The 58,478-nt window shown below is 39.4% G+C and overlaps 1 protein-coding gene and 1 long non-coding RNA gene across 3 annotated transcripts; one reads left to right on the forward strand and one right to left on the reverse strand.

Moving 5' to 3' along the window:
- Positions 1 to 3,991: 3,991 nt before the first annotated feature.
- Positions 3,992 to 7,366, reverse strand: LOC119030210. 2 transcript variants are annotated; one of them, XR_005078207.1, is made up of 3 exons: positions 6,785 to 7,366; positions 4,699 to 4,802; positions 3,992 to 4,184 (listed from the first exon to the last, which is right to left on the reverse strand). It is a non-coding gene; the product is annotated as an uncharacterized LOC119030210 (long non-coding RNA). The 2 variants fall into 2 exon arrangements; XR_005078208.1 differs by lacking the exon at positions 6,785 to 7,366 and adding an exon at positions 6,284 to 6,696.
- A 15,684-nt stretch (positions 7,367 to 23,050) lies between these two features.
- On the forward strand, positions 23,051 to 43,297 carry st8sia3 (ST8 alpha-N-acetyl-neuraminide alpha-2,8-sialyltransferase 3). Its single transcript, XM_037118351.1, has 4 exons — positions 23,051 to 24,368; positions 33,592 to 33,711; positions 34,188 to 34,745; positions 38,710 to 43,297. Exons 1-4 carry the CDS (start codon positions 24,115 to 24,117, stop codon positions 38,990 to 38,992), a joined length of 1,215 nt encoding a protein of 404 aa, XP_036974246.1. The 5' UTR covers positions 23,051 to 24,114; the 3' UTR covers positions 38,993 to 43,297.
- Positions 43,298 to 58,478: the final 15,181 nt, after the last annotated feature.

Here is a 58,478-nt window from a genome sequence, read left to right on the forward strand (position 1 = left end):
AACTGCCCCGCACTACTCACTGGCCTGCTGGGAAATCTTTCAGTGGCTAGTTCACCATGTTCGACAAGCTCTCTTAGCCTCTTTAGTATAATAAATATATACAAATAACTGTTTAATGCCACAATCATATAAACATGGGCAAAATAGCCGTCACAAATGTACCTCAGTCGTACCGCTATTGATGTCTGTTGATGTTAACATTAGCTGCTGAATGAGTGTATTGCTGCAGCAGCCGCTCCTTTTGTTTGTGCACAGTCTACTGAGTCAGCTGCTGAGCAACAGGCTTGGAAGCTGAGTACTGTGAGCGTGATCGCTAACCATACCTAACTACACCTATCATTATCATGATCAACGCAAAGAACGAACATTGCTATTGTTAGTACTCATCAATGTAAAGCATGTTAGCATTGGGACATTTTAGCTCCACTTTTTCTGTCATGCATTCAGCTCATTATAACCACTAACAATATCGCCTTGTGGAAGAATCCAGTTATGCGCAATCTAGAGTGCACATTGGGAGGCAGCTATGTAGGTAGATGGTCAGGCAGGCCTGAGTGAAATCACTGCACATATGCATATGTTATGTTTTTATGATCGCTTACCAACACGAGCTGTAACAGCTCATTGTTAAGTCAGGCCGGCCAGCCTCTTTCTTTTTTTTTCCAATTGATTTTTTGGAGGTGAAAGCACTGAAACGTCGGACAGAGCCATGAATGTGTCGTAGTGAAACAGCTGGAAACACTCTAATCCGTGGAGACGTCTAGATATTCCTGTGTCATCAACAAGTGTCACTGTTCATGCTCCTGTGCAGAGCAGGAACATCACCAGCTTCTCATGTAAAGTCCTTTGCAATCTTGATGCCTCCATTTTTTTTCTTATACAAATCTACACATTTTGACAACAAAGTTGGTGGGTGCAAAGTAAGAATGAACCATAGTTAGAACAGCAAAAACACCCAGTTTGAAAAATACCCTGTTTTCCACACACACAGATTCCCTTTTACCCTATTTCATAAAAACGAAAGGTTATCTTACATCTCCCCCTAAGTAACTTCAGAACCTCATTTAGTAAAATGAGGGAACATATTAACCGATTGAGGATATATAATGTTAATGAGGGAACATGTTTCTTTATTGTACGATCAGCAGACAAAAATCTGTTTCCATAAACCAGAGCTCCTACTGCTGTTAAATGCATTTTCCACAAATGTGTAAAAAATCTCTTAATTCTTGAGCACCCACAGATGGTACAAACTGATTTAATCACCTCATCGCCACAAAACGAGACAAATCAAGCTCTCCTTTTTCTGTTTAATATCTGAAACTGATCCAACGCTCCCCCTTAAGGCCCCGTCAGCTCTCACAGTACCCCTCCCCCACTTTACATGCCATCATTTATTAATGGTAAGAGGTCTGCATAAAGCATTAGCCGTGTTTGTGATAAACCATTAGTGATGTATTTCATTTCTCAGTAGGAAACGGAGGAGCGTTGGGGGCCGTTAATATCCGTTAATGTTAAGAGGCGGCGGAAGGGGAAGAGGTTCCTCCCTCTGAGGTGATTAGACCCGTCCATTTAGTTAGAGGACGCGCACCCACGCACACACACACACACACGCACACACACACTTCTACAGCCCTGTGTACATGTGCACATACGAGATATACACACAAACAAGAAAACACATGCATACATTGTGCATGTATGATTTAGTCTTTGTATCTCTGTGTGTATTTTTACACACATGCACATGCACACGCGCGAGCACACACACACACACACGCGCGCACACACTCACACACACACACACACACACACACACACACACACACACAAGATATGCTGCTCTTTCTCCTGTTGGCAGAATGTAACTACATAAAGAATTAATTACTTCAGCAGGAGTCCATTTACTCAAGTACCGTACTAAATTACAATTTTGAGTTATTTAAACTCTATACTCTATATTTTTGGCTGGAAAATGACCACCACAAAATTGTGTTGTTTATTAAGCAGTTAGTAAAACACAGAAACAGTCCAGTAATTACCACATAATGTTACCAGACTGTATGACAGACTCATCAATAAGCATGATAAAAGTTAATGCACCTAACAGGAGATGAAAACACCTTTTTTTCCAAATGACTGACGATTCAACATTAAACTCACATGACTGATCAGCTATGAAAGAAGAATCTGTTTCTTCTGTTGGCATACCGCATCAAGGTCATTATCACATTGCCTTGTAGATGGCCAAGGTGACTGGCTTTGTTTCTTGCTCTTGCAGCAGTTTCATGGCTTATACTGCAGCCTGCGGCATTCAAAGTTCCCTTAAAATTAGCTTCACAATTGGATGGAGATACACCTATATATACTTTATATATAAGAACTTGATATTGGAGGAAGGAAATGCAAAGTTGAATTTCATTATGCAACCCTGTGTTGTAAAATGACAAATTACTTTTCTACTTTTTTACTGTCATGCGTTGGCCTCCTGTTAGTGTGAGTGTGTTTCTGTCTCTCAGGGCAGTATTTCAGTGTTTAGTGTTCTCCTCTAATCAAAGTGACTGTATCTACTCCATAAACAAAGTCTGATTGTTAAGCAAAACCTACATAAAGTATCTTTGTAATGTAGATTACAGATTTATGCTTTAAAGCTGTGTGTGTGTTTGCGCGCATGCTTGCGTGTGTGTGTGTGAGCGTGCGTGTTTGTCTCGAGTGTGTTAGCCGACAGAATCAGACATAAATTAGTAATGATGAGCATGCTGCTGGTGTGACTCTGTCACTACAATGTCGATTTTCACAGACACATTTTAAATCTCTTCAAAGCAGCAGAGGACAGTCTACATCTTAGTCATTAGTTTATCCGTAATAGTAAAATACATCTGTATAGAGACTAGACAATGTATTGCACTCATATTACTGAGTTGTATTATGTATGGATACTACTCTTGTACTCATTCAGTGCATTGATTTAATAACTCCACCCTAATTGTTAATAGGAATATACAGTAATTAGAACTAACTCTCAATATTAGATGCAGACTCGACATTACTAATAATAAAATGTATCTTGTAACTTTGTTGATCACCTGACATTTCACTTAGCACCGACATGCAGATAATGTTTTTGCTTTAGAGCAAAATGTGTCGACGACTCCTGTCTAGATTTCCTGCATGACATCTAGAAGCGAAATTCATGTTTCCCTCAGGATGAACGGTGAGAACTTTGGAGACACATTTACTTTTCATGTGGTGCCATAGGGTCTGTCTGTCTTCTGCTCACAAATTGCTGCAAATCTAAGGACATTCCCATCCGCCTTAGCTGTTCTTTGTGATTAGTGCTAATTATCAAATCCCAGCATGCCAGTACGCTGAACAAGATGGTGAACATCTGAACCTGCTGCTATTGTGCATCACCATGTCAGCATAGTCATCGTTAGCCTACTGGCCTGCTGATGTAAACATGTAGCTGAAAGCACTGCCAAACATAATGACTGAACAGGTGGCTAGGCCATACACTCTAAGTTTGTAAAAAGTCACTCCATTGGCACACTGTTGCACAAACTGAGCAGCAGAGCAGTCTGTGTTGTTTTCAGCCGTTGAACTGTGTCTAAAGCTTATTTTTATGAAATATTGTTACAGCAGTTTGTCTCATTTCTTACATTGTCATCCATGACATCATCAACAAACTCTCTCAAAAGAGGCTATATATTATGTGTCCGGACACCTTCTATGTTTAGGGACCTGACCCTTTGGACAGAGAGTAAAGTGCAAAGATATATGTTTTTTAAACTATTTTTTAAACAACATATAGCACATTTAATTATTACAATTTCAATACTCATACTAAATATTGAAACACTGACTGATCACATACTTACTCACTTATTAATAATGATAAATAAATAACAGAATGTACCCACAATGTTTATGGCTGTGGAGAGTTTATTACTACAAAATAAAAGACTGGGTTAAAAAAAAAAAAAAAAGTGGATGGAGTAAAGAAAATGTTTATTAGAGGGACAACTGCCCCAAGCAGCAGCAAGAAAAATCCACTCATGGATCTCAAACGCTGGCGGTGGCTGATGAAGTCGGATCAGCTGTGAAGACTGGGCGGTGGTGGATCTGAGAAGACTGGGCGTTGTTGGAAGGATGGAGGGGGTGCGCAAAACAGCAGTATGAATGAGCTGAATAAAGAGTGAGTCATATGTAAAAATTACAGCAGCAATGACAGACAGAACAGTGGAGGTGTGTCAGTGTGCTGTCAGATAGATGTGACTGGCTGATGTGAACAACTGATACAATTGACAGCATCAGATAATGACGGCAGGAAACGATCATTTATTGAACGGCTACATTTGGTCAAGCGACCATCGCCTGATGAAATTGTCCAAGCAAAGGTACTTGACTAAATAATATTCATTCAATAAATTTACCTCACTGTCACAAATGGGGGTCAAAGCAACTATCATCTGCAGTTTCAGAGCTTTTCCTGATGTCTGGAATACTTTGTATTTTTTTTTTTTAGTAATTTGCTATACTGAAGCCATGGAATGACATCTCAAATGTTCAAATACACAAAAAAATGAAATAAAATCAAATGAAATGGAAGCATCAGCCAGCCTGTAGCTCTGCAGTGTCACAGCCCCAGTCTCTGTGCAATAAGTCAACTGCTAATTACAGAACAAGTGAGATTACAACCTGAGTGTGTTCCAGCTGCCGCCTGCTTGTCAAACATCCCTCCAGCAGAAATCAATAGGTCATCATCTCTACATATTACTACATATCAGGAGGAAGAGGGGGGTCTGGGGGTGGGGGTAAGAAAGGAAGAGGAGAGAAGAAAAAAGGACAGAAGAGTAGAGGAATGTCATATCTCTTTTGTTACCATGGGGTATAAGAACTGAATCATGTCTTTTTGTTAGCGTTAATATTTAATGATTCATACAGGATGCTAAAAAACCCAGTTAGCATTTCTTTTAAACAGTAAACCATTCACTAGTTTATACTGCAGGCGCCATGAAATGCAAAGACACCATGTCAGTGGCAAAAACTGGATTTTGTCATCTTAATGAGAACAGATCTACAACCTGTCAGGACAAAACACAAAGGCTCAATTTCATTGTGAAAGTGTATGTTACAGTGTTTAGCCACATTAGCTGACTGGGATCAAAATACTCCTATCTTAACAAAGCATATTAACAGATAGCAATCTCAAAACACACAGTTTTAATCTTAAAGAAGTGAGGTGTCTGGACGGCAACACATTCTGGCCTTTAATTCAACCCAGTTTAAATTTAACCTGTTCCTTCTTGTGTGAGTTAGGAAATGCAGACAATACGGGGCTCACCGCTCCAAGAGACATTGGAGTCAGCATTTAGCTGTGTGGGTCAAAGGTTAGCAGGGGACAAGGCCACTATAGGGACTGAATTGGAGCCTGACTCCTGTTTCAGATGGAGGATGATATTTAAACACGCACATCTCCAGAAAAGGATAGAGGACTCATCTAGGTAATTTTGGAGTACAAGCCCGAAGGAGGGACAGTAACAGATTTGGTCATTTATGGGAGATGGACCTTCAACCCACCACAGTGACCAATTAGGAGTAAGAAAGTACTGCCCAAGGGACTTTAAGAAGGGTCCCACGAGTAGAGACGAGGGGGGGCACTTGGTAGAATTCCTAAGAGTGAAGGCATAGGAGTTCTGATAGGGCAAGAAGGGCAAAAACGTTTGGCATTACTTTGCCCTAGATTGGAGAACATCAGATGTGGGGCCACACTCTGCTCGGATGCTTAGGCTCAAGTCTGTTTTAATAAAGATTGCTCTATCATTCCACCCAGCCTTGCCTCCGCAGAATTTTTTATCAACCTACTACACGCCGATATCTTTGAGGAAGACAGCCCAGAAACTACAGATCTCATGATTACCCGCAGAGGCTGAAGCTGGAATCACACAAGAGCACTTTTCAAATCCTGACAGACTGTGAAATTGGGATTCATCATGCACATAAAGAGAATCCTCATCTGTTCTTCTCTCTAAATTCAAACCTGCACACACTACAAGACTAGAAAAATAGGGAATTACACATCAGACGCTACAGGGCTTTCACTGCAGTGGGAGAAGTGCTGCACTCACTATATTAATGTTAATACTTTGCAATGACAAATAAAATAAAAAGCAGAATAAATGAGTCTGGATGAGAAAATGGTCGGTGAGATTTTGACTGTTACTTTTGTTATCCGTCAGCAGTTTGCTAACAAACATTAGCCTCAAGGGCTAGCCTTGCTTACTGTTGCTTGGCTGCACAGTTTCTGTGGGGTATCTCTTTCACTGGCAACTGTGAAAGTACTGAGGCAATGACAATTGCAGTAATCCAGATTCTGTAGTAGTTTTATAAATGAGTTGCACTGTTAACTTAAACCTAGCAAAAAACAGAGACGGTGATAAAGCTAGCTTGCTGGCGGATGGATAGGAAAGCCTGCACGGCGGGCTATTGTGACTGCTTGCCCAAACATGTTACTATTCACTTAAATGAATCTCACAGTGTCACATTCTGACCTGGGCTGTGTAACATCTCTAAACTAGTAAGCAACCACCCCCAAAAAATACATTCTAAACTTATAGAATGTAACAACTATTTTAGCTAATAATTCCACATATCTAAGCTGACCAACCGCAGATGGCTAGCTAACGAACATCAAAGCAAAAAAAAATCTGATGGCACATTGATGACATGTTCAGTCCCCAGTTAAAAACAGACATATGTAAGTTAACCATATCTGATTACTTACATTTAAATGGGCAAAGCAGCAGAACAGCAAAAATGTTTATAGTACCAAGACCTCAGATATGTTCGCCAGAGGGAATGTTGCACCATCAGTGCAGAGCTGACAGTGGAATTCTGAATAGATCAGCCATTGGCCATTGTTCTCAAAAAAGTGATAGCAACAATCAATAAGTCAGTGAAGAATCAGGACATTAATGGATAAACTGGTTACATTTGGAAACTACAAAGCAGCTATAGGAGGGTGTGTTTGTGTGTGTGTGCCAACAGACAGACAGACAGTCTACTAAAGTCCACTTAAATTGTGCCACTGAGTCGCAGTCAATGATTAAGCAATTCAGACTGAGAGTGAGAGCGCTGATGGGGTGTGTGAGCTAATATTTGGATAGATATTGATTGTCATTTTTACAGGTCATTTCCTCTGAAGATGATTAATGTGTCTGTTTCTCTTCTCTATCCTTCGGTCCACAATCTCTCTGTTTAACCTCCGGGCTGGTTCGCCCTCAGAGGGTGTCGGCCCTGTGTCCTAAAAAAGTATCCTGATAATCTCATCTGCAACAGTTAAAGTAATTAATTTAGAACTAAATGGCAGCTTCAAGTAAGAAAATGTTCATACATGTATCGGAGCGAAATGCTCCATGACAACTTAATTGTTTTTAAAACATCCACTTATGGCAAGTTCAATTTCGTGATTCTAATTAGGCAACAAAGCTACATTTTGGTCTTGTTCATGGTCTTGGTAAAATATTAAAGATGTCAGTTTTGACTTGACGTGTTTTAATATTCAAACCCTAACATCACTGGACAGAGGACATGAACCACAGTATAAATTATCTTGAGAAAAGATTGAATGGAGATCCATGAACCTTTGGTGAATAATGACGATTGCGATGTCCTTCCTCTTAAACTTGCACAGCAGGTCAAAGTTTTCACTTGAGTGGAAAAGCTTGATATCGATAGGATGAATTGGTGTACAAAATCATGTCTATTTCAGACAGCTCTAGGAAACTGTAGCCCGGTCTCATCAGTCTGCATGCAAATAACAATATCAGACTTTCAAATTGCATGCAGTACACATGCCAAAGTCCAGCTCTACTTCCAGGTGATTCCCATAAGTTCTGGGGATAACAGATGTGTCCAAATACTGCGCATAAAAATGTCAGGTGGTGTAGTTTCAAGAGCAAGAAAGTTGAAGCAAGGTAGACTCAGGGGTTTATCAAATATATCTGATTTTGAACCAGGAGGCCAATATTTGTGCCCAGCAGGGAAACAAAAGTCAGCTAATTTTATTCAACTTCATCTTTACCTAAGCTTGACCAAGCATTTTTTTTTTTTTTTTTTTGCCTTAACCATTAAGTGATTATTTTTGCTACCATGACAGTGAGGTTACCTGACTATGGATGTGCTCTTTAAATAAGTTAATGGGAAGGATTTGAATATCACCTGCCTGCAAAACTGGACTCATACCGTTGACCATAAACCCTGCAGTAGTGAAGAGTAAAGTTTCATTATACGTACACAGTTCAGCTAGACCGGGCTGGACAATGACTTTCACCTGACTTCAAAGCACCACCAGCAGATTGACTTTTTGGATTTTTAGTGATGTGTCTTGATGACTATATCATGGATTATACATCATTTTACACAATTTTCCTTAGACAGTGACATGGGAATGGCTTTCCATTCCTGCCTCACCGAACTCCCAGAAGAATATTCTTGTTCCCTCTCCATCCTGGAATAATGGCTCCTGTCTCATCCTATTCCCATGTAACCAACTGGCCACCAGATCAAACAGGAGACAAATAGGAAACCAATAAAAAAAAATATTCATATTATAACTCTGTTTTTAAATACAAAAACTAACTGTGTCTTTTCTTTTTTGTTTCCTGTCCTGCCTGGTCTGTTGACTTTTTTCCTGTAGCATCTCAGTCATGGGTTGAAATGGGAATGGAGTCAATTTTGGCTATAATTTGTCTTTCCTAATGAGCAAATGTTAGCATGCTACTGTGAGTCTGTTAATGCCATTTCATGCATGTAAATTTGGGACTTCTTAATCGATAGTTTGACTGTAATTTCTATTGTACCCTTTTTTTTTTAATCTTTCGCTCTTCTCTCATAAGTCCTATTTATGTTTCTCTAATGGCATATTTTTATATTGCCTAACATTGCTTATATATGTTGTCTAAATACCTTTATGTCTAACGTAAAGCACTGCCTTATTGTTGAAAGGTGCTAAATTTGCCCTGTCTTGCTGTGAGGGCAATGCATTGAATCTCAGCACAGATGTACGTAAACTCTCCAGAAAAGCTCCAGTTTTATTGGCACATGCCTTCAACCTGGTGGCTGTTTATTCATTTCTCCTTCATCTTCTGTGATGTTAAAAGGCCATCAAACTGAAGCCTGTCCAAAGATAGTTATAGTTCAAATATATCACCTGGAACCTGAAAACAAATGCCCCTGTATGCTTGGAATGAATTTGCAGAATCATCATTCCCATCTATACAGGCAGAAAGGGGAGATATTTGTTTTGTACTATTTAAAAATGATTAAACCTTTTCATGTATTCTGGTCAAACTCCCATTGATTGTATTTTCTAATATGTGCAGATTTCTTGTGGGATCCAGGGAAATACCTGGTGGAAACAAAGCAGGTATAAAAATGTGAATGACTTCATCTCCTCTGTGTGTCCCTGTTGTATTCTCTATTCTCTGGTCCTCTCTCCCACTCTTCTGTCACTCACTCCGTCCCTCAAATCACATTTACTTTCATTTTCGCCCTCATCATCTCATAATCAAACATCCCAGATTTCATTTTCTGAAATGAAGTCAGTGTCGCTCTGCCTCATGTGTTGGACTGTCCCTGTTTATTCCACCTGATGAGCTGGGAGGTCTTTACACTGTAAAAAAAAAAGAGTCACACAGAGTCAGCGCTCAGATCTTAATGTCGGCTACCACAGGTGGAGATGTTGGTTCCATAGCCACAGTAATCAATTCTTTGTTACTCAATACGTTTGATTTGGTAATAATCTGATTATGTTTTTTACATTCCCTATAAAATACGTCTTTGTTAAATTTAAAGGAGGTTGTGTTTCCTTTCCAGCACAGTATTACTTATTCATTTATTTGATATGTACAGAAAGCCCATGTGTCATGTTTATTTTTTCCAATGAAACTGATTAATTAATCCCTTTAATTAAACTGCTTCTAACAACAATCTTTCCCTGACCTTAAAGGGGAAGTCCCAATATACCTAATTAAGGGCCCTGTTTACACATTTTGGTGTGTAAAGGATTCATAACCAAAGTTTTTTTCAATTGGTCTGGTAGAATGACCTTTCTGTGTGAAAGGGACCCGAACGCAGACGATAAGGCAGGCAACTGAAAGTGTGTTTTGATGAAATCTAAAGTCCAAAAATCAAAGTACAAACCAGCAAATGCAGGAAAACATGATGGGAAAACGGCACACAGGAAACACAGGAGCAGATAAACCAAAGGGGCATGAGGGGAAAACACTGGCTTACATACACCGGGGTGATTAAGTAGTGAGAAACAGGTGTACACAGAAGACAGGGTGGGAAAACAGACAATGGGAAGAAGTGGAGAGTGAAACACAGCACATGAGGATGGAAGTAAAGAAAATAAAACTCAAATCACTGAACCAAAAACTTGAGAGTTACACACAGGTGTGTAACTCTCATAGCATTGAGATCAGGGTTTCCAGGTCAGACTCAGATTCTTACAGTTTACACTGTTTTTGCTTTGGACAGTGACATGGTTGACAGCGTGAGCTATGTTTGCAAGAGCAGTGCCAACAGTAATAGCCTACCACAGGGAAACACTAGGACGGGAGGGAAAGTTTCCTATTTCTGTTTTAACTAAATGTTCTCTCTCTGTAGGATTCATTTTCACAAAAACAAGCGATTTTAGTTGATGTTAATTTGACATTAACAGTTGCCACAGAGGATTATATTGCAGCTGTGTCCTGGCTGCCAGCTGAAGCGAGATACACTAGCCTGATTCCAAAACCTTTAGTGAGTATTAATCATTTACACACCCTGACATGTAAACATTGAGCCCAGGTATCAAAATAATCTTAACAACTGCTGTAGTTGCCTAACTGTAACCTTACCATAACACTGACAGTACATTTTAATATATAAATTACATAAATGTAATTGTCCACAGATCCTAGAAACCAAAACCAACATTGTCTCAGTCAATTTCTGACTTCTCTGCAAAATTTCCAGAAACAGCTGGAGTAAGCAGCGCATTTGTCGGAACTATTTTAAGCGGTGGGTTAATACACAGTTTGAGGCTCTTGAGAGTATTTCCAGCAGCAGACAGTTTGGCTCGTCTCTGGCCTTTCAGCAGCTTGAGGGACTGTGGCGCTGTGATGGCACCTGTCTCGGAGGACGGATGTAACGGAGGCTGGAAGCTTCTGTCCTGCTCTCTCATCACTGACAGTCATTTCTGGTCTGACTGCAGGGTGATAGGGAGGGAGATGATTTGTGGCGCTTGTCATATTTTACAGTGTTCATCTCATGGGGTAAAATCATCCTAACAGATCAGATCAATGGTAGCTCATATAAGGACGGATCAATACTGTTTAGAGACAGACTGATCAGTAAAACCGGCGAGTTCTGATGTCTGGGAGACAGACGGAGACAGACAGGGAGGAAGAGGAGGGGGACAAAGGAGAGGGGGGTTTATCTACAACTCTGAAACTACTACTCCTGATACAATGGGAGCATTTTGTTTTTGTTTTATGGTGTTTTTAAAGGGATTACACACAATGTTAAACAGATGGTAAAAATAAACATTGATTTTTTTTTTACTGTTAGCTTGAAAATAATTTACATGTGCATTTTGTAAGGGCACACTTACACACACTGAAAAATGTCAAACATTCATTTTGGACTAATGATGGACTAACAAACTATCCACCTGGTCTGAGTGAGTGCATGTGCAGCTTTAAAGGCATCATTTAAAATCAGTTTTGGATCTCGGGGAAACTGGGTCTAGAGATATTATGCTGAACTTCTTGTGTGGAGCCATTTAATATAATATTAATATAATATTTCCTTTTGGTTGATTTTTTTATGTGTTAAAACAAGTCCCCATCTACTTTGGCTGTTTAAGAGAATGTTACAAGAGTGTTGTGCTGTGAAGCTCCAGAAATGTTTTGTGGACCTGGTTGACCTGACCCTCCATCCATATATGGGTGAGTTGAAAATGAATTATTATTATTTTTTTTTTTGGATGAACTGTGCCTTTAAATGCCCCAGAGTAGACAGTGAGAGTCATGTCTGATAAACCAGGTCCAGGTGCTGTGTAAATACTGTGAAATTATCCACAGGGACATGCAGCCTGTATCCAGAGACGTCCCCTCTGAGCTGTCAGGACTTCAGTAAAATTGTGATGTCACAACGATACGTGCTCGTTCTCAGCCACACCCCCAGAGCTGATGTGGAAACATGGTGGGCAGTGCAGGGTCCTGCCTGTGAGTTCTGACCAATCGGAGTGGACTTGGGTTTTTGGGAGTGGCCCCCTTAAAGAGACAGGCACTAAAACGAAGCTTTCAGAAAGAGAGGGTGAATAGAAGTACTGCAGTAATGTAGGTCTACTGCATGTGAGAAATATATATATACACATATTTTAACATTAAAGCATGTACATACATTTTCTATAGACATCCAAAATACAATAAAAGTAGGAACCTCAAAATGAATATCATACAGGACCTCTAATGTTTAAAATAAATAACTTTTTCCAATAAACTGCATTCTTCAATGTGACCTAATTCTACTACTACATCCACTACTGTTACAGCCTGCTAATTATGATGTTGCTCTTTGCATTACTGTTCGTCCTCTTCCTGTGTGGTTAATGCATATTACTGTAGTGATCGTGATTGATTAAACATAAACTGAATTAGTTTGTGGTGTTCAGCTCGATGACAGCAGTAAAATTTTAAAGACACACAGATTGATCGGAGGCCTCGACTCCAAACTCCACTCTTTTATTTCTCTGCCTTTACTCCTCCGCTGCTCTCTATCCCTCCTTGTAACATGCATGCTGTTTCTGTTTCTCTTCTGTTTCTTTCACAAATCTGTCTGTAATGAATTAGTGTTCCCCTGTGTGTGTGTGTGTGTGTGTGTGTGTGTGTGTGTGTGTGTGTGTGTGTGTGTGTGTGTGTGTGAGTATGGGTGTGTGATTGATGCTGGACAGCTCTGGTCACGCACCTGCTGAAATTGATTGGCCGGAGCGACTCCGGCAATCAGTGAGCAGTGACCACCACCTTATCCTCCTCCTTTTTTCTTTTCTCTTCCTCCTCACCTTCGTCCTCCTCCTCCTCCCTTGTTTTTTCGCCCTCCTCACATCATCTAACCTCCTTCCATCCTCTCCTTCCTCAGTTTTCACCCTCCTTCTCAGTCCATTATCTCCTCCCCCCATGATCCTCCTACATCTCCCCCCACCCTTCACTTCTCCACACCTCGTTGGTCAGCTGGGTTGCTTGGCAACAGCTGCTCTCTCTCCCTCCCAGGTACTGTGGATGTGTGAAAGGGAAAAGAGGGGAAAAAGGAAAAAAAAAGATGAATGACAGAGGGGCAGAAGGGAGAGAGGAGACTGGAGGAGAAGAGGAGGGCAAGAGTTGGCGAGGGAGAGGAATGGAGAGAGAGAGAGAGGCAGAACTGGATACAGTGAGGGATGGAGTGAAGATCGAGGAAAGGATGTGGGGCAAAAGAGAGATAAAAATGTGGGAGGGCAAGCAGGAAAGGAGTGGAAGCATGGGGCAATGGAGGGATAAGTGAGGGAGGAGCAGAGTGAGGGATGACTGTGTGTTCCCAGCACAGAGGCCATCTCCTCTCACCTAATTTTCCCATTTATCTTTTCTCTGGTCTCAAACAGAAAGAAATTGACCTTTCAGCCTCAGGACATGTAGAGCTGCTGGACTCGGACCAGAGCCTTACAGAGTCAGGGTTCAGCCAGCTGGAGTCTGGTTGTGCACAGTAGCCTGGATGTGCCAATACAGGGAGCAACTGTGGTCAAATTGCCGCTTTCCTGGAGCTGAAACGTGACTCCACTGGGATTTCTGAACTCAAAGTTCAAACACTTTCAACTGTTTGAGCTTTTACCTTGTTTGTTGGTGCCTTGAGATCACAGCTGTCTGTGCCGTAAACTAAAAGCATCCCACGATGGCTAGAACTCTAGATTTTCTTTTCAGCATGTCAGAAATGCATGTGGAAATATACAAACACAAGATCAATATTTCTATTCAAATAACAACTTTGAGCCTGTGTTTATAATGAGCTAACACAGTGTAGACTCATTTTTTTTTCAACAAATACAGTATTTTGAGTGTCATAGTTTCTGTCAGTAAATAGATTTTTTTATGTTTAATTTATATCTTAGGTAAATAAATAATAATAAATAAAACCCTTTACCTAAACCCTAAATAAACGGCCATTCTCACTCCCAGAGAGTGGAGTGGGAGTGGCATAACTTATGTGAGGTCTGTAACATACATGAGGCTTTTTTTTTTTTTTAACCCAGAGCTTACGTAAAGCTTTATTTGGACAGTCTGATGTTGCATATAATGTGGTGTTGCTATCTTTGCTGTGGAGCCCTTCATGTGTAGAACTGACTCAGTGGGGCAGGTAGAGCGTTGTAGTTGGAGATAACCCCACTGACCATGCTGCTGTATTTGACAAGTTGGGAGTGAGACATGTTGCTCACCTCCTTCTGGGGATGTTAAAAACAGAAGAAAAAAAAACATCTTAAATTGAGTGGGGGTCCTCTCAGAGGTCTGTAACTGACCTCAGCTCAGTTACAGACAGGAACCAAAAAAGACTAAACAAACAAGTTGACCTGCAGGTTCTTTAAGTCACAACCTGATCCAACTCTGTCTGTGTACAGCTCCTAGCAGTTTGGCCTATTTGGCTTTGTAGCACACGTCTTCACTGCTGTCTAAACACACACGCAAACACACACACACACGAGCACGGGCACACATACAGAGGACTTTGCCGTCCACTGTCTGAACTGTGAGTGATGTACAGTCTGTCTGCTGTCCTCCATCGATACAGTGGACATAACAAAGCACTGCAGCCTACTCCATTTACACACACACACACACACACACACACACACACACACACACACACACACACACACACACACACACACAGCTCATCTACAGAGAGGAACAGGTTCAATCTTGAGGTTGGGATGATGAATTATGAAATGTGGAAACTGGATTCTTCAAAGTGACCTTGGACATTCAGGGGAGGCTTCATTTACACCGGCTGTCTCCTCTGTACCGCTGAGCTACACCTCACCTGACATCGTCACAAGGACGCCAAATGAACAGCTAACTGCTGAAAACAGGCCACATAATTGAAATGCAAATCAATTACGCCTGGTTTTAAAACAGATTGATCTTTTTAGCCTTTCATTCATTGAACAATTACTCTTTCCTTTGCAACCAGTATGAGTTAGTTGGTATTACATGCTCAGTGTCTAAAAGTTATTGTAGTTTAACTCAGTTTTGAATTATGTGGACGACACCACCATCCTCAGCCCGATTACAAACAACAATGACAGAAGGAAATCAGCAATGGTGCAGAGAAGAGGTGAACAGAGAACAATAGTGTTTGATGTTGTGTGTGCCTCACCTCGCCACTTTTAATAACGGCTCATTTTGAACCATCCACAGAAAGAATGAACATGTAAGAGTGGTTCCTTGATTTAAAGCTGTTTTCACTGTCTGTTTTCTCTGACTGTATCACTACTCGTATCACAATGCTTAATACAATAGTCAGATTTGACTGGCTGAGTAAAGTCTGAGTAAGTGATTTACGGAACGTGCAATTGGTCTGTGAGTTTCCTGGGAAGCTAGCGAGGGGGTGTGATGGCAAGTCTGAGGTGTCTGCACAGAGCCCAGAGGATACTCAAAGGCAGCACCCCCGCCTAGCTTCATTCCCCAGGCTGTGAGAATCCTCAATTGATCCTCAACACTCCACCAAGAATAATATATTTTTCCAACTTGATTTTATTTATTTATTAATTCCACAATTTATTATTGATGTTTTATTCTGTATACCTTTGTGTGTGTGTGTGTGAGAGAGAGAGACTGTGTCTTGAGGGCCAGCTCCAAAAGTTTTGGGAAAATTTAAAAGCAACCCTCCGTCTTTACCAACACTGAGGTGCCCTTAAGCATGGCCACACACCCCAGCAGATCAGACTGTGTTTCAGATGTTCATATTCCAGCTGCGAATGTGTGGAACTGTGTGAGTTGCATTTTACATTTATGGAATGTCTGAAAAATCACATTACACCTAGATGTGGGTCTACTTTCAGATGTCAATGTGTCTCAAATGTAAAATTCATATGAGCGTTTCTGTTAAGGCTGGTCAGAGGCGGCTTACCCACATCTTAGACATCTTGGTGTGACAACTCGTGTGTGTGTGTGTGTGTGCGTGTGTGTGTGTACAGTATACAGAATGCAGTAATTTCACGCTCCTCTAACCCAGGCGGAGCGGCAGCCTCTGATCGCCCGCCCTCCTCTCTGCTCTAATGACTATTGATTATTAATTGACTCGTTCATGAGATGTGAGCTCCTCTGATTGGTTTCATATCACAGAGTTCACATGAAAATCTGATCAACCTGATTCACTAGTTCATTCTGGTTTCATTGAAGTGCTCAGTGGACTGCTGCAGCAGAGTGAGAACAAAGGAAAATATGCACATTTCACCCTTTTACAGCAAAAGTTCACACGGCGTGTTTTCTCAGCGAATACAAACATTTTTGTTTTATGATTTTTGTCTTATTCTTATTATCACAATAATTATTAGTTACATTATCACTGGTAGTTGTAAGGCACATTTCACCTGGTATTAACTTGTGATCCGTATCTGGATATGTTCAATCCGTTCTCATCTCAACGATTTAAACCTGCTATAGAAATGTGTTCTCTTTTCCTCAGTGCCTGCATTATAGTCAGATATTTACACCTGTATTAGCATGTGTTTCTCCATATTCAGGTTTTAAAAAATCTAAAGACAGAATACATGTTAATGTCTGGTGTAAACAGGATCCTGGTGTCACTTCTTATAAAACTGGCCAAGAGTGCTGCTCATGGAGCTGTCCAGGGTACTGGCTGACATTCGGCCTTGAGTAATGCACACTAAGTTACAGTGTTATTTTGTGTTTCACAATGCAGATGTGGAAAACTGTCCTCTCTGGTGCTTTTATTGGTGAATCGATTTGTGATGCCGAAGTACAATTACAATTACAATCACACGTGGATAAGAAAAGTGCAAATTTCATTGGTCAGAGTAATAATACATTTAATTTCATTTTATACATTTTAAAGACACATAAACAGAAATATGAAAACAGCACACTAAATATACAAAGAAAGAGACAAGTTATACATTAAAAGCGATATTAAAAAGGTGGGTTTTGGTGAGTGTTTTGATAGTAATGAGTTCTGCACAGTCTCTGGTGTGTTTGGGGAGGGTGTTCCAGAGGGAGGGGGCAGCAACTGAGAAGGCTCTGTCGCCCCAGGTTCGGTGCTCGGTTCTGTGTGGTGGAGTGAGGAAGTTTGCGTTTGAGAAACAGAGGGTACGGGACGGGATGTAATACAGTAAAAGGTGAATCCATCCTTGACATCCCTTTATCCGTTTCTTTTCATTTCTTTTGCCTTCCATTACAGCTGGTACAGAGTTAATGCACAATTTTAGCTGGTTCTGCTAGATGGACAGCATACTGATGACAAAATAATTCTCAGCCTACGTTCAGATGAAGAAAAGAAGAAAAGAATGCAAGTGGGGCAGCAGTGAAAGCTCTACCCTAGTTTAAATCTGTCACCTCACACCGCACCAAACATACTTTACAGGTGTAAGTGCTCTTCTTTTGAATCAGCTGCTAATAGACCCCCTACATCAGTGGTGTCAAACTGATCCAGTAAAGGACCATGTGGCTGCAGGTTTTCATTCCAACCAAGCAAGAACACACCTGATTGGATCAGGTGTGTTCTTGCTTGGTTGGAATGAAAACCTGCAGCCACATGGTCCTTTACTGGATCAGTTTGACACCCCTGCCCTACATTATAACCATAGATATAGATAAAGAAGAGAGAGAGCTGAGGCAGGAAAAACATCCAAATGATTGTGAAACAAGCCAAGAAAGACAGTGTAAGATTTTACCCCTTAAACAAAAAAAAGCTTAAACAGCAACAACAATTGAATCAAAACCTTTGCATCTCTTCATCTCGTTCATTTTGAATTTGATTTTTATGATACAGTGAATATACAACCACGTTCTCACTCCTAACTTGTTGCAAATAGATCTAGATCCAGATTTAGTGTTGAACATGAGGGGATTCAGGGTCAAATTAGCAACAATAATATTTGACATTTGGTTAGACTGTCAAAACACAGCTTGCTGACAAACAGTTCACACATCATGACATGTTATGCCTTTTGGACCTGTATTTTGGGTGGTCACTGTCTGATTCAGTTTAGGCACCAAAACTGCAAAACAACATATTTTAACGTAAAAATAACTACATTCAATGTATGGCATTGTTTCTGAATAAGCTAAACAAAGTGAATTACAAGAAGAACAACACAAAGTAAAAGTACTTTCAGTCTCATAACTAGGAAGTATGTGTAACGTCACTCACATAAAGTAAGTTACATCTTTCACCTACATTAACTTATTTACGTAACATAACAAATCACTCTTGACTCTTGGTGACAAACGGGACACAAACTCAGGTTGGAAGGAGAGTCCAGCGTGTGACCCATCAAGCAACCCACGATTCCACCATGACATGGTTGTCTGAGCTGATTGCTGCCATTGTAGACATCGTTATATAAGGCCACACTTTCTTCTGAAGCACAAGTCAGATGTGAGGAGGAGGCAAAATAACAGGGACACTTTTTGAACAGACACGTCACAGCTTGTCTCAGATGTACGTGGCTCTGGAAATCTCTAGTGTGTCGGGTGGAGGCGAAAGCTGCAGCGGTCGACATTTCAAATCTGTGGCAGGTTCAATTTAAAACCCTCCGACTACAGTGTTACAGTGTTACTATGATGAGACAGTATTAACAGGCAGACTTGTGGTCCATTTGTTTACATCACTTCCTGTTTACAGAGTGTAAAATAGTGACAGCTGGTGACTCCTCGGGGGTCAGAGAGATGAAGGAGCGTCATCACAGAGTCAGCTGCTCTCTGAGGGAGAAACTCTCCCAGTGGCCTGTTTTATCTATCGTAAGCTGAAACGCCAATATCTTCATCCTGGATCTTTCCTCATCTCCTGCCTCACTCCGCTCAGTGTCGGTTTACTCCTCGTCTATCTGTTACACTCGCATCTCCCACCCCGACTCCTTTTTTCTTCCCTGATCTCGTTGACTTAATTTAACGGATTCCCAAATGCTCTCCTCTTACTTTCTCTCTCTTGTTTCTCTTTTCTCTGCCCTGCTTTTTTCTTTCTCATTTTTTTTTAATCTTCCCTAAAAAACAGTGTTTTTAGTTAGTTTAGTTTAGTCATCGTGTGTAACCTGTTATTATCATTACTATGGTTATCATTCTTATATACATTTAATCTGTGAGGTGAAGTGAAATTCAGTGAAATTACTCTACACTGAAGTAAATAAAATGAAGAGAAGGTGAGAAAAGCTAAATGCAGTGCAGTGAGGAAGCTTGTGAATTCATTGGCAGTTTCTGTTTCCTTCGGCCTCCTGTCGCACAGCAGCGATGTTTCATACAGTCATGTAACGCTTCTGTGACTGTTCGGAGTCTAATTCACATATTCAGTTTGATCTGATACAGTCATAATCATTCATTCAACGGAAAAGTGGTGATGCTGTGTGTGGAGTCTGATCATTGGCTGCTGATTGTTTTTTTGTTTGTTTGTGTGTTTGTTTTGTTGCTCCATAGTTCATTCCACTTCAATAAAAACCATCACGACTGACTAAATCAAGCATGTACTTCCAATTTTGGTACATCTCCTTGTGGACTCCTGGTGGATTTCTGCGCTCATCTGCTCTTAGAAGAATTTCAAGGGAGGATACCTGTGCATGTCAATCATTACATAGTGAATAGCAATAGCATCGTCTCCATCCTGCTGTCTCTTTTTATAAAGAGTAGTCCATCCACACCCACCGGACCCTCGCGTCACACTAATAACTTAACGATGGCTCTGGTTCTATTCAACTGTCCCAGCAAGTCATGACAGTGTGACAGTACACCAATTGTTCACAGCTGTGCATTTCTATTGCAGCATGTTGTTGAATGAAAGGCTACAGTGACTATATGGATGCCACTGCTGCATCCAGGTTCCATACTAATTGTGTTCAGTCGTGTGTACTAAATACTAATCGGTGCAGCGAGTGTGCGAGAAATCAACAGAACTCTCACTGAGATCATAAACTACATTACCAGGCCTCCAACAAACTGCAACCATTTCCTTTGTTTAACAATAGCATACATATAAATACATGGACGTCAACACATTGCTTAGCCTGCAAATGGGCTGTTTTGAGTATACTTAAAGGTACTAGAAGGAACTTACATTGTTTGGTTGATTCTGGCACAGGGACAGTGATGGTCAAACAAAGTAAGCTTAGTTTAAGTGAGTCTTGGTGCTGTATCATAGGCAACTGGACATGTTTCAGCTTCTTGAAGATGTTTCACCTTTCACCCAAGAGGCTTCTTCACTTCTAACTAACGGGAGGGAAGTTGGCTGACTTTTAAACTCTGTGTGGGAGTGTCCTTACAGAGTCTGCTGACAGCGTCTTTGCTCCTCAGCACTCCACAATAAAATTTAAATCTAACTCGTGACAGGAATTAAAAATATATAAAACTTCTCGCTGACGGTCTTAAGGCCATAAAGAGGCATCAATTAAAGTGAGACTATTTCATCACCAGTGTGTGTGTGTGTGTGTGTGTGTGTGTGTGTGTGTGTGTGTGTGTGTGTGTTTCTGTGCGGCACGAGCAGGAGAGACATTGGGTTTGAGGCTCTAGGATCTTAATCTGTGTGTCTGACAGCCTTTACCAAACCGTGTGCATGTGTGTCTGGGTGTCTGTGTGTGTGGGTTCCATCAGACTTTAAGATCAGTAGAAAGGTCACTGTTGAAATGCCAGCAGTCATAGCAGCCTGTCTCTCTGTCTGATGTCTGTACGTGTCTGCAGAGCATCTGACCGACTGCCTGTCTGCTTGTGTTTTGATGAAAACATTTGAAACAACTTTGTAAAACGTTTATTGCGGAACATTAAGTTTGCTGTGCTGAATCCATTAGCCTACTTATATCTGCAATCCTATAAAGCCTGGGTACTTTACCTTAAATGAAACTAAACCACTGATTCAGTGATTAAGATATCAGTTATATCCTGTTGAGACAAACATACTAATTAATAATTAGCATTAAGTTAAAAATAAATAAATAATGCATTTTTTAAATCTGTTTTCTGCTAAATTTCTGACATTCATCTGAGGCAACCCTCAGTAAATGTTGATAAATGTCAGACTTGTTTGTTTTTAGGAGTTAAATGCTTCTCTCTTCATGGGAAATGATGAATTAAAAAAAGGCAGATTATTCAGGTTTTTACTCCGTGACACCAAAATACCGTACTTTCCCTGTGAGTGACATCAGTGAAAGGAAATGACATCATATAGGAGTGCTGAGAGGAGAAATGTAAATGGTGTTGAGTTGTGATCTCAATCGAATACCTGTCAAGCTAATGACATTCCCGACAACATCAGCTGTATCTTTGAGGCAAATTTTTTAATTTATAAGTCCTCTGAATTAAATGACAGTATATGCAGTTGTCTATGGTCTCCAGAACAACATTTTCTGATCCGACACCTCTGGTACCCTCTTAATATCTTCTTGTTGCTGACCTCCACTGGCCTAACTTCTGACCTCATGCTGCGGTGATGCACAGGTGTACTCCATTGTGTGCCCTAGTGTGCCCGTGCACCATGAAATCACAGCTGTCAGTGACACGAGGATCACACTTTTGACCGTCACCAACCCCACCGGTGTGTGTGGTCAGAGGTGACACAGGTTTGAAACTTTCGGCCAGAAGAGAAGGAAAAAAAATCAAGGTTTGGGATAAAATGGCTACTTGATTAACATTTAAGGGTCTTTATCATCGTGGTTACAATAACAGACGCTTGGTTATGTAACCCGCTAAGGGATAATGCCAGAGGAAGAGTCCATTAAGAGCAATTTGACAGCGCAGAGGTCAGAGCCATCTGACACGCAGCAGACGATGGTTGCCTCCACTGGTAACAGAAGCCTCGTCAGGCATTATCTCACTTACACTATGGTCACTCCGTCACTAGTGGAAGAAAATATGACAATTAATACATATTTTCATGTTTCCCTGGCAACACCTGAGGGTATGACTAATAACTGGACAGTCATTACCATCCCATGAGGCTCTTGAGGATTGTTCACTGCTGCAGTAGACACTGGATGGTGAACCTTAGATACAGCTCAGTAACAGGAGATAAACTAGCCCACTCAGCTCATAGACTCTTTGAGTCAGCTATTAGATAGGAAGCTAATGTTTGCTCACTCATTTTAGATACAGGCTAAAACCATGTAGGCAGTGCATTCATTCACTTAAAGGGGAGAACCGACAGTTTAACTGGAACTACTTAATACCAGTGTCCAGTAATTCCTGATAATGGACACCTACTAAGTAGTTCCAGTGAAACGGTCTGCTGTTCACCCAGGCCGTGGAGGCCGGTGCGAACTGTTGGTTGAAAAAGAGAAACAAACAGAAGTTTGTTTGGTTTCACATCCTCATACTGCTTTCTGTGCTCACAACATCTAAGAATCAGAATTATTTTGGTCACAAGAAGTTCAGTTTTGGCCACGTACTGAAATTGTCAGTGCTGTCATTTTTTAAAGGGAGGTCATTGTGGAGGATCCGGACGGTGAACAGTCGGCCAACACTTGCTAAACTTCAACGTTATGGTCGTGAGAATGTTAGCCTGCTCAAGTTAGCATTTAGCTCATAGACAGCAGTTCAAGTGCAGCCACACAGAGCCATTAGTGTTGATGCATACCTGTACTGCTGTTGATCAAAACATATCTTAAATAATGACAGAAGTACATTCTTAAATGTTTTGCAAAACAACTTGAAGATCGCCTATGATGCTTCATTATCCATGTGAGCTGCCCAGGAATCTGATTTTGACTTTAACACCATACCACTTCATAATGTGTATCAAAACCACACGTCAGTTTGGACATTTGAACTTTTAATATATGAACATACTGTATCTACACATCATATAGCCTACCATAGAAACAGGCTACAGGCCAGCTGTTCACATAAGAAGCTTAGCACCTATAGATTTCAATATATGTGATAAACAGAAAGGCCTATTGGTTCTCAGTGCTTGTCCCCGTATGTAAACATACTACAGGCCAATATAATATATATATACATTATACAGACATACAACACACTACTATCATTATTATGATCATTATTATTATTTTACACGAGCAGCACACGTGTTTTATCACATGGAATCATATCCCCTCATGCTTCCCAGGATGCTGGAGCTCAGACTGACACCTCTCTCCCTCCCGTGTGTCTGAGCGGCGGGTGTCCTCTCCCCCCTGCGTCTCCCTGCGTCCATGAGGACGCAGAGCTCCGCCTCGGATGCTGCTGCTGCTGCTGCTGTTTAGCTGATTACCGCGATACAAGAGCCGCGTCTCCTTAAAGCGACACTCCGTCTTAATTAATGAGACTGACGCCGAGGATGCAGATGACGGGAGGGAGCAGCACCCGCCGGCCGCCTCCATCTTCAGCCTGCAGGACGTCGTCGCTCCATTTCACCACCTCGAGGTTGTGAATCCGGCTGTAATCTAACCCCGCATGCCTGCAGAGAAAAAAAAAACCGCTCCAACACCCCTCCTCCCTCCTCTGCTTCCTCTTCTGAGACTTATGGACTGCCGATGCGTCACGCTCGTTCTTCCTGCGCCTTTTCTTCCGCAGACGCGGTGCTGCCTCCTCGCCTCGTATTTAGGTTATGACGTCGGCTGTAAAAACGCGGCCCTCCGCTCCTCAGTCGTGCTCCACACACGGGCTGTTTAGCCCTCATGGCTTCTGTTAAAAGCGTCCACAAATCCGCCGTTTGCGCGTCCTCGTTTGCCCGCCCGGCCTTTAGCATTTCTACGTGCCTGTTCGCCGCCCATGCGTTGCCGCTGCCGCGTAGTCGCATCTGCTCTCCCTCCCCACATGGACTCTGAGATCTGCGTGAAGCGCGCGTCGTCTCCGCGTCTACGCCCTCTCTCCGCCGCGGATGCGGTGCGCGGTGGTACTCGCCGTCTCCTCTTCGTGGCCCGTCAGTGATCCTCTGGTCCGGGGGGGCTGGTGCCCGCAGAGAGGCAGGATGGTGCGGATAGCCAGCGCGCTGGGGCTCGTCATGTTCAGCGTGGCCCTGCTCATCCTGTCGCTCATCAGCTACGTGTCCATCAAGAAGGACTTCCTGCTCAGCACCCCCAGATACGGACCTAATGGAGGATCCAGGCTGTCCATGTTCCACGCAGGGTTTCGGTGAGTCCAGGCCCGGCTGCAGGGCTGCAGACTGATCAGCTGAGTGTTTGGATTTGATTTTTAAATGTTGCAGCTGTGTAGGCCCTCACGCTTGAATGTGTAGTTGTGTCTTCTAATGTGGCAAACCCTGATTGTTGATGTTTTGAATGAATGTTATATTCTCATAAATGATGTTACTCCTCAGGAAGGTACAGTGATCAGACCCAGATGAAGGCCTCTATCTGCTGTCTGAGGACTGACAGCTCACAGACTGAGCACAATCAGCATGATTTACTCAGCACAGGGCCTAGACCACGGTTACACCCGTACACCCCAAATATCTTAGTGTTGTTTTGGCCTGGGGTTGTCTTTCTGTGGACTCACTGTTCAAATAAAAGACAACTGTAAAGCGACAGCATATGATTAGAACTTTGTGCCACCTTACTGCTGGACTGATCGTTGATGTTAGATCACACAGCCAAATCTTAGTTTAATGAGGTTTTGTTAGTTCAGTGTCAGTTTTAAAAAGGACTTATTTCAACAGGATATGTTAATGATATCTACTTTATTCGGTGGGAAAGATTTTATTTCCTCTGCATAAAAGTTGTGCACCCCCACACCCATTCACCATCCAGCTCCACGGTCTTATTGCACCTTGGCCACACTCCACTCTGACCTCAAGCCTGTCTAATACATTTGGGATGAAGTGGAACACGGACTGTGAGCCAGACCTTATCGCCCAACATCTGCGGTGGACAACGCCAATGCTATTATGAATTAATGAAAGCAAATCTCTGCAGCCAGATATTAAAAAAATCTCTATAAAAAGCACAATAAACGGAAGCGTGGATGTGTCCACATACTTTTGCCTGTATAGTGTATCAAGTGTATAGGTGTCTCCATTCAACCATTTTGACCTCAGTAGCAGCATTAACTTTAGCTTTGGCTTTAGCTACAGTAGCTCAGATCTCGGTTACCATCAACAAGTGATGAGACGGCGAGCTTCTGGCTGCAGATGACTCAACGCTCTGCTTAGGTGAAGGTGGGCAAAATCTGAGAACATGCACTACACGCTGACCTCCCTGTAAAAGGGCCTGTGGGCTGAAACTGACATGATGTTTTTAGACAGAGGCTGCCGGCAGCAAGATCTGTGCTGATATTAAACTCCTATGAAAGCTACGGGCAAAAATAACATTGCTAACATTTGTGGTAAACATTGGAATAGGACATTTTACTGTTTGGGAAATGCACTTATTTTCTTTTCTTGCCATTAGTAGCAATGTAAGTTTGACACCACCTTCTTGTCTGTGGACTGCAGTCAGGATGTAGCGTAGCTTAGCTCATAGACTGGAAGCCAGGGGAACACCAAACTTTATGTAATGTGTTGAATCTAAATCTAAATTGTGTCGTTGTCATGGTGCAAAAACAGCAGTGACTTCCTGGAGGCTCTGCTGGTAACCTCTCAGTGACGACAGTCCAGTCTCTGCAGCCAGCAGTGCCAACACATAACTCCCTCTAGGACAGGGGCATTCACTGGAAATTCAGAGAGGTCAGAGAGGTAGAACATTTTACTCAAGCCAAGGTCCAGAACCTCATAATGCCTAACTTTGATTCAGTGCCATATACAGTGTGTTGAAGTAGCCTTGTAGTTGTATCGATGACTGCGTGTGGACAGCGTCCGACCGTCAAATTAAATCAAGTACAATTATATATATATCTAGATGTTATATATTATATTGTAACAACATCATCTTTTTTTCCCCATTGGACTAGATGGATTATATAATGATAAATAAATGTTTTTTCTCATTGAAAGTAAAAGAAGGGCTGCATTTTAAAATGTAATAGGCTACATAGTCTTTCTTTCCCACTTATGACCCATTCAGGGTTTCCTCCCAGGATACATTTGGGCTGTAATGGTGTCAGGGCTTTCCTCATACACATGGTCAGATTGATATTGTGAGCCTGGAACGATATTGTGTTTGAATGGTGTTATACAGAGTGGGTGCCTTAGCTTTTGGTGCTCTAAATTTGGATTTGAGTGGGTGTGTTTGCTCAAAAGACTTATGCATCATCTCATAGTGCCGCTTCACATTGTTACTTTTGCCGTACACTTTTGTCTCTTTAAAGCAGCCCGTGTTTATTAACATTCAAGACACACAATGCACTGATTTGATTGGCTTGGTAGCATCAAGTGAAATGATTCAGAAAACATGCACTTGATCTATGGGTTTCCAGTAGAAACTAGAAATTCTTAATCCCACTACTCTTGTTGTAACGAGTAACTAACTACAAACAACTATTAAGTGTTAATTGTTATTGTTACTAGTATGACTGTTGGCATTACTGCTACTGTTATTAGCAACTAAGTTTACTTGTTGGCCAACATTTTTAACCAATGCCTGAATTCAGAGCAACAGGCAGTCTTTATCATTAAAACCAAGGTGAAGACGACTTATTTAATAAAGAGAGTAAACTTCTGTGCTAAACTAGTAAACCTGACATTTACAGCAACTTCCTCTACCAGACAACAGAGGAGAAAAGACACTGGTGCCTTTATTAAAGAAGTACTTACTGTCACTGCCACTCCATCTTCAAAACATACTCATCATTAAAGAAACACCTCTGATCAAAATGTCCCAGCAGAATCAGTTCAGGTTTTTTAACAGGCACCAAGGACTTTATTAATATACACAGTTTAATAAGGCAGACAACATCGCAGCTCTCATGTCAGTGGTGGATGACACTAATTGGACTGATTTGAAAAAAAGAAATAAAAAATAGGACAACTTTTCCATGGTGAACTGGTCCAAATGTAGTACATGTCAGTGAGAGTGTGTATGAGCCTGAAGGAAAAACAGGGCATCTGTCACTTAATCCCACAGCTGTGAACTAGATCAGCTCATTAACTCACAGCTCTTCTGTCTCCTTCAGTCCATATATTGACATGTTTCCAACCAATTTAGATATTTTGCTTGAAAAAGGTTTCTGGAATACATTTTTGAATGTGATAAAACGTGGGCTAAAGGCTTTTATACACATTTGTTTCCTTCCATTGTTTGCCTCATTTTTTCAACACCAACTTCATTTGTGTTGAACGAGAAACTGAGAACAGCAGAGTGGTGAGTGTGATGTAACAGCGTTGTTGTCCAACCGATGTACAGGCTTTATAGGGCCTCAGTTCTCAATCACTAGTTTATTGTTAACAAAGCTGTGTGTCTAACCTGACGCGGGAAACTGTTTGTAAAAGGGCAGGCACTTATTGTCTTTTACCTCTATCGCAGGCTAGCTTCAACCAATCAGGTCAACAGGAGGGGAGTGTCACAACCGGGGGAGTCTGTCTGATAAATCAGCCTCTTACTGAAGCGTGTCAAGAGTGAAAACTGTTTTTCCAAGGAGAAAAGCCTTCAGTGCTGTAATTTGCTGTCCTTTCAATGAAGAAACGCTCTCCAGGTCTGATATAAGTGATGCTAGCAGCATCAGTGCAAACCTCTTGAGGAACCACCATTGTTTTCAAATGAGCAGTCACTTCTCGCACTGATCATCACACCCGTAGCCGCAAGTAGTTCCTCATAGGACGCTGATTGTTCCAAACAAATGTGGTTCCACCCTTAGTGCATAGGTTGGCAAGATGGACTCCTGAGTCAACGTCATCTCGCCAATGTATCCGCCTCTCAAGGTAACTGTGTGTCTGAGTACCTCCAGAACTAGTTTAGGTGGTCAGATCCTCAGTGTGTGTTTGTGAGTTGTGTTTACACTTGAGCTTAATGCATTTTACTTCATCTGATTACCGTCCCGAGTTCCAGTAGGGTCACTGCAATCCAACTCCATGGGAAATGATTCAGTAAATCTGTGTTGTCTGACATGTTGGGTCAGGTTTGGAGTGTGATGCTAAAACAGCATCATTCTGATGAAGGTTCTGGAGGCCAGCGAGCTGTCCTTGGATCTGATTTATTGCATGAGAGCCAAATTCATTTTTCTTCCGCCCGTAATCATTTTCCTCTTTGCCCGCCATCACCACAGGCCAAGGTTATGCTCAGAGTAGACGTGAAGGAGACCGGCATTTTGAAGAAAAAACACTGCTGGTGCACAGAGCTAAATGTCCTGCCTTCCTGTTATGGATTGAGAGTTTATCATCAGGAACACGGTGGTAGAGGGAAATATTTGGTTTTTGCTGTTGTGCAGCCAGTGGATAGACAGAATGTTATACCATCAGAGGGTCTCTGATATATATTATATGTATAAAATATTGGCCATATTACAGTGAGAATATAGCTGAATTTGTGTTTGAGTGAAGCTTCTTTGGATACACTGGTTTTACAAGCCGGTGCTGCACATTATTGTGCACCTTCTTTTTAATTACAGTCTTCATCAAGCAAGTCAAGATCCAGGGGAAACGTTGAATGTTAATGGTAGTGGACAGTCAAGAATTTTGTTTTGCTATCAATTTAAAATTATTCAGAGATAAAGATGACTTATATGCTGTTACTTACAGTGTACTGGCAGGAAAATTCATCCAAAAGTCTACAGTCTGACTGTGGCCGTCACAAACAAATTACTTTTTGTTATCTGTTTATGTAACAAACTATAGAACTTGTATGAGTGAGATGTAGCTGTCTCTTGGTGTTTAAAAGAAACATTTCAACATTTTATTGTAAGTGTATTTAATTATCCAGTGCTGACCGACTAATTGTCTTTTACTGTGCCCAGTTGTTGAAATGTTTGTGTTATTTTTTCAGCACTGTGATGCAACTAAAATGATCACTTTTGCTCACAATTCTCAAGTATTTAATTGTCATGAAAATAATGATATAGAGTAAGTATTTAAAATGCACTGTACTTGCGCATGCTGGGCCTTTAAAGAGTCTACGTTCGGTAATCCTTTCTTTCAGTGAAATGTCATCTTAAAGTCACTAGTGCTGATTAAGGTAAGAGTGAGTTTGTTTTTTGTTTTGCACTCTTCCTGCAGTGAGAGGCCGCCTCGCAAACCCGACCTGAGGTGAATATAGAGTGCTGACATTTGGATCAAAAACACAAGGATGTGCTCTGTCTATGCTTTTTCTCTATATTAGTATTTTTATTTTTCGAATGGAGTCTATCTATCTATCTATCTATCTATCTATCTATCTATCTATCTATCTATCTATCTATCTATCTATCTACCTACCTACCTATCTATCTATCTATCTATCTATCTATCTATCTATCTATCTATCTATCTATCTATCTATCTATCTATCTATCTATCTACCTACCTACCTACCTACCTATCACCTGATTCTCAGCAACAAACCAAGTGTGTGCAACTTTGTTTGAATTTGTTGAGATAACTTGCTGGTTTGACTTTTTTGTTTAAATGTTTAAACCATCAGCATCTTCTGCTTCAGCTGGGTTTGGCTGCGTTGAAACCTGCAGCCATCCAACTGTTTGTGTCACGAACAAGATACAAGACCTTGAATTTTCTCTGAAGCCTTCTGGGTGGTGCGGTGTTGGGTTTGAAACATCATGAAATGAAGAATTAAGATTAATCCTAAGTGTAAAGTGTTAACATATTTCCAAATTTTTCTCAGATGTCCTATGTTCGTCACAAAAGAAAAGTGTGTCACGTGATCTCATTAATACACCATTAAATCACAATATATTTATATTATGATGGACAATTGGCAATGGCCTGAATTTGAGAAAGAAGAAATGACATCAACACAGAGGAGGAAGAAACAGTAGTGTTGATTTTATGTTAAAGAAGTATACAGTCTGTAGACGGTTGTGTTGCAGAGATATCGACTGGCGTTAGCATGCTAACTAATTAGCCCTGGCTAAGTCAGAGCTGCTGTAAATCACCTCCTTACTATATCCCATGTTTTTAAACTGACCTCTGCCTATAGTGACTCCAAATGTTCCACAGTTGTGATCTGGGCAGACTCCGGTCGGCTAATTAGCTAACAAGAGCTAACAAAGCTAGCAAAAAGTATAGTGAGTAGCAGTAAGCTGCCCCTGCTGTATGTTTTTGGAGCTATGAATCCTGACCTTTCTGGATTTCTTACACATTGCCCCCTTTAAAGAAGCAGTAATACAGGAGTTTTAATTTATCTGTCATGATTCTTTAATCTTAATCTTAGTTATTTTCCTCTGCACACAAGATAATAATTTGCACACAGGCTGTAAACAATATGTCAGAGACTTGGAATATTTTGAAATGTCTAACATTTAGTTTTGTTATAAAGGAAGATCCTTTCCCAACAACAGTTTGTAATCAGTCGCTATTTCATGCTGATCCTGATTCAGCACTGCACCTCTCTGGCTGAGTCTCGCTGTCCATAAAGATGGCGGATGCTGCAACAACAAAATAAAGCTTATGGCGGTCTGACTGCATCAGATCCAGGTCAAACAGTATTTACACATACTTTTAAAGGTGTGTTTTAGACTGGCCAGGTATTACAGAGGTGGAGTTTGCCATGCAGGACAGTAAAACATACACAATGGTTGAATGACAGCCGAAGCTGTCAGTGCTTGATGATTTTGAATATATGTGGAATCAGAACTCTGAACTGTCCTCATAGAGTCAACTCCACCTTTCTTGTTTTTCATGCAAGATGGACCAAACTTAAATCAACATGCAAATACTATTTGACCAGTTTGTCTGTCATAGCAGAGTCTTGACCTGAAACCTTGATATTTTGATGTTTATTCAAAGGCAGAACAGTAAAGAGGCAAGTTCTCTCTTGAAACCATCTTTTCAACATTGTGGAAAGTAATTTTTGTTTCTTGTCAGAGTCAGATGGGAGCATCGGTTTCATCTCTGTGTGTCCAGTTCAAAGACAGATCTAGAATGCCCTTTGCCTGGCTCACTAGAAAGACTTTAAGCAAATGAAAACTGCCTGCTTAAATCCACCAAGGGGGGAAAAGAGACTCCATAGTTGTTTGGTTTTCATGTAGTATCTTATTAGATAGCTAGCTAGCTGTAACTAGAGGTTAACTAGGGCATCTTTGAGTTTATCTTCTTTCCACCTTGTTTTTATGGCCCATTCAGATATATTTCCATTTGATCTGTTCATATCTGTTGATCTAATTAATTGAAGTTTTTTCCGATAGACCCCTCCATGGCAGACATTTTGACTTGTCAAATCAGGAGAAGCACAATTGGAATTTATAACATTAATGATGGTTTCATCCCATTTAGGTAAGCTATTTCCAGAGCTGGAATGGCTTATTGGGACACTAAGAAGGATGTATTTGCCATTAACGGTTTTGCTCACACCTGTGCTTTTGCTGCTTTGACAAATCAAAATGAATGCTGAGAAAAGGATCTATTGTGTCCAGAGGCTTTGGAAAATGAGCTTCCAGACTGACATGGATTTGCAAATCCCAGGCCACATCTGATATTTCTCCCCCATCTTGAAAGACACTAAGAGTTATAACCATCCAGTCAAATGACATTTTCAGTCAGTCAGTGTTTTTCAATTCACAAGTCAGTGAAATGTCCTGTCCGCTAGCTGACACAAGCTACACTTTCAACATGTTAATGCTCAATTTCCTGCTGTCACAGGTATTTGCTAACAAGCTAACTGAGATGTTGTGAGCTTTCATTAAAGCCAGCAGTTGTTGTTTAGCAAATCGCTCCACTGCTAACTGCTACCACACTGTGTCATTTGACATTAGTATTTCTACAGCTGCTCTGTAATCATAATACAGGTCAATCAGATCAGTTTTTGAGTCATGGAAAGATATGTTAGGCTACCAGTTTTCTGCTGTTTCCAGTCTCCATGCTAAGCTAGGCTCAACACTCCCTGGACCTTTTTCTGTACCGATGACATCGACATCTATTTTCTCAAATGACTCTGGGTGAGACATAATGCATTGCTTTCCAGGACATGTGGACTGAATGCTGTTCTGGAATACAGAGGAAGTCATTATACCAAGAGACAGTACCATGGATAAGAAAAGCACAAATGCATTAAAAATGTCAAGGTTTTCAGGCAAAAATGAGGAATTAGAATATCTTTAAAGGTAAAATAGCAAATCTCCAGGTTAACAGTGGTATGAAATTTTCGAAGAGTTTAGGCTTCTTGCACTGCAAAAACAGTGTTCATCTTATCAAGTACAATGACCTCATGTTACCAGCAGGTAACATCATTCGATTTCTCAGTTTAAATGCCTTGAAAAGCAGGAAGCACGGCATGAGTTCAAACTGTGGGAAGCTGTTTCAAAACCAAGCTGAAAGGATAATGAGTACATGCAATCAAATCTGATTGAAGGGAAGATTATTTCACTTCACATCCAAAGTCTCGAATTAACTATGAATAACTTGCTAAGATGGACAGAATTTCTGCAACAGTTTGGCCTTACTGCTCACATTCCCCACAGTACACTGGGACCTTTATATTCTTGATTTCAAAGAGGCTGAAGGCTGCTTTTACACTGAGCTGATAGTGTAAATGAAACTGGCTGGATCTGTTCATTAATGCAGCTGGTTCCTTAATGGAATGAATCGCTCTATATTTGGTGAATGGCTCCACAAACACTTGCACATTTCAGTCAGCATTTCTTGGGGCCATTTTAGTTTAGTGGAGACAGTGCTCCTGAGAAAGATTTAGACAAAATATAAGTAATCATTTAAAGTATAACCTAGCTGAAGCTCTTAAGAGAACAAAGTAGATTTTTTTGTTTACATTTGGGTCTAATTTTCATGGAAATCATTTCTACAGGAAGAAACACTTGCAGTCAGACCTCTCTCAAAGTTTCCAGGTATCTCCACTCCTAGGTGTACGATTTCTAAACAAAGCCAAGCAAACCAGTCAAATCTTATCTTATCAATCTTAAAATTGTATTTTCATGCAGTGAAAAAAAAAATGAATGGATGAACTCAATAGTTTCATTTTCTCTTGGTAAGAAACATGAAAAACAAAATAGTAAGAAATTTGATCCCAGATTTGTCATAGAGGCTTCATTTGCAAAACGTATGCCAGTGAATTTTTGGCAAGTGGTTTCAGTAATGTGCCTAGATAAACTGGCTTGTTTACAACCTCTCTGATTGCCTGACTGCTTTTGTTTCCCGGCCTGTCAGAAAGATTCTCCTGTAATTGTTTTCAATGCATAATGTTTTGCACTATCCACAAACCTTGTTTTAAAAGAGCTAAAATGGTCCTTAGAACATCTTGAAGTGCAAGTTTGGATGAAGCCGAATTTCTCCAAAGACTGAGCTAACCCCCGTCTCTCCATGTCCTCCTCCTCCTCCTCTGTGTAGCTCCCAGCTGGCCATGAAGTATCTGGATCCAGCTTTCTCTCCTCTGACCAACGCTCTCAGCGAGGACCTGCAGAACTCCTCGAGATGGAGCTACAACAGTACTGCTTTTATACAGCTGAAGTAGGTTACACACACACACTCGCACACACACACACACACACACACACACACACACACACACACACACACACACACACACACACACACAAGCATTCTCTCTCTTTCTGTGGACATTTTTTGATGGTCCTGAATGCTCAATGTGGTTTAAGGAGTGAGCAACAGCTGTGAAATGCACTTCAACATCATGCAACAAAAGATGAGCTACAGAACATTGTACAGAAAAAGTTACGTAGAAACAAGATGGCTCGTGATGTTGTTGGCTTTATGGTTGGGGTTCAAAAGCATCTTACTGAATCTAAATAGGATCTGAGGTTGGATCTGAGAACCAGAAGACACGCAGCGGTACCTACTTGTCAGTCACATGGTAGACTATGAAAAAAATTCTAAAACAACACAGAGCTATGATTTATTCTTTGTGCTGGATGCTTAAAGTAAGGATGCAGTAATGAATAATACTGTATTTTTTTACCTTGCAGAAAGGAGATTTCTCAGTACATCGACATCCCCCACAACTTCTCACTGACACGAGGCTCAGTCCGAGTCGGACAGCTGATGCATTATGACTACTCCAGCCACAAATACGTCTTCTCCATAGGCGAGAACTTCCGCACCCTCCTCCCTGAGGTCTCGCCGATCCTCAACAAGCACTACAATGTCTGTGCCGTCATCGGCAACAGTGGCATCCTCACCGGCTCGCGCTGTGGCCCCCAGATCGAGAAGTTTGACTACGTCTTCCGTTGCAACTTCGCACCAACTGAGATCTTTAAGAAGGACGTTGGACGACGGACCAACATGACAACCTTTAACCCCAGTATCCTGGAGAAATACTATAACAATTTACTGACTGTGCAGGACAGGAACAACTTCTTCCTGAGTTTGAAGAAGCTGGACGGTGCCATCCTGTGGATCCCAGCGTTTTTCTTCCACACGTCAGCCACAGTGACGAGGACGCTGGTCGATTTCTTTGTGGAACATCGAGGTCAGCTGAAGGTCCAGCTGGCCTGGCCCGGAAACATCATGCAGTATATCAACAAGTAAGATACACTGAAACCCTGCAGTACATTTACAACAAAGACCCCATCTCCACCTAATAATAACCAGTGATCTGTGGCTGGATATTCATCTGAAATGTATTCCAACACTGTGATCAGATCTCAATATGTGAAATAGGTAAGTAGAGCCAGCAGGCTTGTCAGCTAATAAGGTGTGTCCCAAGTGTGGGGGCGTATGCAGGAGGGTCTATTTGGAACCGCATGGCATGAATCTCTTATCAGAGAGAGTACGAGTAAGCTCTCATCATACAGCTGCATACCGGCAAAGTGCATAGATGTGTCCATGTGGCCTCTACGTTGCCCTAAAGATATGAAATGTGCCTGTGCATGTGTGGAATGCGCCCTCAAAGGGGGCTCAAAAGTGGTAAAGTTACAATTTCCACCCCTGCTTACTTACATGACCAAAGGGTTACCACAGTAGGCTCCAGCTGCCCTTCCAGACACCTGTTTGCACTAAGACAATCAACTGACTGTGCTGGAGTAAAATTGACCATACCAGAGGAAACTGTGATTTTGTCAGAGGTGTTGGATATATTTTCTTTTTCAGAGATCTTTTAATTGATTTGTTTGGAAAGAGGGTTTACTCGGGACAGATTTGAGAAACCAAACTTGAACTTACCTAACCCTAATCTGCAAAATGCCACCAGGGTAAAAAGTACATCTGTTTTAAAATATCCTTTACAAGAATTTGAAACTCTGAATGTCTGTCTGTTGATCTCTACAAACCCAGATGCAATAGATTAAGAATGTCATGGCAGTCAGTGCTGAAAAATGTTTCAACTGAATTGAACCGTGATTGTGAAAATCAAAAATCAGTCAAATCATGGATTTGGTGAATTGTTAAAACCCTAGAATTAACAGAATTACTAGATGTCTGTGGTGTCTGCAGCTGTCTGTGTTTATGTCTGTGTGGGAGAATATTCTAGCCATTAATGTTTCCTTTGCTCAAAAAAAGCTTGTCTCCAGCTTTTTGCTAGGCTTCGTCAAGATAGCAGGCACAGTTAGGTAACCCTTTAACTGATCTAATTGCTAATCTAATTATGAATAGATCAAAACAAAAAACGACATTGGTCTGAATTGTTTAAGGCTCACAAATATGTAGTTTTACCTCTAAAGAGGCTCAGTAGTTTCCTTAACAGCTGGACGCTGCACTTTTTAGTCAAACAGGAGGTAATATTGCATATGTTGAGCACTATTCAAGTGGTGGATAGATTCAGATTTGGTGTTATAGTGTTTCCTGCTGCAGGACTGTGTTTTTAATAGTTTTTGAACAATAGTGGAGCTTTATGGCTCCATGACTATGATGATGATGGAGCGTAGACCTTATGTTTATGTGTTAACATTATGTGTCATTACTCCTTTGTGGTTTGTTTTCATCATTTTTGACTGGATTATGTTCACTGGCAACAGATTTTCCAGTGCAGAGAGTGTTTCACATGTATAGTAGGTTACATGCATGTGGTTGGTGGACAGTTGATTGTGTTTTCAAACCCCTGTGCCTCTTAGTGATTTTCTGCTTGTCAAGCAGCACTCGCGCACAATCAGGCCCCATTTACACCAGGTCAGGATGGTTAGTGCTGTCTCCTAAAGCAGGTGTACCATGTGTCAGACTGTCCATCTACTTCTCTCTATTTCTCTCTGTCTCTCCGTGTTCAAAATGTCAATGTGTATCTCTGTCCTATTTGTAGAAGTTTGTGGAAACGAACGTGTGGTTGTATTGTATTGAGCTTTACTCTATATGGGAAAGAGGAGATTTAGACTCCAAAGCCGGATTATGAGGAAACAGCTATTTAGTGAAAGGTATGGCACAGAGCTGTAGCTGTGTGTGTGGAGAAGGATTTAGGTCTGGTGCTTAGTGTTGTAGCAGCAGAAAAGGCTGCTCGTACTGTACCCTAATCTTCGCCAATCCCATTAAAACTACCTGCTCTGGAAGAATTACCACGTTTAAGCAGCTCAGACAGCTTTCAGCACCTCAAGGACTCTTGGAAATGCTTTTGTGGCGGCCAGTGTGGAGAGTTCCCCCTCTGTGAAGCTGCAGAGCAAAACAATCTGCTCAGATTGGTTTATTTTTTATTTAGTAATGTGAAGTCGCTGGTATCAAAAGAAGTTAATTCATATTTTTTGAGAATGACATATAGAAATGTTAGTTTTCATGAAATCTAGGTATGTGTACATTAATTTGATTCACAAATACATACAGTGCCTAGGCCTTAATCTAATTCATGCATTGTTTTTATTGTTTTGCAAAAAGATGAAGATGGATCCAAACCATTCACATTCCCACTCTCTCATGGAGTCCACTCTGTAGTTACACTCACAGCTGAATGAAGTGGTAAAATTTGAGACAAACTTCTCTCTCTCTAGATACCAAGGGAAGAAACAGAAACAGTCATACCTTTGATTAACTATAGTTTTGTAATATTTCACACTCGAATGAAAACCTCCTCTGTTTTCTAGACTCGAGATGGGTGTATTGGATCCAAAATACAATGTGAACTTTGAGATGTTAAGTTCTTTGACAATATTAATTGTCTACCTCAGTTTGAGCTGGTTAAGTCTGTGAGGAGCGTTGTCCGCAATATATGATAATACTGGGAAAATACAAATAAAGTTTTGTCTCAAATATAAGCCTGTTTTAAATAAAGGATTGTTCTCTCTGCAGAGAACCCTAACGCTCTGCATTTAACAAATTACCTTTTTCTAGCTAACACGAATTACAAAAATCTTGACCTGAGAAAATAAATGAAAATAAATTAAGTCATGCCAACCCCTAATCAATCACCTAAGAACAAACTAAGCAGCAGAGTCAACATTAAAGGGTTGTATCCAGGTGTTTTGCAATGAGTCAGTGGCGTCGCTAGGAGTGCAAAACATCCGGGGCTTTAGCCCTGCAGGTAGAGTCTTTTTTTAACGGGGGTCTGGGGATTTTTCCCCTGGGAAATTTTAACATTGGGCTATTTGAGAAGGAACGGAAGGCCAATAGTTGGGGTCCTCATCGTCATATTTTAATCACAAATAAAGCTAATTTTCCCTCCCTATAGGCCTACTGAGTAATGTTTACATTAAAGATAATGTAATGATAATGTAATAATCTGTGTGCATAGGCTATTTGAGCAAGTAGAACATTCCCTATTATAATTTCTTTGCTTCATTGTCTGTCTGCATTAGGTCTACAGGTGGATTTGTAGGGTGTTAAGAGAAAAAAAAATGTCATTTAACAGAGACTGCACACCCAGACTACACCCACAACCACAATTCCGATTTGATTTACCACAGCAGGCAAAATTAGAAATTAAAATTAGAATAATTAACACATGCGCCTACCCGGTGTCAAGGTTGAATTCATGGCGGGACTGCTGAATCTGTGCAAGCAAGCTATCCCTGCTCCTCTTCAGGGGTTGGGGGAGATGATGTCTCACTCTCCATGTCTTCTTGCTCTGGCTGCAACTTTTTTTCCCCAAAGAACCTCCATATATCTCTAATAACTAACTACTATAAACGCTGCATTGCTAATAAACAGTAGGCTGATAGATGGGCTGTGGTAATATCAGTGACGCATAGAGGGGGAACGAATAACACTGATGTTGAATTTGCAACAAATTATTCTGACTCTTACCATATATGGGCATATGCCATGAGGAAAGACAGAGGAAAGCCATGTCAGCTTCTGCGCAATTTGCGCTGGTGACAATGTAGCATTTGTGGCTGCTGGCCATTCAATATACAATCCTATAAAAAGCTCTGGGGCTATTTTCATCATTAGGCAATTATATTTGTTTTTCTCTTTTTTGTTTTTTAAGGCACAGAGGTCCGGGGCTATTCCCAAATCCTAGCCTTGAATGCCCAGGTCTAACGACGTGCCTGCCCTGAGTGACTCCACATATTTTGAAAGATGTAAGACTCTTTTAATACATAATTGTTTTGTTTTTTTACTTGTACTCAATAGCTACTGGAAAACCAAGCAGCTGTCGCCGAAGCGCCTGAGCACTGGCATCCTGATGTACACACTGGCATCCTCCATGTGCGACCAGATCCATCTGTATGGCTTTTGGCCCTTTGGCTGGGATCCGAACACGGGTAAGGAGTTGCCGTACCACTACTACGACAAGAAGGGCACCAAGTTCACCACCAAATGGCAGGAGTCCCATCAGCTCCCTGCTGAGTTCAAACTCCTCTATAAGATGCACACACAGGGACTACTGAAACTCAGCCTCTCCCACTGCGCTTAGGCCTTAAAGTGCAGCAGGTACAGTGCTTCGCGAATGTTTCCACAGGCCATAGATATCAAGATGACAAGGCAGACAAGGGAAGGATTCGTGTTCTTTTGCCAAAAGCAAAATCTTGGCTTTAATACTGAGTTGGTGCAGTGGGTATTTAAACTGTTTTAGTCTAAGATCCCCCTGCAAAAACCCATAAAACTGAGCTTAAGATGAACCATTTTTTGCAAACCACAACAGCTCAAGAAACAAGAGCTCTTTTCATTTCTTCCAGAATTTACAGGACTGCATTATATTTTTTGGATGAAATGGTTGCAGCTGGACTTACAGGCAGCGTTGTTCGTCAGCATTATATCACAACCTCAAATTGCTTCATGGTGTTTTTATCTCTCATCACTCTTGGCACTACAGCCACAGATCAGCTGATTGACTATTTAAAGGCAAGACTGTGTTCAGGCCAATATCAGCACTTCATTAAAGATGGCAGATCCCATCTTTTCCATTTCAATGGGACTACTGTTTTGATGCAGCTCGGGTCCTGATGCAGAGGGCCATGGCAAAAGTATTTATGCACATTTCTCGTAGAATAAATCATAGAGAAAATGATTGTCACTGATCATTTGAAATCAGTTGAATGAACCTTCATTTACTGAATCTGTATCCTTGATTGTAATTCATTGTGTCACTAGTATATGAAGCAAGACATGACCACCAACATTTGCTGTTTTTTTTTTTTTTTTTACACCGTGCTGCTTCGGGTCAAAACACACTGGAGGACAGCAATGTAGTCTGACAACAGTGGCAGAGACCTAAACATTTCTTACTACACAGACTCAATCCCATCCAATGTTTTCCCTTACCCCACAATGTCGAGGGCCCCCTTGCCCACTACAACAGAGTTACAACGTGGAGAGGATGAAATTTCCCACTATGAAATAGCACAACTCTTCAAGACCCTGATATGTCATCAGTTGTAATAACTGCTGTTTATGTAGACAGACAGGAAGAGAAAGGACAAACATTGCTTCATTACTTGGGCACTAGCAATGCTTTCTAGTCTATTATGCTCCTACCCTGTCAATCTGCATTGTTGAAATATATGAGAATACATAAATGACTGTCATTCACAGATCAGCAACAACAATGAAACATTAGAAAATTAGCTAATTAGCTACTGAGACATCAGTGAGCTAGTAGCCATTGTTTTATGTGATTGTTGTTTTGCATCTCTATGCCAACAATAATCAGGAGAACCTGCCCCTAGGCTTGGATATGTAAACTGGAAGGGTAGAGCTAAAATGGAAGGGCGATGGTTGTATCAGGGTTAGACCTTTCAATATAGTTGCCATGTCACATAAGGTTAGTCATAAACTGTCTTGTTGTCTTTTGCATCTTAAATGTCATACAGGTGATCTGTCGGGCAATTCCAGGGATCAACTTTGCTGTTCCACTTGTAGACATCATAGGAACACTATGTTACACTCCCTCCAATTTCCCATCTCGTCAAACACTAGGTGAAGGAAGGCAGAAACCATTGTCATGTTCTTTTTGTCAGAACATTTTTAGGTGTCCCAGATGCTACATCACTTGTATTTGACACTGCAATGGATTAGACTAGCAACTTTTATACCCTACAGTCAGTTTTGTTCCCCACGTCTAATGGGTTGGGCCATTATTTGGCCGATTTTAGGTAGTCTGATCCCAGAATGAACAGAAGGAGCAGTTTTCCAAATAAATCTAACTCTTGTTTCTCACTTCAGTCACCACAGTCAGACAAACAAAGAGACATGGGTGACATCGTCACCTCCTGAGAACAATACCTGGCTCGTTAGCTGCTAAATCTTCCTCTTTCTTCACCAGCAAGTAGCTAATTCTGTCCGCCATTTGGTGCTGGGAAAATAGTGTGCACTGGCTTTATTAGAGCTTGTTTACTAAATGAGGTTCATACAGTTGAACACTATTTTCCAGTAACAACTAGCACAACTATTATGTGCAAGGAAATAAGACCGAGTCAAGTTTTGCATCCCTGAGACATCTGTAATCTCTCAAATAAGGTCTGTGGTTCACATAAGCTCAAGATTTCCATGAAGATTTTTTTTAGGTTTTGTTCTGTGACATAAAAATATGTCAGTAAATACCCCACATGTGAAAGTTAAAGTGTTTACATGACTTAAAAACAGCAGTTTCTAATAGCAAACTGCATTTATACACAGTTGATTTTTTTAACTTGTTTCTGTTAGAGGGCTTTAATGATGCGACATAAAGAGTTTGACTAGATTTTTTCCAGAACTACTGGGAGATATTTCATTTCCTAAGACTGTGAAGAAATAACCTACTCTACTCTGCCTCTGATTGGTTTACCCTAACCCAAACCAGTCATCATCCCTCATGACTCAACCTAACCAAGCATCCAACCAAGGAAACAAGTACTTGCCAATCATAGGTAGAGCAGGGCAGATCATTCCTGTGATCCTCCGAAAAGAACATTGATAGACGGCACATGCATTCTTTCTTTTAAGATTTCTTTATTGTAAATCCTTAAATTGCTCTATATGATTGCATTATCAATATCGTGGCAGGATTATGAATCTAAAGGAGGCAATGACAAGAGGCAACTCTGGTCTCCTGCTATACCCCATCCACCCTGACCTCTTCACCTTTACTTTCTGCCTTGCTACACAAAGGGCACACTCCTCTCTGCATTGGAACTGCAGATTGGCATTGGCCATAAACTATGCTTTGCAAATTGAATATGAATTCTAAGATAAACTTGGCTGGAAAAGGAATATAGAAGACTGTAATCACAAATATTAACATTTGAACAGAAAAAAAGGGGACATATGCTGGAGAGCACTGCTTTCATGTTGAAAAGAAGATAATAACCATAATGCGACTATTACATGTTTTATTTGTTAAGAAAGAAAAGACCTTGAACTGGAGTTCCACTTCACACTTTATTTAATATGTCCATAATGAGACAATGTGAGATAATAAATCAGATAATAAAAATAAGCAGGTATTCTCGTAGCCATGAATTATTTATATATTATACATAAACAATACAAATTGTTTGGTTCATTACCTCAGTCTTTCTGTTCGTAATAGTACTGTAGCTTTCATCAACAGCAAAACATAATTTTAGAGTTAGGATTGGATCAAATTATTTTGGCTAAAGTAACTTTTGATCATGTTTTCCTTGAATATTAATGATTAATGGCTAAATACATCTGGTTGAGTTAAGAGTTTTTTGTAGATTTGGTGACAACATTTTTGGCCCTCTTGGCATTGCGTGCTGTGCTTTTGTCAACTCAGGTTTTTGTGAATGGGTACAGTTAAACAAACTACATTTATGGCTTCTTCGGTCTGCGTTTGTGTGTTTATGGAGGCATTATTGTGGTATGTTAATGATTTTCAAGTCCATCGAGTTTGTGTCATGTGTAGATAATTAGTATTACTAATTTAAAATGCTCTGTGATCTTTGTTGTGTTTTTGTTCCTACATAATTGTATCATGTCCAGATTGTTTCACTCTTTGCAATTTGGTATTTGCATTTGGGCATTCTCTTCAAAGAAGCATAAATAACACACCTTGGCCCCCAAGCCACCAAAAATTTAAATGCGAATTTGTTACCATGTGGTAACTAAATTCAGACATTTTCATCTGTTTTTTTAGGCATATCAAATGTCAAGTGGTGTATTTGGCATGTGCATTTATTTGCAAGGGAGTGACTCTTTTTTTTTTTCCAAGTGTTTTCATATTCGCTGCAAAATGCTAATGAGACAATGAAACTGGGACTATTTTTGTAAAGTGTATGTGAATTTTAGCTGTCTTGCATTTTTCTTTTTATATATATATATATATTAGTCTTCTACAGTTTCATTCCCACATGTTATATCTATAACTTGAAATGTGATATTTTCAGGACTTTGACAAAAAGATTGTGGGCATGAAGGTTAAACAAACTATTTAATAAATAGTAGTAATGTTATTTTTTGACTTGAGCACATTACAAATTTGAAGGTCAGTAGGATGTACCTTTATTTCATTTCTTTTGTCACTTTTTATCTATGTTTTATAAATACCATAAAGCGTAAGTGTCAGGTTACATTTTTCAAGAATGTATTTTTTGCATTGCAAATGATACTGACCTCTGCCATATCCATATATATTTAGATATCATTCTGCGAGGAGTAATATATACTTAAATCACATTAAGATATAGACAATAGATTAACAAACATGTTTTATCCATCGAATACTTGAAAGAAACTATATATCTACTCTGTATTTATTTAATCATTAAGTCATTAAAATGAATGAAAATATCAGTTTGACAATGTGAATCCTGTCTTTTTTTGTGTTGATGTTGAATAATTAATTCATGGTGTTTATGCTGTGTGTACATTCTTGTGAAGACTCATGTTTTATCATATCTTAGCAAGTTATTGCATTTAAGTGGAAGCACCCACTGGACTCATTAAACATAAGAAGAAGAAGCCAAAGTATAGGAGCTGTATGTGTTGATCCTGAGTGCAAATGTGATCAGATTTGGGAAATATGACAGTGGCACATCCAGGGGAAGTAATGTGAGTCAATACAGTGCCAATTTAAGTGCTTACATAGAAATGTGTGCAGATGTTTTAATGCATGTCTTACACCACCAATGTGTGCTGCCCAAAAGGACAACCCTTGGTCCAACTGTCTGTCCTTTAAACACAATATATATCACTTTTGATATACATCCAGTAACACACAGTACATTAATAAACTAATTAGTTAATGCAGTAACAGGACTAACATACAGCATATTAAGTGCTGGTTAATGCAATCACCTTCAACTTTATAATCAACAAACTACCCAAAGACTATTTGACTTCTTGTTCATTTTCCTTGGTTTTCTTGTAATAACTCAGTTTGAACAGGAACTAGATCAGACCCAAAAGGTGAATGCAAAGAATTTATTCCCCTGGTCTGGACCGAATGTATACAAGTTAAGTCACCTAAAGCTAATGATCACACACACTTATCAGAATATAAGTGTGTGTGTGTGTGTGTGTGTGTGTGTGTGTGTGTGTGTGTGTGTGTGTATTATCAACAGTAAACAAGGATTTGTCCACATTGCACAAGGGTCAGACCCAATGTGACCTTTAACCTTTGTGGGTGCAGGAGGAGATGTGTCATAACATGTTCAAAATAGAATAGAACAAAGTAGAATGTGAGGTCAGCTAACAGAAATCATTCAGACTGCTTGCTCATGGGGGAAATGTCAGGTGTCTGTAAATAAGCAATCAATGAGTATGGTTTAGACCTGCTCAGTTTGGAAAGTGCCATGAGATGACTCTTGTTTTGAATTAGCACTATACAAATTAAGATTGATTGACTGATTGATCAGTTGGTTGAAACTATATCTTATATTTCAAGCTGCACTATCTGACCCGGTTTTCTTAATGTCATAAAGTCATTTCAGGTCATGTCTCTGCACGGTCCGTCTTCCCACCATCAGGGTAGATGTAGCTCAAGACCATTGATCTTGGCTTTCATTTCGTCTCAGTTCAATCTATCTCTGTTGATCTTTCCATGACTTTATCTCATCATATCTCTGATAATTTAGTTCATCACATCTTCACCTTAGCTCACAAACACTCAAATCTTTATGTCTTTTCATTGTTTATTGAAATGTTGTGTTGTTTAACAAAACCAAACAGCCAAACCATGTCCTTGACCATATTCTATAAGGAGAGACTTCAAACATGGCATCCAAAGTACACTAGAGTATACTTACCACAGAGTGTTTGTCTGTTGAGGAGCCAATTCAGCTAATGGAGGACGCTGTGTGTGTGTGTGTGTGTGTGTGTGTGTGTGTGTGTGTGTGTGTGTGTGTGTGTGTGTGTGTGGAGAGACACAGCCCTCTGTCTTTTTTTTTCTTCATCAAGGTTACAGATACAAGTACCAGTGGTAGACACTGTCAGCAGTGGAAAAAAAACTTACTCACTTAACTAAAATATCCACACTTTACAGAATGTCCTTACTTTACTATAATATTTATATTTTACCAACATGTTCTCACTTTAGTTAAATGTCCTCACTTTGCAAAATGTTCTTATTTTACTTCAGGTCTAAGTCCCCACAAAGATAGACAACAAGAGCATGCACTCGCATATGCTCTCTCTCTCTCTCTCTCTCTCTCTCTCAAACACACACATAAACACATTTTCTGAAATGCAAACAGAGATGATGTCAGTCATCAGCAGCCTGCTGGTCAATACTGTGCTGCTGGTGTTTAGGGAGTGTGTTGAACTGACCAACCTCAGAGGTCATAGGTCAAAGAACCTCCTCGGGCCATGGGAGGATACTGAGAGGAAGATGAGACAAAGGGGATTTGACCAGAAGTGATGAAAACACTGTGTATCCTATTTAACTGTTCATAGTTTTACTGTGAATGTGAAGGACAGTTTTGACTGTTGTCTCCAAAAGTTGTCAACACACCAGCAACAAACATGCAGCACACATTCAACAAAGAAATTGTGCAGATTTCTTATTCTTTGCCGTTTAACAAAATAAATACATATAGTGCATTGATTAATTAATACTAAAGGTGATGCACTCGAAAAGAAAAATATCTCAAATCAGTGATATTGCACCACAAGAAATTAATTTATATTCTTACATTGAAACTGAAAAAATATATTATTTTCCGTTAATACACTGTGTGTGTGTATGTATGTGTGTGTGTGTGTGTGTGTGTGTGTGTGTGTGTGTGTGTGTGTGTATGTCTTGTCCCTAGGGGCATAATGAATCTACTCTCTCCTACTGATGAATGACGTCATTATTTCTTAACCACTGGATTTGAATGTATTGATAATAATAATAAAAAAATAAAAATAATAATAATAATAATAATAATAATAATGATATAACATCTACTCAGATTCAGTTTATTATCATTCAACATGTTGAAGACATGATAGAACGAAAATCGTTACCCAAGTCTGGCAGTGCACAGAATAAATATCACTAACAGTGCAATAATTTAAATAGCCCCTATTACAAATAATCAACTGTAAGTAAACCAAAATAAGGGTCAATATAAAAGGTGAGCAATGGTTGAATTAATATAATACAAAATAAATCAAGTATGCACAAAAATACTTCCATTATACTTGAATCTTATTGTTTTATGTTACATAGCAGGAAGTATGCAATGTTGAAATAAAATCATCTTCTTCTTTTTCTTCTTCTTCCTCTTTTTGTTAGGTGGGACAGGGTCAGAAAGAACTGTCACAGGAATATAGGTCAGCGTGTATGTAAATGAGAGAGGTCAGATGGCGTGCGCCGGGGGTGGTTAACCTGTGACCTCTGACCCTTTTAGCCCCACCGCTTCATGTCAGCATCTGGTAACAAAGGAAAACCTGCGGGAGTCAACAGCTGGATTTTAACCAGTCCTTGGTAATCTCAAATATTGGGATTAATTTGAGTCTGCATTTGAATTGAAAACAAAAACTTTTATACATTTGATATTTTACTTTCTGATGTTTGAATTAGCAGGAAAAATAATTAGCTGACCCTGAGAAGTAAAAATGGTTTCATTTTTCTCATTGTGAAATTACTCATTTGCAATCCAATTTATAATATTGATTTACAAACCTCTAATTTATAATGTGAAATTCATTGTTTTATGATCCACCAGACAATGTTTGGAAAGATGAAAATTCACTGATCTGTGTGACACATTAAGTCACTGCTGAAATATGATAATTTAAAGAGATTATGTGAATTAGAATTACAACAAGCTTGACTGAAAAAATGCTGAAAACAAATATAAAAATAAACAAATGGTGTGTTAATTGAAAATTTTCATCATCACATTGTTTTGATTTTTTGAGTAAGATAAGATATGTAGAAACTTGAGGAGGAAGTGAGGTTTGAATTGTGCAGAGAGCAGACAGGGAAAATTTAAACATTCAATGATCAAATAAGATATAAGAAATATAAACAAGCAAATAGACATTTACCTATCTGCAATTATAGAGTGGGCAAATCAACATGATACAAAATCGATTTGATAAATTGTTTTAATAATTTTCTGTATAATAAATCCATCAACAAACTACAGAAACAGAGTAAAAAACAGGCATATAAATTACATCCAAATGTCTTTTTTTAAATTTGAGATTAATTTATATGGTATGGGCTTCAATTTAATGCGTTACTCTTTTTTGATCATTTTTATATATGTATATGTGGGTCAATTCAACATCAAGGCCAAGTGACAGGTTGCACAATTCATTTGTCCTCTGACTGAATACACAGAACGAGCTCACAAAGTCAGATGAAATGGTCTGATGTGATTTGAAAATGAAATTAAATGAAAAATAATAATAATCACTCTTATCGTATGATGTTAATGATTAACATGGTGTATCTCTAACTAGTCTGTGAATCTAGTCTGACACATAAAACAGCTCTGCTAATCTGCTGTCATCTCCGATTCAACTGTGCGGCTATGTGAAATATTAATGCAGCTCGCCTTCTTCTCTTTAATCAGGAGTGTAAAAACTCAGAAACCCTCGGTCTGCAGCCGTCGCCCCGATAGTAGGTGCTGTCTTCAGAACAAATCAATAAATCAAAAGTTATGATTAAAAGAGCAACATGCCAGAGGACATTAAATAATCATGGGGGGCTGGTTGCTTTAGTCCTGTAGTTAATAAATTATGACTCTGCGTTGTGATTTGGATAATTACTCAGTCAACAAGGAGGTGATAATCATTGTTCTTTGTTAACTTACCCGTTTGTCATTTAATGAGGTCAGTTTGCTTATGTCAGTTCAGTTTAGTTGGAGTTCAGTTCGCTTTGTTTTGTATCTTTTAAGATCGAATTTTGTATTCACTTGCAAATTGTCTTTTTAAAATTATTAAAATTATTTTTTAGCCATAAGAAGACATTTTTAATATCTCAAACCTTGTCCTGTGTCGATGTGCTCAGTCCCTAACAGTGACACTAACTGTAAATAATAAAAGTCCAGGGTGACATTGATGTTTCTAGAGGTACTGTGGTAGTGATCTTGTTGAACAGACACACAGAGTAAACAATAAATGTAACTATAGCTTTGGATTGAATGTTGTGTTTTATATAACTTATCACCATGGCAGAGCATGAAGCTCATTCAACCTTGATTGTTCCTTAGAAGTCAAAATGTGTTTGATTCCTGATAAAACCACAGTGACACATGAACACACAGAGGGTAAAGAGCAAAGGCCATATTTCACAGTAAGACAGCTGACTTTTTGTCAGCCTTTAAAGCATCCAAAATGTAGCATTTTAAAGAACTCAAAGTCACAGTCTGTGAGTTTTAATCAGGTTCAACTGTACATTGAGGCCTTTAATAATGTAAATTATGTATTGTGGATCACTAGGGGGAAAAATGTGACATTCACAAATTTGTAAATGGCAGCAGTGTTCAGAGTAACACTTTAATAGATGTTTTTGTATCATTTAGCAACACTTTATGACAACCATCATTAATCAATAGTTATTTTCACAGTTAACAATGACATGCTTCATAAGGAATGTATTAAGTAATTGTAAAGGTTTATAAATGTAGCCACTTTTGTCATTCAAGGTAATGTTTATAAAGAACTACACAGTATTAATTAACCAGTTTACAAAGTATCAGTTACAACTTTACAGTGAACAATTGCTTGATAAATGGTTCATACAGCATTTTAATGAATGCTAAGAGTAAAACGACCATTAACCAAAGTTTATTTAACTATAAATTGACCATTCATTAATGATGATAATTTTTAAGTTTAACCTATAATTTTGTAAGCACAAATCATTGAAGTACATTCATGGCTTTTATTTCTAGCTGCCCAGACAGTGCACTGTCAGCTTAACAACGTGGTACAGAAGAACAAACCATATCGAAATGCACAAATAGATACATAGTATTATATAAACGTGATATAAACACATTTATACAATATACGTATACCTGCGTACAGTTGTATATTTTATCATGTGTTTAATTGTTTGTAACTTAAAACAAAACAAAATATATTGAATTTAAATCGTACAGAGAGATATGGAGGACACGAACTCTGCGTCCTCAGCAGCCGTGCTCACCAAATGGTAAATTGTAAATTTTCAGCTGCTGTCTGTATATGTATATAGGCTACTGTATTACACTATACTGCACACACACACACACACACACACACACTGTTCAGTAGTGTTGACTAATATGCACAGACGAGAGGTAAAGCTGCCCTCAGATCACTGAGCTTCTTCTCTGAGAGGAAACTGAGCTCACATGGAAATTCATCACTAATATTGATCTGAATTAGCATGAGCTGCCTCTGCCCGTGGCCATGTTCTCTGATGTTTGCAAAAAAATATTCGAGTGTGTGTGTGTGTGTGTGTGTGTGTGTGTGCGTGTGTGTGTGTGATTGTTTGAGATAGAGTGTGTGTGCACTCAAACTATCAGCAGCTGTGTGACTGAAGTGAGTTTAATGAGGAAAGGTTATGGAGTCTGTTAATGATGTGAATTATAAAAAATTTAAAAATCTTGATTAAAAACATTATTACTCTATATACTGTATTTTATTGCCTTCTGATCTCCATGATTTCCAATTTCATTGGACATAACAAAAACAAAAGTTGTTCATCTGGATGGATTCATTTATTTATTAATTTTCTTTTAACATTGATGAATTTAAACTTATTTTAAGTTTCATATAAATGTATTTGACTCCAAAACATATTCATTATTTTAAATGCCCCACATTGAGGTTCAGTCCTGTGTAATTTTATGAAAATCAGGGTATTTTAGCAAACTCAGGGGTTTACATTATACACACACACACACACACACATATACAATTATAACTCACAAATGGTACAGTCTGAGTCCAGTGTTTTTATTCTCACTTAATACACTTAATTTACACACTTAAATTTGACTATTCTAAACCCAGCAAAAATAATTGCCAGGAATTAATTGTGTTGTATTAACACAAAGTAGAAATTAACAGTTGACTTTGTAAATAAAAAATGAATTCAGCAAATAAGGTTTTTACTTTAACAATGTCATTTTTTTACAATTTGCATTTGCTTAATACATGATTTATAAGATTTTTTAACAGTGAAAAAGCTATAAACTAAAGGTTGATTTACTATCAATGTACCATTTGTTAATGAGGGTAATGTAAAGTGTTTCTGCTTGGCTTATTTGTGCATAATGTGGCTATTAATAGTGTTGCTCATTTGTGCTCAGTTGCTTCACACTGCTTTGTGGGACTTCTTGTATTGAGCAGTGGTTGTGGTCATCGTATTATTGAAGCAATCTTTCACTTCTTTCTGTTACTCAGCACGATTTGTGCAACGTGTATCTTGATTTTGTCATTTTTGATGTTTTTGCTGTTTTCTTTCTAATGTTCTATTCTTTGACTTGTTAATTGCCAATGGACATCTGATAGATATTAGCTGCCTGCTAACAAAGGCACATTTACGGGAATGTTGATTAATGTGCATTGTCCATGTAAATGAACAATTTGATCACAGAAAAAAAATCATGAAGTTCATGCATTTAACATCCTGCAATTTTAAAAGCATGTCAGCATTTGTTAAACGGTTCGATTACTCTCTTTTTTCTTATATTCTCTTTTTTGCTATTATTGGTGAATCCCTTAAAATGGCATACATCCTAATTTATTAACTATCAAATTGTGATGTAGTTTGTTTGTAATATAAGGGATTAAACCATTTTAATTGCATTCAAAAAACAAAGGTCTGTTTTGTTGCAATTAGTAAACTGCAGCTCAAGAATGTACAGGAAATAATATTCATATTCATAAAGGTGTGAGATGAAAGGCTGTTAAACGAGTGTTTATTTAGAGTTGGAAACACAGGGATAATGGCGTGTGGTCACATTTGAATACAGCGGGTCGGCTCCGCACGCGGCCATTGTGTTCCCATTAAAAGCCGATTTCACGGCCAACAGAACCGCAACAAAAGAGGCAGCAGGTCCGAAAAGTTTGAAAAGACTTGAACAGAATAAAGGAGGAAGAGAGAGAGGAGGAGGAGGAGGAGGAGGGAAGAATACGAAGAGAAGGGGGAGAAGATGGAAGACTAAAAGGAAGAAGAAAGATGAAGGAAGTGTGCCTCACTCTTCTCAGGCTTCTCCAAAACTAATGGACTGTGAGATCTTAGGGTGTTATTATTATATTACTAGATCTACATTTTGTGTGTATATTTGTGTGTGTGTGTGTGTGTGTGTGTGTGTGTGTGTGTGTGTGTGTGCGTGCGTGTGTTCCAGATTTACAAAGTCAAACCCAGAATAACCTGCAAACAAATGTTATTATGATGCATTTCCATATTTATTTCGATTATCATTGTTTATCATCATTACATACTGTCTCCTCGTATTTAATCTATACATACAATCTTTATATGAACTCTATCCATGTACAGTAATCTCAAGACTTAATCTATATCTCTCTATGAATCTTTATGTCATCCCAATAAATTAATTTATATCTTTATCAATAATCGGGCTAATTCTGTGAATAAATCACAATAACAACTTCATTGAGATAACTATGTGAAATTCATCTCCAAATTTTGTGTTATCTGTCTCTTTTTTGGAAAATCAGTTACACTCAAAATGTGATTGTAAGGAGGTGGAGAGTGGTAAGGTGCCTACAATTATAAATTGTGAATGGAACAAAAAGACTTATGAGGTGATTTATTATTTACACAATATTATCATATGTATATTATAAACAAAGACAATATGACAATAATGAAGAATACCAATACAATAATGGCAAATAAATTACATCGAACTTTGAACACGAAGATGTAAAATGACTCCATTCTTTCTATATATTAAATTTCATTTCTAGTTGTCTCCACATCTTGTCTGACTCTTGACTGTATATTATCTTTATAAATGTGTCTATATAAAGCCTTGCTTAATTTTGATATGTTTAAATACAGAAACTTTTTTCCATGCACATATATATACATATATGTCTATACATTTACATGTATGTATGTATGTATGTTTCTTTTATATCTTGTTATTTCATGTCCGTCTTTAAAATAGCAATATGTCTTTGTCTGTCTTTGTACGTATCTCTAAATAACTCTATTTTCTATTGATTTGTATTACATTTTATTTCCATATATGTAAATAATGTTGTATGTTGCAATGTTATATTTCATAAATTGACAATAAATATTTTTATTTAACCTTTTTCTCAATACTGTTTATAACTCTATGTATAAAGTCCAGAATCTCTTTTTCTCAGTATACATATATATTTTTTTCTTAGTCTGCTATGTATCTCTGCATTATTCCAAAGTAGGTACTAACAAATTGTAAGTCTTATGGAGGTGTTTATGAAAATCTCTGTGTTCTATGTATAGCCATATCAATTTCAAAAATGATAATAGTTAAATATCCCTCTTGACATATCATCTGTCAAAAATATCTTAAATCTGTATATAATCTCTCAGTAAATTGTTTGTCATTGTTATTACTCTACATAACCACAGATAGGTCGCCATAAGTCTCAATATGTCTTCATAGCTTGTCATATTATCTTTATGTATCTCCATCAAACTCTGCAATCTCTCTTTATATATTTACATTTTTATGTAAATCTATATCTATAATTGTGTGTATTGTGGAGCATATAGCTCAATAAAACTCAACATAGAAGTTTGTATTTACAATTATTTACATGGACACCTACAAATGTCTTTATTCTCTCTATTTCTGCCTCTCCCTTCTTCTCAGCTCATCAACATGTCATTTATATTTAACACAGAACATGGCTGCCATGAAACATGAAACACACTGAACAGGACTCACCATCAACCAACCACTGCAGGAGGAGGAGGAGGAGGAGGAGGAAGAGTTTACAGCCGGACAGATGGACCCTCGTCCCAAAACTGCTGGGTCATTTAAAGAGAGAGGGAGAGGGAGGGAGGATGACACTGGTTATATTGAGAGAGAGAGAGAGAGAGAGAGAGAGAGAGAGAGAGAGAGAGAGAGTCAGTGGGACAGATGCGAGGCAAAGCGGAGCAGTGTTTGTCACTAACGCTATAGATTAGCATGTGGTCTCCAGCACAAAGCTGCAGATCAATACTGCTGCTCTATACACAGCAGATGGCCCGGGACAGAGAGAGAGGGAGAGAGAGAGAGAGAGAGAGAGAGAGAGAAAGACACACACACACACACACACACACACACACACACACACACACACACACACACACAGGGACAGAGGGAGAGGGAGAGGGAGAGGACAGCACTGAGAGGAGGAAGCAGGAGGAGGAAACGTCCTGATCAACCTGCAGCTTTATTCACATTTTACAACCTGCCACTCACTTTCAGGCGCCAGGAACACAGCAGAGGAAGCTGCTCTCTGTCACCGACTCGTCTATCTTTTCTCTGATTCTCTTTGCTTTAATTTTCTTTCCCTTAATAAACTGTTTTACAAGTTGGAGCATCGGCAAACACTGATAATTATCCATTTATCCAAGTATCAGGTGACTTGATAAAGACAGTGACTGAAAACGAAAGGAAGCCCTTATGATAACATCATTGTAAGTGGTTGATGGAAAATAAAAAGTGTTTTTAACAATTGTGACATTCTGAACCAGCTGACTTTGAATGTTTATGCAAGTTATTAGAAATTATGTCAAATCTGATTTTTTATTTCTAACACGGTGACGGTTATTGAGGCAATTTATTTCATATGATATTGAATGAATTCATAAACTTAACTATCGAAAACCGTCTTCTTATTTTTCTGATCCTCAACTAGCTAGATACTTTAGAAACATTAAAATCCTTTTTAAAACTTGTTTTAAAATTGATCTAAAAGTAAAAAATGTATAATGAATGAAAATAACATCATAAATCAAAATAATGCATCTTAAAATAAATGCAGTTAATACATGTAAGAAATAGTGTTCCTGACAGCTGTATTATTATGCAGATTCCAAATGTATCTAAAACATGCAAATGAAATACAAGCAAGCAGAATAACGGTCAGTGTAGCCGGAGAAATGTAAAAGAAAAGTGTACATTGTCTCATGTCTGTACACAGATAAACAGGCCAATGATTATCTCAGTAGACAGTCAATAAGCCACAGAGAGCCTCAGAGACAATCTAACACACTGCTGGCTTTGGGCTTCTCATGGGAACTGTTGACATTAAGAAAAACAGCAACTCTTATCATTACTGCAACCATCCACTAATAACCAGCTGTGTCTCCTATCTGTGTTTTTGTAATATATTCAGATTTGATGATGAAGCATTATAAACAATAACTCGTAAAAAGCAATTGTGTGTGTGCGTGTGTGTGTGTCAGCCTGTGACTTTATGGTGAAAAATGTTGGCAAACTCCGAGAGCTTGATAGCGAGCCTTGTGGCTAAGAATCATGGGAGCTGCAGTTATTGGAAGCGAAGGAAAATTAACTTGGTTTTATCCTAGCTGAAATGACAACATGTCAGATTTTGTCGTGAGGGTGGAGGGCTTTTGCCTTGCAGCGATGCCAGTGTCTTAACCACACCGCCATGCTGACTTCAAACTTTACTTCCTCCTCCGCCCCCTGCAGCTGCTCCTTTACAGTCTCCCTCCTCCGCCCCATGAGTCTCTCCCTCCACCCTCCTCACGTAGCTCATTACTTCATCCTTCCTTTCCTCTACCCCCACCTCCACCTCTTCCTTTTCTCAGCATCTCCTCCAACTCCCAACTCTTTTTTTTTTTTTCACCCGCTCCTTCCCCTCCTTCTTCCCTTCCTCATCCCTGTCTCACCTCTGTTCTCTATATCGTCCTCGGCTCCATCGTGCTTCTTCATCTCCTCTTCCTCACTCTCCCGTTCCGCTTCTCTATCTCTTTTCTTTTTTAGTAGCACCTCTATGTAGTTCTGTTCCTCCCTTACCTCCTACCTCCTCTCTGTGTATTATGGAAGTGCCGCATAAAAAATACTAGCCGTCTCATAAATCCTGAAGATGGCTAAAAGTTTTGAGAAATAATAGACAGACGGACAGACAGACAGTCAGACAGACAGTCAGACTGACTGATAGACATACAGAAAGACAGGTCGACCCCTCAGCAGACCCCCTGCCAGTCTCTCTGACAGCTGATCAAAAGAGGAAAATGGGTCAGGCTTCTGTTCTTCTGTCCTTAATTACACAACAGTCTTTAAACAAAGCAACATCTGCCCAACTACCCATCATGCTCCTCCTCCTGCTCTCTTCCTTTTTCATCTCCTCCACCTTCTTTTCTTCTTTTTACAACCCCTCATCCTCCTTCTCCTCACCTCAGCTCAGTAAACTTGGACATTTCCTTGAAAGGACTATAAAATGTGGTACTAATGGTTGAAGGGATAACAGACAATTTAACATATGGGGAGAATAGATTAAATAATTTTAGGGAAGAATGATATAACTAATGAATGTTAACTTGGGTCTGATTTAAGCTTTTTCTCAATTGAATTAGTGCCTCGACATAGTTATTTTCTGGTAACTTATTAGAAATGTATTTGGACTGGTAAAATAAAGCATGACTGTGAAGGGTTTTAATTTTATTTTTGTATTATTTCTAATACAAAAAAAATAAATAATGTAGCATTATGTCATGTTATTTTATTTATGTCATATTATGTCACGTTATGTTTTCCATTTGAGCCTCTCTAGTTTCTTTTAGGGATTCGAGCAGCTCCAGTGATTTGCTTATTGATGACTGGTTCCTCAGTTGGTAAAACAATCAACCAGTTAGACACTTGTAGGCGGGATCATCTACCTACTTGGCTTGGTGGCCACCTAACTATATCCACCAAAGACTGCAACAGAAACATGGCCAGATGTGGATGAGATTTATGCTGCCATACAGGTCGTTGTCAGTAAACTCACATAAATAACTTTAAAAAAGCTTTTATTTTTTTATTTATTTTTTTTTAATTGTCTTGACCATTGTTAAGCTAACCTTGACTAACAAACTCTATCGCAAGTTTTCTCTTTCAACTCAGCAGGACAGATACTTCACTTGCTTCTGATTAGCTGGGGCAGATCAATACAAAATAATCCCCGCTCCCAGTTAGAAATCAACCAACATGAACACAATGTCCGACTTAATGAAACAAATTTGAGGCTATGTCTGATTTTCAGACTGGAAAAAATAGGCACCAGCCACAAAAGAAAGGCGACCAGAAAATTACCAGACGAAGATACAAAATGGATGACAAACACCATATTCTGCTTATTACAAAAAATGTAGTTATTGATTAAATAACAGCTGAACAGCATCTAGCTGTATTGTCATGTGGAAGAGGAAGATGGTTTTTCACTGTCAAATTATTAGAAATTAAATACAAAATAAGTATCTGGTTCATTTTGTTTCTGTCTTTACTCTTTTTATGTTATTACAATGGATGAGAGTAAGAGAGAGGGAGCGAGAGACGGGGAGAGAGGCAGACAGAGTTATTTAGCAGTCATTTGTCCTTGGAAGTGTAATGAATTGTAAAGTGAACGGGCTACAGGCCATAATGCTCTTTCAGTGCAGCTCCCACACTCATCACTCCACCCAGAGACTGTCGATAATGTCCCAACACACACCAACACATCATTTACACTGCAGCAGTCTGCACTCAACACTGTGAGCCACACAGCTGCAAACATCTGTCCAGCACCACACAGCACACCAAACTGCTCTCCCTTATAGTACTGGTGCTCACCTCACATTATGCTACACCATGTCATGTCCTCATGGTTTGTGTTGCGTCTTGTCACATGATGAGCAACAGCATGTTACGTCATTTAATGCCATGTCATAATGCGTTAAACCTTCATGCGATGTTATATTTTGTCATGTTATTTTATGTCCTATATCATTTCATAGCATGTAATGTCATATTGTGTTATGTTAGCGGCAAGTAAATGTTATGTAATTTCATCTGATATGTCATGCCATGTAATTTGTTGTGTCATATCATCTTAAACTGTGTTGTGTTTTGTTTCACCTATAATCATATCAGGTCGATGTCGTTTTATTTCAGGTCTTGTTGTTTATGTGGCGTCACAAGTTGTTTCAAGCTGCCGTGTCATGGCGTGTCATGCCAAGACATCATAGGATGTCCTGTCAAGTTATGTCATGACACTTACCATTAATCATGATGAGACGCTACGTTATCTCATGTCATGAGATATCACGGTAAACATCAGCTGTGTTGCATCATATCATATCATATCACATCATGTAATGTCATGTTAGAGGTACAGTGTGTCACATAACATTATGAGATGTTGTTTCACCTAATGTCACACCTCCTTATTGGATAGTTTCATAACATGTCATGCACTCTGCTGTCATCTTGTATGTTTTGCTATATAATTTCATATCACACAATGTCTGGTCATGTTATTCCACGGCACTTCATATAGATTATGAGATGGTCAGGAGTTGTGCCATTTTTTGTCATTTAAACATCCTGTTGTGTCGGTCATGTCATAGTCACACTGCGACCTTGTCATATCACATCAGATTTATCGTTCTTGTTCACCTCTGACCTCATTAATATATTCTCTGTGAAATGGGAAAAACTCCATGAATTCCATCAAATGAATCGCTACATTTTAAGCAACATGGTGTCTTACAGTATCTTATATATGTTTGTGCAGCCTTCACATTGCGTCATGATGAGCTGTGTTTGGGGGAGGGTCTTCTCAGGACTTTCAAGATAATAATGATAATAATAAAAAAAACCAAAACCTAAGTTCCCGCTCACATTGAAAAAGCAAAGCAAAAGAAAAAAAACAAACCTTTGTGGAAATGGCTGCTCTGTAAGGACAAGGAAAATAATCATTTTCTCATTTTTTGGGAGGTTATGTTGTCTATCACAACAGTTCTGTCTTAATCATGTTTTATCATGTCTTATTTCCTGTCACCTTACTTTATCTCAACAATCAGAGGCAGCAGGTGATAACATGAGAGCTGAGATGAGATCAAATTTGAATGATCCCTGTGGGCAAATTGCTTTTTTTTTTCTTTTCTGTTTTTTAACTGTTTCACAGTACAGTGAATGTGATTATCTGCAGGATATAAGGAACATCATCGACCATCCAAACAGTCACTGCTGCTTTAAGCCATGCATTCTTTCTGCATAAAGACTGAATTAATTTCACATTCATCTTCCTATGACCCTATAAGCAGACTGAATTTTTTCATCAGCCTGACCATAACAAATACTACCACTCAAAAAGTTAGGAGTCAATTTAAATTCCTTATTTTTTAAAATAAAAATTCAAATAACATTAAATTGAGTGGTAATACAGTGCAGACATTTTCAATGTGTAATTATTTGAATGGAATATCTAGGCAGGGCACAGAGGACCATTTTCCATAACCATCACTCCTGTGGTCCAATGGCACTTTGTGTTAGCCTGTCCAAGTTAGCTGTGTTCAAAGGCTAAGACTGTCA

The sequence above is a fragment of the Acanthopagrus latus genome, chromosome 12 (assembly GCF_904848185.1).
Source record: "Acanthopagrus latus isolate v.2019 chromosome 12, fAcaLat1.1, whole genome shotgun sequence".
Taxonomy (NCBI): domain Eukaryota; kingdom Metazoa; phylum Chordata; class Actinopteri; order Spariformes; family Sparidae; genus Acanthopagrus; species Acanthopagrus latus.

Coding starts and splice junctions, on each gene's coding strand:
- st8sia3 (XM_037118351.1), top strand. CDS start 24,115: ATGCGGTGCGCGGTGGTACTCGCCGTCTCCTCTTCGTGGCCCGTCAGT. Junction 24,369..33,591: donor ATGTTCCACGCAGGGTTTCG/GTGAGTCCAGGC, acceptor TCCTCTGTGTAG/CTCCCAGCTGGCCATGAAGT. Junction 33,712..34,187: donor ACTGCTTTTATACAGCTGAA/GTAGGTTACACA, acceptor TTTACCTTGCAG/AAAGGAGATTTCTCAGTACA.